Source organism: Capricornis sumatraensis, chromosome 9 (assembly GCF_032405125.1).
Source record: "Capricornis sumatraensis isolate serow.1 chromosome 9, serow.2, whole genome shotgun sequence".
In the NCBI taxonomy this organism is placed as follows: domain Eukaryota; kingdom Metazoa; phylum Chordata; class Mammalia; order Artiodactyla; family Bovidae; genus Capricornis; species Capricornis sumatraensis.
In genome coordinates, this window is record NC_091077.1 from 68,036,809 (window position 1) to 68,108,897 (window position 72,089).

General features: G+C 40.1%; 1 protein-coding gene across 1 annotated transcript; it reads right to left on the reverse strand.

The window, feature by feature from the left end:
• Window positions 1–15,176: 15,176 nt before the first annotated feature.
• Window positions 15,177–46,228, reverse strand: LOC138086338 (homeobox protein 2-like). Its single transcript, XM_068981122.1, has 2 exons — window positions 45,982–46,228; window positions 15,177–18,628 (listed from the first exon to the last, which is right to left on the reverse strand). The coding sequence occupies exons 1-2, from the start codon at window positions 46,226–46,228 to the stop codon at window positions 15,177–15,179; spliced, it is 3,699 nt and encodes a 1,232-aa protein (XP_068837223.1).
• Window positions 46,229–72,089: the final 25,861 nt, after the last annotated feature.

Below are 72,089 nucleotides of genomic sequence, written 5' to 3' on the forward strand. Positions count from 1 at the left end.
TGGAATTTTATAGGCAACCCTGGAATGGGTTGCCGTTTCCTACTCCAAGGGATCTTCCCAACCCAGGGATAAATCCCACAAGTCCTATTGTAACCATTGCCAAAACCCCCCCTGCTTCTTACTGGCCAGCTCCCTTACCCCTATTAGGAAAAATACCCACTCTGGTACTCACCCTATAGCACCCTGACCAATCACCGATGATGATGCCATCCTTCCAGCAGGAATTTTCTTTGTTTAGAGGCTATAAAAATTGGCTACTAGCCCACAAAAAGCACTGGTTCTCCCTTGAGCTCGCCCGCTGTTCTAACAGTCGACTCTCTCTGACCTATCAGGAGGTTGGCCCACTGTGCTCCCAGTGCCTACATTATCTCTGCTCTTTTTTCTTAGTAAATTCACTTTCTGTTATACTCTGCCCCTGGAAATTTTTCTTTCAACCGGCTCTCCAACTGGACTACCACAACACTACCTCAGCCCCAGCTACAGAGATCCTAATTTGATTGGTCAGAGTCTGAGTTCCCAGGTGATTCTAATATGCAATCAAGTTTGAAAATTACTAGTCTCAGTCGCTGGAGTTCACACGGCTCTCATACTCCAGCCAGTCATAGGAAGGGGGTAGTTTCTAGTTTTAGAGACACTCTTCCCCCATCCCACCCCCCAGCACACACAAGAAGGCTCTCAGTTCAGTTCCGTTGCTCGGTCATGCCCAACTCTTCGTGACCGCATGGACTGCAGCTCGCCAAGCTTTCCTGTACATCAACTCCCAGAGCTTGCTCAGACTCATGTCCATTGAGTTGGTGATGCCATCCAACCATCTCATTCCCTGACTAGAATGCTCTAGGGAACATTTTTTCAGTCAATGTGTTCACTAATTGTCATGGATAAGTATTGTGTAAACTGGATGCTAGGAAACTACATATACTTCCCTCAAAGAGCTCAGTAAAACAAGCATCAGTGATCTGAACACCTCTCATATTACAAAACCACATTATAGGGTCACTATGGTTACAGTTTGTAGAGACTCTATTTGACACGTCGCTGCCCTGGCTCCAGGGCTCTGTCAGCCAGAAGGAGGAGGGGGTCTCTTTTTAATTCACCCCTAGGTGCAACACAGGTTAGGTGGGTGCTGGCCTCCTGCAGAGGGACCTGAGCTAGGCACTGGCACCATGCCTGGCACATGGGAGGTGCTCCATATTATTCATAGAGAGACTACAATGGGCTGCACAGAAGGGTTCAAGGGAGGGGATGCATTCTGCCTATAGGGATGAGGTGAGAAAGTGTGAAGAGGCTAAGGTTGAGATGAACCTTGAGGGATGGCATGCCTGGTGGAGAGACAGGAGACAAGCATCTTCCCAAGACATGCTGACCTACAGAGTGGAGAGTGGGTATGTGAGGCATTTCTGTCTGCCAGAGCACGGCATGGAGGGGCTGCATGAAGTGGACAAGGGAGTGAGGGGCTTAGGATGGAGTAGGGACTTGTACCCACTGGGGAGCAGTGGGAGGATTTTCAACTCCCATAGCACAATCAGATCCTGGTTCCTTCGATTACACAGGTGGCTGTGTGGAAAAAAATTTAGGGATTATTGGGATCACCAAAAATGGCAACTCACAATTGGAAAGGCCCTTAAGGTCCTTAGGAACAGACATTTGGACTCCGTGGAAGAAGGCGAGGGTGGGATGATTTGAGAGAAACATTGAAACATGTATAGTACCATTTGAGAAACAGATCTCCAGTCCAGGTTTGATGCATGAGACAGGGTGCTCAGGGCCAGAGCACTGGGATGAACGTGAGGGATGGGATGGGGAGGGAAGTGGGAGGAGGGTTCAGGATGGGGAACACATGTACACCCATGGCTGATTCATGTCAATGTATGGCAAAACCACTACAGTATTGTAAAGTAATTAGCCTCCAATTAAAATTAAAAAATTAATTTAATAAAATAAATAAATAAAAAGATAAACCATGTTGTTTGATGCAAGATTTAATATCACAAAGAATCATCTCTCCAAATTAAGTTAGGATACACAGGATTTACTATGTTGGAATTTTATAAAATAATCAAAAGCTTGTTTGTAAAGATAAATTAACAAGAATATGCTAGGACATTATGAAAAAGAATAGTGAGAGGACTTGCCTTATTGGATGTCATTATAATGTTAATATCATTATATATGTGTGAGTGTGTGTGTGTAATAATAAAATAAAGGTGGGACTTGAAATCACGTTAAAAAAAAAAAAAAACAACCCTGTACACCCATGATTTGAAACCCTTGAGAGTTCCTAAGGAATATAACATTTGAAGTCACTTAATTTAAAAAAAAAATGAAAAAAGGGATCATGAAATGCTTTCATTTAAAATCTTTTAATCTCAAGTTGGGTTTGCTGATTTTAAGTTGTAGTCAGCTGTTCTGGACAGCCTTGATATCTGAAATAGAGATGTTTTTTGTCTCCACGATGAGAATTCTTGATGAGTAACAGGTTTTGTAAGAACTTAAGAGAATATACAATTCCAAAGAGTACATGGCATGTTTAGGAGAGAGCTCTCCAATCACCAGAAAGATTGAAACATGTTTAGTATAAAAAATTAGGGCTGTGTGACAGAACTTGACTCTACACAGATGGGCTGCACCCAATGTCCCTGACTCCTTGGAATGCCACTGGAAACTGACTAAAAAATTGTCCTGCTGCCTGAAAGAACTCTGATACGGTGACATCTGGTCACTGCCTTCTACAGCCAAGGGCATAACACCTTAGAAGGCCACTGGATCTTAATCCTTGACTTAAAGTTGGTCATCAATAACGTCGACATCGTCTTCTGCTCAGAGATGATTCACATGTGCATTTTTCAAAATTTGAACATGAGAGTCCCGCAGTGGAATCACACTGCAGAAAGAATACATGAATAAGAGAAAAGCAGACCACTTCTCAAGTATGAACAACACAGTTGTTTATGTTCAGGCACACTGGGTATTTGCATTTCCCAGAGCTCCATTCACAAGCCTATGAAATGCAAAGAAGCTTCCAGAGTTGTAAACATGAAATTGCAGGGAAGTCTGTGTAATAGGGAAGTAGAAATCCTCAGCAGTCATTTAAAAAAACTCAGACTGGTCTCCTTCAAGAGACTCATCTAACAGAATACAAAAATGGAAAAATCTAAGAAGACTAATATAAGACATCAAACGGACGTACTAAACCAGGATGCACATTCTCAAAGATGGCCAGGAAATGGTTTGGCTGTTTTTTTTCCCAACTGTGGACTGTAACTTTTTAGTGAGGGTTAAATTAAATCTATTTAGTCATCTATTTCCTATATTTACGATAAATATATATCAATATACAAAACATAAGAGCATACTGGATATAGAAAAATAGTATTATTTCATGTAAGTCTATACTGGATCATGGAATCAGAAATCTTTCTGTGTCTTAATGGTGAGAATTAGAAAGCTGTGGTTTACATGAGCTGTAAACCATGTACGCTCACACATCAGGTGTATGAAAAGGTCATTTGTGGAGTTTTGATACAGCTACTTTTTTAGAGTTTGTATGCAGTCACTATTTTTATTACCTAAGTCTGCCCAGAAATGATATAAAATGCACTGAACCTTCACTCAGCTACGATCTTTAAACAGGTTAGTCATACACGTGTGAAAACAGTTTAAATGTTAGTAGCTCAAAATGAGTCAATGTGATATAGCTTCCCCAAAAATAACATGATATAGCTTCCCAAAAAATAATAGCATGAGGAAATATTCCTTTTTGTTTTGTTTTGCTTTCTTTTCTATAATATACAGTATTTTCTAAAATTAGCATTTTCTAACTAGGTGATAAAAGGTGAAACTTTAATAAAAGTTAACAGTGAAAGGACAAAAATGAACTATAAGGATGCTATCTTCCATGCTTTTCTTCTCATAAAGAGTATATTTTTCATACATTTTTAGAATCAGATAGTCAAAAACTTCAAGAAGTCTGTGTTTTTGACTCTAAGAGGCCTAAGATGGAGTCTTTTACCTGCGGTGTGATGTGACCTTGAATGTCACTTAACATCTCCAATCCTGTCTTCTAATCCGAAAACTGAGAGTAATACTAGTTCCTGTCTCACAGGTTTATTGCTAGGAAGGGCATGACTGCAATAATGAAAGCCAGCATCGATGGAACACTTGCAATATGCTGGGGATTATTCAAGGCATGTTCTGTGGACGGGCTCATGTGATTAACTCAGACATAGGAAAGGCTGTGTACAAACATCCAATGAAAGAGAACTAGGAATAATGGATGATGGACTAAGGGGGGTGGATTTTATCAAAGAAAAACCTTTCTTAAAGCCCAAGCTGGACCAGATGCTGCAGGCTGTTTAGATTTGGAAGGAAGTGGTGGTTTCCCACCTTTACAGGTGTTTGCAAAAATGACTACAGGGATGCATAGAGAGGAGTTAACTTGTCATTGGGAAGTGGGGTAGATTTGTACAACTGTAAATTCAAATGCCTATGAGACCACACAGCTAATTGAGCAGAGTAGGCTGGGGTGGAACCATAGGGAATGGTGGGAACCATGGAGAGCTGGAGGCACGTCCCTACCCCTTGCCTTTGTGTGTCTTCAGCCTGGAGCTGCCCTCCTCCAGATCTTTGCAGAGCTGCCTTCTGCTCCTTTGGGGCTCACTCACATAACCTGTTGCCCTGCTACTGTAGTCCCCATGGTATTTCTCTGAAAGCTCTAAAAGTACACTGTTTATTCATTTATATGTTTTCTGTTTCTTTTGCTCATCTCTTTGGAATAGGCATCTAATATACATTCAATAAGCAAAGCACTGAATGAAATCAAATAATGTACCAACCAACCCATTCTAATGGCCCATCAAAAAAAAAAAAAAAAAAAAACGCTGCAAATTAGTTCTTGTTCTTTGAGGTCTGGTTTCAGGTGCTGTTTCTCTAGCAGTTCTAGCACATTTGCAGAGAATACAGAGATGCTAAAATCATCACTGGAAGGTTGGAACCAGTGGAGGTTTTCTATATACTAGATTTTTCAGGATCCAGAGTATAAAATGGGGAGTTCAGAGGAATAAAGGAGAGAGACAGAGACATTTTTACTAGAGTAAGAATTGTTAAAAGAGTCATTGACACAAACCATTTCAAACTTACCATCGTAGCTCCAAATTATTACCCAAGAATAAATTACCTAAATTGGGGAGGAAATAAAGAGAAAATTAAACATGTAAGCTAAGGAGTTCATGAGATGTTTTTTCCAAACAAGTATTTTATTTCTGTTACTACTTTAATATGAATAAAATCTGTACAGATCTCAAAGCCTGACAAATTAATTAAGAAAAAAGAATATTTTTTAATTTATTTTTAGAAAGACTATTTTTAAAAAGAAAGAGAAAGAAAATAATTGTGGATCCTTTCCTTGACAACTCCAGGTAACTTTTTTTTGAATCTAGGAACCAAATAGTCCCCTTAATGTAAAGCATCACATATTAATAAAAGATTTAGTATAATTACCCACATGCCATAGGTTACTTTGATGCCATTATATTTCACTGTAAAAACAGGTGGGAGATTGTGTTTCTTTCATATATGACAGGTTTTAAACACACGCACTCAACTGGTGGAAGGAAACCAGGAGACGTTGGATGATTGCCTTGCAAAAACCTTCAATCTCCTCCTGGCCCTGATATTATGTACCCTCCCAATAACTTATTGCTTCTTCTGTTAATTGGATGTTGTAAAACCCTCAACAATTTCACCCCCTATAGGGACAGAAATTGGTCTTGAGGGGAGGGGAAAATGAAGAGTGAGCAAATCTTATATATTATACTGGCTTGTTGACTCCCAAATTCCAGCTCTACCCAACCAATTCTTAATTCTCCATATTTAATTTCTTCTATGGAGAATTTAAATAACATGTTTCTCTTTATGGGACAATAATTTAAGAGAAATAAAAAAGAAAAAGAATAATGTAAGAACCAATCAAGACAGTTACATGAAATTGAAATCATTTGAAATGTAGGGTTATAGGCAGGTTAGATCAAAAATACTCTTGTGGGCACAGTCCTGAGGTGACTTGCTTTTATTAATCATGAATACCAAAAACGTGAGGAATAATACCGAGATTGTAACAGATATTCCAATATAGACTCCCTTGTTGATGCATATCCAAGTATCTTGTGTCAGTGCCACAGCCTAAGGAAACATCAGCAGATTAAAAGAAAAAAAAAGTCATGTTAGAATTATGAGTAGAAAACATTTTTGGAAACAATGCACCCTGATATATTTATCTTATTGGCCCTTGGCTAGTTTTGGATTATGAGGGGTGAGACCAAATGATCTGAAGTTATAGCTATATGGTGAAATTCTAAGACAATTTAAAATTCAAATGTATTTGGGATGGTGGAAATGTTGTATATTTTGCAACATACATGATATGTATGTTGTATACACATATGTAAATATACTTAAAGAACTGTATGCATTTGTCAAAACTGAAACTCTAAGCTTTAAATGAATATGCATTATTATATGTATTTCTAAATACATATTTTTAAAAATTGATAAGGTATTTCCATACTTCCCTGGTGGCTCAGACAGTAAAGAATCTGCTTACAATGTAGGAGACCCTGGTTGGAATGCAGGAGATCCCTGGGTTGGGAAGATCCCCTGGAGCAGGACATGACAACAAACTCCAATATTCTTGCCTAGAGAATTCCATGAACAGAGAAGCCTGGAGGGCTACAGTCCATAGGGTCACAAACAGTCAGACACAACTGAGCAACCAACAGTAGCCACTTTCATAAATAATCCTCTTATTAGAAAACAACAACAATTTCTGTTCCCATATAAACTGATGTGGTGTTATTCAATGTTAACTGAACGTGCTCAATTTTGAATTTGGCTCTTGATTCAACACTTTTTCTTTTCAGGAGAACTCAAGGTAATATCTATGGGTTCATAAATGGACTTGAAAGTGGCTGCTCAGATGTATTGCTCTGCTTAATGATTAAAATGCTGAGCAATTGAAGAAAATACAGTTTATTTGAATCTCCTAGTGTGGTCCATAAGTGATCATCACCTCCTGAAATAAACCCAAAATGCACCAGGCATCATGCTCTGCCCCTTTACATGGCTTAACTCTAAATCTAAAGAGTTCCCACTAGATAGAATTTTAATAGAAACAAAGTGGATGGTCAGAGAAAAGGTTTTTGTTTGTTTGTTTGTTTTAATTTTATTTTATATACTTTTTTAATTTTATTTTTTTACTTTACAATACTGTATTGGTTTTGCCATACATTGACATGAATCCACCACAGGTGTACATCACTAGTCTAGGTTCAATACAGAGAAAAGTTTTAAGTCTCATGTCTCTTCCTGCATAAGAGGTTAAACGTCAGAGTCAGAATCCCAACTCTTTTACTCAGTTGCTGTGTGACCCTGAACAAGTTATTTAGCCTCTCTGAACATCTGTTTCTCTGTCTGTCAAATGCAAATTAAAGAAAGTACTTGGGTAAGGTATATTAGGTATTTCCTGATAAACACTAATAGAAATAGAGAAGAGGGTAACTTAGCATTTGAGCTGTCCTTACCTAAAGGGGAAAAGGCCAGTGTCTTGGAAGGGGAAAGTTGTGTTATCACCTTATTTGTGAAGGAGGGACAGTAGTTAGATGGGACATGCAGTTACAGGAAGCAGGCTTTGTTTCCTTTTTAAAAATACTGTGTTACATAAACACTGCAGGTTCATTTCAGAATGTGCAACTCGAGATAAACATAATCCCAACATCCAGAAACAACCACTATTAGTATTTTTCATTACATCCTTGTCTAGGACTTTATTCTTCCAGTGCTTTTCTTAACAGAAACAGTGACTATGTTCAATATATAGTATATATAACATTTTACAAGTTCGTTTTTTCACTTAACAATTGACACTGTCTTCTTGTGTCAGTAATTCACTGCAGTGGCAACATTGTTAATGGCAATAAGTGAGCATCCTTAACTGACTGAAGTAATTAATCCCTTATCATTGAACATTAGGGTGTTTATAACACTGTCATGATTATAAATAGCAGCAATGAACACCTTTTCTTACACATCCTCACGTGTTCATTCAATTCTCTCCTTAAGAGAGTTCAGGAAGGTAATGTGCTGGGTTGAAATGTATGCTGCTTGGCTTTAGGACATCTGGGAGACACCTTGACATCTTCAGAGTCAAGATACAAAAAGTCCAAGATTTTGCTACTGCCTGCTAGGAGATCAGCCCTGGGATTTCTTTAGAAGGAATGATGCTAAAGCTGAAACTCCAGTACTTTGGCCACCTCATGCGAAGAGTTGACTCATTGGAAAAGCCCCTGATGCTGGGAGGGATTGGGGGCAGGAGGAGAAGGGAACGACAGAGGATGAGATGGCTGGATGGCATCACTGACTCAATGGACGTGAGTTTGAGTGAACTCCGGGAGTTGGTGATGGACAGGGAGGCCTGGCGTGCTGCGATTCATGGGGTCGCAAAGAGTCGGACACAACTGAGCGACTGAACTGAACTGAACTGAACTGTGAACTGGTTTCTACTTGCTGGTAAACATACCTGTCCTGCAGGTAACTGAGTTTAAGAACAATCTCATCATTCAGAATTTTTTTTAATCCAGGATAAATCTGGATATTCAGGAGCATAACAGTCAGTTACACAGTGACGCTTCTGCTATTTAACAGGCATAAACAAATTCAGCCCATATCCATAAGATCAGTCAGTGCTCATACCATCAGAGTGGTTAAAATCATTCATATCATTCCTATGTTGTGGTGTTCTCATTGTCACTAAAGTGTGCAATATAATGCCATCTGGCCTCACACTAAATAATCCCACTTTTCCTGAGCTTGACTTTCACTTACAATGGCTCTGCTGCAATTACTCACCAATTGTGATCAGGATTACTTTCATTCCCGAGTCTCTTCATTTGTGTTGCTTCTAAGATTTTTTTGCTTATAGTGAAAGGAAAGTCGTTTCACTCAAGGAAGCCAAAAATCCTACAGTAAATTCTTGTAACTTACTCACAAAGATGAGGCTTTGATGAACATCCTGAAACTGGATACCCTGAGCTTTTCCTCAAGCTAACTGTGGAAAAGTGTGAGAACATACTACAGAATCACAAAGTTGTTCAAGACCTTAGTATCTTAAAAAATCATCATATGGTAAGGTTTACAGATAGAAAGATTTAGCAGTGCCTCAAAAATTCTCTATAGGAGGACAATAAGGTTGGAAAAGGACAATAGGGGGCCTATGTTTAAGCAAGCAAGCTTTCGTTTACATAATATTTTTAGTTTGGATGGTCCCCATCCCACCACATCAACTCAAGGTATGTTATTTCTCTAACAATGATTAAAATCTTGCTTGATAGTATCTGATTATCTGTGAATTACTTCACTTTTTTTTTTTCTAATTTTTTTGGTCAGGAGAAAGTCTGTACTGTGTGTGTGAAGAGGGGGAAGGTAGATTAAAATATCACTTTTCAGGTATTTCTAACAAACTAGTGCATCCATATAAACTTCTAAAATTAATGAACGCTTTAATCAATGAAAGCATCCTTATTTATGAGTCAAATTCTTTTCTTCCCTTACTTTGTGAATGAGAAAGAATCAATTGTGAACAAGACTTACACTAATACTCTCTAAATGTAACTTGCTTCCAAGGAAACATACAAGTGAATCAGGCTAATAAAGTAGTAAGGAATATGCTTGCACTCCCATTGCAATGCCAAAGGGGATCTGGAGACTGTGTCACTGTGCCTTTTCCGTCTGCTCAACAAGAAGGAAAATTAATTAGAATTACAAAAAATACTGAAGTTTCACTGGAAACACCAAGTACATTCACATGCCTTCTGGTGATGAGTGAAAAGTTTAATAATCATATGGCCAAATGCTGTAGGCAGTGCAAGAGTTATACCAAATTAAAAATATTTACTAACTTAACCTCAATGGTTAAGAAGGTTATGCTTTTTAACTATTTTGTCATGGACCCTTCCAAAATGAACTTTTTTTTTTCCTTCTTTAACTGTGAAAATGCATATTTATGGGAAGTTTACATACAGTTTTAGAGGAGTCATAGTAGCTTAGTCTCAGAACTAGGTTAAAAATTACCACTTATAGGTAGATAAAATAAGGAAGTGGCAAATCCTGAAGAAGAAAATGGCAACCCACTCCAGTATTCTTGCCTGGAGAATCTCATGGACAGAGGAGCTGATGGGATACAGTTCATGGGGTCACAGAGAGTCAGGCATGATTGAGTGACTAAGCACAGCACAGGTAGATAATCAATATTTTCATGACAGCTAAGAACTGCCAGTGACTGCTTAGAGGCCTTTACACATCCAAAGAGCAGAACCACTGTTTTCAAAATGGATGTTACAGGAGCCATCTAAGTCCTACATCATATGCCAGCTTGCCCATTGATCCAAACTTGCTTTAGAAAATATGTTACATCAGCCCCAATGCCAGTGTATCTTAAATGACATAATACCCCAGTATAAAAGGATATTATAGCATGAAGTTTTGATGTGCAAATTTTAATAGTGTTTTGAAATATCTATTTTCTCATACAGAACATATACTGTTGGACATCATAAGCAACTATAGGTCAAATACAGGATTCTCTTTTTGCTGATTATCTAGCATATACAAAGTGCTTTATACATGCTTATACCAATTTCCTTAATCGCGTTTTAGAGATGAGAACACTGACCTGAAATGGTTAAACAAGGTGTTCAGGAAAGAAACAGAAGTTACCTGTTGAGCAAGAGTGTGATAATGAGCCTGTTACATTGGTTTCATGCGTTATGGTAGGCTGGTTTTCTGCTGTCTGCATTGGAGAAGATAAAGAAAGCACTAGAGTGATAAAAATGGAAGAATCGTATACAATTATGGAGGAAAACTTCCACCTCCTACAAAAATAAAACCCAAATCTAAAATCAGGAATTACCCTTCAAATCTTTCTTAGAGAAATATCAAGGCATAACCTTGAGGCATTACATTGACATATAGGTATTTCATCATCATGAATAAATTTGATCTAGACAATGATCTGGAAAGCCTACCAACAGACAAAATTATTTTGCTTTTCATACTCCTAGGATCCTCCTAAGGTCTACAGCAATACATTGTAAGCAGGACACTCAATTAAACTTTTGTTCATACCAATGACATTTCACTTTTGTGGAGAATGGCCTGGCCCTAATCCACACTCCTCCCTTCATAAGAAACCCAATGTGGATTTCCTGACCTTATTCGTGTTCCTAACTATCCATCCACACGTCTTTCCAGGGAGATGCGCACATTGACCAGCACAAAAAACATACTAAAATTATTCAATTCTTTGAGGTCCCTTCCAGGTAATAGTACTGTCCAATGTCTGAGTCTCGGTAATGAGCCACGAAGCAATGTCCCTGGTACCCTGGCTCTTTCTGCAGTTGTGTTCTGGTCATTCCTTTCATAAGACTGATTTCTTGTCTTATCTGACTAATCTTCCATTTCACAACAAAAAGCTTCAGTAAGAATTCTCAGAGCTATATTTCCTTTTCCCTTCTTGAAATCTCTTCTTTATTTTCCATCAGACCTCTCACCTTACCTTAAGAGTTGACCCCTTGCCTCTTAATAAGATCTTTGTATCTCTTCCTCTGAGAGTGCCACAGAATTTTAGAGCAAGTTAGTGGTATTTACTGCTTAGACATGAGATTACAAACCTGGGCTTTTCTTATTGCCCCTCATTGATATTCCTCTTTCCACTTCCTCACCATGGACTTCACATTTCAGCATCACCTCTTCTCTTATTCTGAGCTGTCTTTTGTTTGTGTGTGTGTGTGTTTTTCTTGGTCATTTCTTTTGTTTGTTTTTAATTTTTACTATGTTGAGTTGGCTTCCTCCAGACAGCAACACAAATCAGCCACAACTACACACATATCCCCTCCCCCTTGAGCCTCATCCCTCACCCATCCCACCCCTCTAGGTCATCACACGGTGCCAGACTGGGCTCCCTGTGTTATACAGCAGCTTCTCACCAGGTCTCCATTCTCCACATGATAGTGTACGTATGTTAATACTACTTTATCCATTCATCCCACTCTCTTCCTCCCCAACTTGTGCCACAAGTCCTTTCTCTACTTCTGCATCTCCTTTCCTTCCCTGCAAATAGGTTCATCAGTACTACATTTCTAGATCCCATATATATGTGTAAATACTCAATATTTGTTTTTCTCTTTCTGACTTACTTCACTCTGTATAACAGGCTCTAGGTTCATCCACCTCACTAGAACTGACTCAAATTCATTCTTTTTGTGACTGAGTAATATTCCATTGTATATATGTATAACATTTTTTTATCTATTCATCTGTCAATGGACATCTAGGTTGCTTCCATGTCCTGGCTATGGTAAATAGTGCTGCAATGAACAATGGGGTACATGTTTCTTTTAGAACTGTGGTTTTCTCAGAGTATATTCTCAGTAGTGGGGTTGCTGGGTCATATGGTAAATTTATTCCTAGTTTTTAAAGGCATCTCAAAGGTAGTGGCTTTTTAACTTTGTTTTTGCTTTCCCATAATTCTCAAATTTATAACAGGATATGACTCTCTTTAGGAACAAAGAACAGGACAATAAAAGAAAATAAGATGATCAGAGTCTTCATTCCTCTTGAATCTGTGCAAAAGAACTCTTGAGCTTAACTTCTTTCCCTGGTTTGGGTCTCTGTGGGCATTTTTTCCCTTCCCTGTTCCTATGACTTTACTTCCAACTATTGCAGAAATATTTTAGGTAATTAGTATGGACAGATGCACAGAGAGGAAATGCATGTAAACATAAATGACTCTGCACTGGATCTGCTAAAGTTCAAATCTAATTTCAAACTCTTCAGGAAACCATCAGTTCGGTTTGGTTCAGTCACTCAGTCATGTCCAACTCTTTGCAACCCCATGAACCACAGCATGCCAGGCCTCCCTGTCCATCACCAACTCCCAGAGTTTACCCAAACTCATGTCCATTGAGTGAGTGATGCCATCCAACCATCTCCATCAGGATACATATAATACTCAAGTAATTATATCCCCCAGGAGGTCACATGGACAAATACACTAACACTTTCCTTCTGAAACTCTGCTTTAAACAAAGGCCATAGCTTACACACGATCCCCAAACCAAGAGCACTAATCCATCCACTTCTGTCAGCACAAACTATTAAGAAGCTAAATCAATAACTGAGAAAGTCAACAGATGCTGTAGTGTGTTTGCTGCCTGGAACTAAGTTTCTTTTTTTTTTTTTTAACAAACTTTTATGACTCTAAAATTCAAGTTTTAACCTAAAGACCTCTCTTCCAAACTCTGTCCAAAATCTAATCCTTCAGATTTCTCAAGTTGAGTACACACATGGTTGAATGGGAGTGAGGGGAAATCAATATGTTCCATCAGACTTTTTTAGCTAAGAGGTTGTGACATTTCTGTTATTTCTCTGGACATATCAAAGAGAGAGAATGTTCACTAAAACATTATCTTTTTAATACTAAAAACAGAATGATTGAATGTAAAAATGTCCTCAGAATGAGACACGATTTTCCAACCCATGAAGGAAATTAATCTCCATTTCTATTAAACCAAAACTTTTATCTAACTAAAATTTGAAGTATGAATCATGTAGCCTGAATTGAAAAAAACAAACACATGGATTCTAAATTTCTAAAGTCCTTAAAACTGATGTTTACATTCTCATCAGTGTAAATAACATTTCTATGCTACATAAATGAATTAAATGATGCTAGCAGCAAAACTATGTAAGTTACTGACAACCTGAAAAGACAGGGCTTTTCAATATGAAGGCTTTTCCAGTGATGATGTCAGATAAGAAGTTCACCCAATTATAAGCTCTATGTTCATAATAGCAGGCAGAAAAGGCCCAAGATTCAAACTAATGGGGACATCTAGACTCAACCATTTTCTAGTCATATGACTGTCAACAGTGTGCTTACACTTCATTCCTCAGGACTCAGGAATACATAATAGGACTGAATCACACCTACAGTTCATAGAGTCGTCATAAGAATTAAGTGGCTTAATACTTGTAAAGCAGTTAGCATGGTTCCTGATACAGGAAATAAAGTAAAATTAACTTCATTAAAATTTTATCCTCAAGTGTTGGCTTTGGTTTCAAAATAAATTACCTGATCTCTATTCAGAACTCCTTTTAGAGACAGAGTCTCATTTATCTGAGCCTGTTCTGGCATTCCATATATTTTCCTCTGAAGTCTATATTCAACTGGGCCAAATTCACTATCATACATAGATATCCAAATCAGTGGTCTGGCTTTCTTTAACTATTGACAAATTCCTTTGAGAATCAGATAATAGCCATGAGTTCCCTTCATTCTGAAAATGCTTAGACATAAAATACTGTGAATGTAAGAAGGGGGAGGGAGTTTCAGATTTTTGTGAAACCAGATTTGGAAATTCGTTGATCATCCTTCCCTAGATTGTATTTCTGCCTTAACACAGTGCCCTTGGATGGTCTATATCCTCACCTTTAAAGCCTTCTGGGCTGAGAAGCATATCTGCTTACCTGGTTGGAAGTCCTTTGTGGGTGATGGCATTAAAAAAGCAGAGGTAGAGGACCTCATTTTCTCTGGAGCAGTGGTGACTATAGTGGTTGTTACAGTAGTGGTATTCCTGTTGGAGTTGTGGTGGTTGTCGGTTTTGGAGTAATTGTGATAGTTGTTGAGGTATTCCAGGTTGCAGTTAGAATAATAGTGGTGGTCGTTGTTGGAATGATTGTGGCTGTTACTAGAGTAGTGGTGGTCATCATTCTTGAAACAGTGGTGGTTCTTCTTGGAGTAGAGGTGGACATTGTTGTTGGAATACTGCTGGTCATTGTTGGAGTAGACATGGTTGCTTGAGTAGTATGGGTCATTGCTCTTGAGATCCTCATGGTAGCTACTGTTGTTGGAGCAGTAGTAGTGGTACATGTTGCTGGAGAAGTGGTGCTGGTCATTGTTGCAGTAGTGTTGGTGGTTGTTGTTGGAGTAGTGGTTGTTGTATTAGTGGTGGTATCTGTTGTTGGAGTAGTGATAGTGCTTATTTTTGGAGTAGTGGTGGTGGTTGTTGGTAATGGTGGTGGTTGAAGTAGGGATGGTTGTTGTTATAGTAGTGATAGTGGTTGTTCAACTAGTGGTGGTTGTTTTGGGGGTAGTGGTGTTTGCTACTGAAGTAGTGGTGGTGGTGGTTGTTGGAGTGGTGGTGGTGGTTGGAGTGGTGGTGGTTGCTGTTAGAGTTGTAGTAGTGGTTGTTTTTGGAGAAGTGGTAGTGTTTGTTGTTGGAGTAGTAGTAGTCATTGTTGTTGGAATAGTGGTGGTGGTTGTTGGAGTAGTGGTGGTTGTTGTGGGAGTAATGGTGGTGGTTGGAGTGGTGGTGGTTACTATTGGAGTAGTAGTAGTGGTTGCTTTTGAAGAAGTGGTGGTGTTCATTGTTGGAGTAGTGGTAGTGGTGGTTGGAAGAGTGGTGGTTGTTGTTGGAGTAGTGTTGGTGGTTATTGGAATAGTGGTGGTTGTTGTGGGAGTAGTGGCAGTGCTTATTAGAGTAGTAGTAGTTGTTGTTGTGGGAGTAGTGGTGGTGGTTGTGGGAGTAGTGGTGGTAGTGGTGGTGGTGGTTGGAGTAGTAGTAGTCATTGTTGTGGGAGTAGTGGTGGTGGTTGTTGGAGTAGTAGTAGTCGTTGTTGGAGTAGTGGTAGTTGTTGTGGTGGCAGTAGTGGTGGTGGTTATGGGAGTAGTGGTGGTAGTGGTGGTGGTTGTTGGAGTAGTAGCAGTTGTGGTTGTGGGAGTAGTGGTGGTGGTTGTTGGAGTAGCAGTAGTCGTTGTTGGAGTAGTGGTAATTGTTGTTGTGGCAGTAGTGGTGGTGGTTGTGGGAGTAGTGGTGGTAGTAGTTGTGGTTGTGGGAGTAGTAGCAGTTGTGGTTGTGGGAGTAGTGGTGGTGGTTGTGGGAGTAGTAGTAGTCGTTGTTGGAGTAGTGGTAGTCATTGTGGTGGTAGTAGTTGTGGTTGTGGGAGTAGTAGCAGTCATTGTTGTGGGAGTAGTGGTAGTAATAGTGGTGGTTGTGGGAGTAGTAGCAGTCATTGTGGGAGTAGTGGTGGTAGTGGTGGTGGTTGTTGGAGTAGTAGTAGTCGTTGTTGGAGTAGTGGTAGTTGTTGTGGTGGCAGTAGTGGTGGTGGTTATTGGAGTAGTAGCAGTTGTGGTTGTGGGAGTAGTGGTGGTGGTTGTTGGAGTAGTAGTAGTCGTTGTTGGAGTAGTGGTAGTTGTTGTGGGAGTAGTGGCGGTGGTTATTAGAGTAGTAGTAGTCGTTGTTGGAGTAGTAGTAGTCGTTGTTAGAGTAGTGGTGGTGGTAGTGGTGGCAGTAGTGGTGGTGGTTGTGGGAGTAGTGGTGGTGGTTGTGGAAGTAGTAGCAGTTGTGGTTGTGGGAGCAATGGTGGTGGTTGTGGGAGTAGTGGTGGTAGTAGTGGTGGTTGTTGGAGTAGTAGCAGTTGTGGTTGTGGGAGCAATGGTGGTGGTTATGGGAGTAGTGGTGGTAGTAGTGGTGGTTGTTGGAGTAGTAGCAGTTGTGGTTGTGGGAGTAGTGGTGGTGGTTGTTGGAGTAGTAGCAGTTGTGGTTGTGGGAGTAGTGGTGGTGGTTGTTGGAGTAGTAGTAGTCGTTGTTGGAGTAGTGGTAGTTGTTGTGGGAGCAGTGGTGGTGGTTATTAGAGTAGTAGTAGTCATTGTTGTTGGAGTAGTAGTAGTCGTTGTTGGAGTAGTGGTAGTTGTTGTGGCAGTAGTGGTGGTGGTTGTGGGAGTAGTGGTGGTAGTAGTTGTGGTTGTGGGAGTAGTAGCAGTTGTGGTTGTGGGAGTAGTAGCAGTCATTGTGGGAGTAGTGGTGGTGGTTGTGGGAGTAATGGTGGTAGTGGTGGTGGTTGTTGGAGTAGTAGTAGTCGTTGTTGGAATAGTGGTAGTTGTGGTGGCAGTAGCGGTGGTGGTTGTGGGAGTAGTAGCAGTTGTGGTTGTGGGAGTAGTGGTGGTAGTGGTGGTGGTTGTGGGAGTAGTAGCAGTGGTGGTTGTGGGAGTAGTGGTGGTAGTGGTGGTGGTTGTGGGAGTAGTAGCAGTTGTGGTTGTGGGAGTAGTGATGGTAGTGGTGGTGGTTGTGGGAGTAGTAGCAGTCATTGTTGTGGGAGTAGTGGTGGTTGTGGTGGTGGTTGTTGGAGTAGTAGTAGTCGTTGTTGGAGTAGTGGTAGTTGTTGTTGTGGGAGTAGTGGTGGTGGTTATTAGAGTAGTAGTAGTCGTTGGAGTAGTAGTAGTCGTTGTTGTGGGAGTAGTGGTGGTGGTTGTGGGAGTAGTGGTGGTGGTTGTGGGAGTAGTAGTAGTTGTGGTTGTGGGAGTAGTGATGGTAGTGGTGGTGGTTGTGGGAGTAGTAGCAGTCATTGTTGTGGGAGTAGTGGTGGTGGTTGTGGGAGTAGTAGCAGTCGTGGTTGTGGGAGTAGTGGTGGTAGTGGTGGTGGTTGTGGGAGTAGTAGCAGTGGTGGTTGTGGGAGTAGTGGTGGTAGTGGTGGTGGTTGTGGGAGTAGTAGCAGTCATTGTTGTGGGAGTAGTGGTGGTGGTTGTGGGCGTAGTGGTGGTAGCAGTTGTGGTTGTGGGAGTAGTGGTGGTAGTGGTGGTGGTTGTGGGAGTAGTAGCAGTGGTGGTTGTGGGAGTAGTGGTGGTAGTGGTGGTGGTTGTGGGAGTAGTAGCAGTCATTGTTGTGGGAGTAGTGGTGGTGGTTGTGGGCGTAGTGGTGGTAGCAGTCGTGGTTGTGGGAATAGTGGTGGTGGTTGTGGGAGTAGTAGCAGTGGTGGTTGTGGGAGTAGTGGTGGTAGTGGTGGTGGTTGTGGGAGTAGTAGCAGTGGTGGTTGTGGGAGTAGTGGTGGTAGTGGTGGTGGTTGTGGGAGTAGTAGCAGTCATTGTTGTGGGAGTAGTGGTGGTGGTTGTGGGCGTAGTGGTGGTAGCAGTCGTGGTTGTGGGAGTAGTGGTGGTGGTTGTGGGAGTAGTAGCAGTGGTGGTTGTGGGAGTAGTGGTGGTAGTGGTGGTGGTTGTGGGAGTAGTAGCAGTCATTGTTGTGGGAGTAGTGGTGGTGGTTGTGGGCGTAGTGGTGGTAGCAGTTGTGGTTGTGGGAGTAGTGGTGGTAGTGGTGGTGGTTGTGGGAGTAGTAGCAGTGGTGGTTGTGGGAGTAGTGGTGGTAGTGGTGGTGGTTGTGGGAGTAGTAGCAGTCGTGGTTGTGGGAGTAGTGATGGTAGTGGTGGTGGTTGTGGGAGTAGTAGCAGTCATTGTTGTGGGAGTAGTGGTGGTGGTTGTGGGCGTAGTGGTGGTAGCAGTCGTGGTTGTGGGAGTAGTGGTGGTGGTTGTGGGAGTAGTGGTGGTGGTGGTGGTGGTTGTTGGAGTAGTGATGGTAGTGGTGGTGGTTGTGGGAGTAGTAGCAGTCATTGTTGTGGGAGTAGTGGTGGTGGTTGTGGGAGTAGTGATGGTGGGTTGTTGGAGTAGTGGTGGTAGTAGCGGTGGCTGTTGAAGCAGTGGTGGTTGTTGTTGGAGTAGTAGTGGTGGTGGTTGTTGTTGTTGTGGATGGAGCTAGAAATCAACATGAAAGCAGGGATTCATTAAGCTGCAGAAAACAAGAGACTCGCGCTGGGCCAGTAAACCAACACAACCAAGGAGACTGTCCCCGGCAGAACTCAGACTCATCTCCCATGAACTCTGAGTTCTTGTCATTGGTCAACTAGAATCTGTGACTGAGGAGGGAGTGAAGACATGGTCATAACAAGGAAACACCTGCATTGAAAGGATGATATTTGAGGCAGGTGTCAATATAAAAAATGACATTTGGAGTTTGTATTGAAGCACTTCCTAAAGACTAGTCATGCAGATCAGATTTATGTATCTTCATAAACATCTGTGAGATAGGAAAAAATGTCTAGAGCTTGAAACCGTCTTTGTCCTTTTAGTGGTGTATGACTAGGACTTAAATAGTAGTTCCCAAGAACTGGAATATTTACCAAATAAATAGCATTTACTTCAGTCAGTCCTAGGAGTACCCTTTCAACAGACCTGCATCCTAAATGCAGATTAATTCACACCATTGCCATTTGTAGAAAGGTGGATAGATCTAGAGTCTGTCAGATGGAGTAAAGTAAGTCAGAAAAAGATGAACAAATATTAATATAATATATTTAAACATATATGGAACCTAGAAAAATGGTCCAGATGAACTAATTTGCAGGACAGGATTAGAGATGCAGACACAGAGAGTGGACAAGCAGACAGAGGGAGGGATGGAGGTTGGTGGAATGGACTGGAAGATGAAGGTCGACATATATACACTACCTTGTGGATAATAGATAGCTAGTGGGAACCTGCTATGTAGCAGAGGGAGTTCAGCCTGGTGCTCTGTGGTGACAGAGGGGTAAGATGGAAGGGTGGATGGGAGGGAGGACCAGGAAGGATAGGTTATATGTATGCATAGAGCCGACTCACTTCTCTGTACAGTAGAAACTAATACAACATTGTAAATCAACTATACCACAATTTAAAAGAAAAACAACACACACACACCCCATATGCTAGATAATAGATGCCTTAGGCTTTTGGATAGAAAGTCAGACAGACATTTTAAGGTTCTTTTCTACTGGAGAGATGATAACAATAGGCAGTAACTTAGACTCTTTCCAGAGTTAGAAATGGTATAGGATTCCAGACCACTTACTGCCATCCTCAGAGCTGCTCAGGGAAAATTGAAACTGGGATTAAGCCAAAACACTGTGCCTGCTGGCATAAAGGCAAAATTGCAGGACTGAATCAAGAATGTGTAGCTTTTACTCACCAGACATCTTTTTTTGCCTACAAGAAGTATTCTTAAATTTCAACCCTACGAACTATAAATTAGAATCCCAAATTTACTGAATAGGGGACAATTGGTATGAACAGCTTTTGAGGGATCAAGTCAAATTAATTTGGAAACTAGCTAATTTTTGCCTTAAAGAAGAAAAACTTTTTTTCAACAATTATTTGTGCCTGTTATGTACAAGGCATTAGTAAATGCTTTAGGCTTTGGGGGTCCTGTGATCTCAGTGGTAATTGCTCAAATCTGTTAGTGTGAAAACAGCCATAGACAGAATGTAAACAAATAAGTGTGGCTGTCTTCCAATAAAACATTTATAAAACTATGGGTGGAAGTGTTTTGTAATATGATCTGATCTTGGGGCTACAGATTGCTGAGCCTATTCTAATAGCGTAATCAGAAGTTTTTTAAAAGTGTGAAATCCAACCCCCTAAATTTGAAATAAAATATAGAGAAAAAAAGGAACGAAGCAAAAAATCTTATTAAAGGACTGTAACAATGAAAAACCTAGTCAGCTTCTTTAATTTGTCTTCCTTGGTGGTAAGTATTTCCTGAGAAAAGTTAGAAAGCTAAGGGTAGAAAAACTGCTGAGGAAGAGCCCTAACATAAGGTTGAAAAGTAAGCTAATTCTGTAAAAAAGTGCAAGAAAACTTTAGCAAAGAATTGGGTTGGAGGTAGAGAGTCACTTTGACTCAGCTATGTACCTGTTTCCCAAACAGAGCAGTGGCTTTATAAATATTCATCTACTAAAGAATTTCTGAGCACTAAAAGTCTCCTATATTATTCTTTCTATATTAGTTTTAAAAAATATTCAGCCAGAACAATCATATAATTTCAGTTTCAAAAATATTCTCTTCACATGTGGCCTCCTTCCCCCAGCCTTTTTTGGCTTCCTTAAAATGCCCCCTAGATGTAGTTTCCCCAGAGTCAGTTATTTCCTGCATCAGAATTGACATTACTTGCCTTCATCAAGGGCACAAGCCAAGTACAAAAGTTGGGAGATTACAATGTCATGTTCATTAAATTAAAATTGAAACAGATTATGAAGACCAAAAACATCGTGTTCTGTTGTTAGTAGAAGACTTTAGTGAGAGAACATTTCTTAGGAAAGAGCACCAGAAACCAAGAAATCCTGAAGAACCTGCACCTTTCATCAAGTGGTAAGGAAAATTAGGATGTCTACATCAAGATGGAAAAATGTAAACTTCCCTGATTTTTTATTTCACAAAATTATTAAAAGCTACAAGTGAACAATTATTAAGATGCAAATGCGTTCAAACTGCAATAAAGCTATTTTGATTTTTAAACAAGCAGTTTAGTGACGTGATGTGAATCTGCTTCAAAAAATGGAAGACAGGACAGAGGAAAGGTTGAAACTATATAGGCTCATACAAAGTATATGCAACAAGATGGAAATGACAATTGCTAAGCAAATGATACATCTACTTGCTGTTGCTCTTTAGTTGCTAAGTTGCATCCTGCTCTTTGCCACTCCATGGACTGTAGCCTGTGGGATTTCCCAGGCAATAATACTGGAGTGGGTTGCCATTGTGGAACCAGGGATCCAACCCTCGTCTCCTGCGTCTCCTGCATTAGCGGGTGGATTCTTTACTTGACAGGACTTTATATTATCTATCTAAGTTGTAAAATGTTAAGAAAAGACATTAAAAAATTCTCCTAAGACATAATCTCAGAGAAAAGAACAGTTCTTCAAGTGGGATATATTCAGTTCCATGAAAATATTCACTATATTTCAGTGTGGAACAGTGAATGCTTTTTCATGAACCAACCAGCACTCCTGAAGCACACTGCTTTAGAAGATAGTTTGCTGACTGGAAATATTCTCTTGACTTTGGCTTTGAATCACGGTTCGTCTTAACGCTTCATTCTACACAAATACAAGTTATCCTATTGAACAGTTATTAGAAAACAAAATTATAGGAACCTCCTGTTTCCCTGTTAAAAAAAGAAAAATTTAACATCAAGCAGAAAACTCTTACCTCTAGAAATTCGTAGGAAGTAATCAAAGGAAGTAAGAAGACAAACTCACCTGGTATTACACGCAACTCTAGGGTGATTCTTCTGTCGTTGTACCACCCTCTCTGCTCAGCACGACAGCAATACCAGCCACTGTCAGATTGGACAGCATCGTCTATGGTCAAAGACACATCCCTTTCCCCGATATTTCCCTTTAGATGAAAACATCTGTCTCTCCGATTGACGACTCTGTATCCATCAGTCCAGATATGTCCACACAGAGTCCAATTACATGACCCTCAGCCCCAACACATGGGCATGACATCTCCGGTTCAGGTGCAGGGTAGAGTGACAGACTGACCCACCACTCCAATCACTTGTTCGTAAGATGTTACGTCATCTATACATAAAACGAAACCAGAGCATGAGGTCTCAATATTTTACCTTTAATTTATTTTCATTGTGTTCTTCATGTAGCTTATGTGGTTTGAAATCATCTGATTATCTTGAACTTTTAAAATTTAGTATAAGCATTTTTCTATGCTAATATATTATTTGGTGGCATTACTATTTACTTAATATATATTTATAGATGAAACTTCTTATAAATGTTTTGCTATATTCAGGATTACTTTCTAATATGATAGATTTCCAACTGAGAAACTATCAGCATAAATAGCACAAATAAGCTGTCTCTTGGTATATATGACCAGATTTCTCTCCAAAAGATTTGAAACAAATGACACTGCAGCAATGCATGAGTGTGTGTATATTTCATCCTGTATTTGACATGTATCTGCTTATTAAATATGTAATACGTATATATGGCTTTTCCTTTTCCCTGGATTCAATCACTGTCTCAGTTGAAATCTGCTTATAAACTACTGAATTTAAAGTTTTGATTTGCAATTTTAAGAATAGCTATTGCAAATAATGTCACCTCACAACCCCTCTCTTACTAAAAAACAAACAAAAAAAAGCTGAGCTAATGTTTTACTTGGACTCTTCCCTGATAACTCAGTTGGTAAAGAATCCTCCTGCCAAGCAGGAGATGTAAGTTTGTTCCCTGGGTCGGGAAGATTCTCTGGAGGAAATGACAACCCACTCCAGTATTCGTCCATGGGAAATCTCATGGACAGAGAAGCCTGGAGGGCTACTGTGCTTAGTCACTCAGTAGTGTCTGACTCTTTGCGACCCTATGGACTGCTGCCTGCCAGACTCCTCTGTCCATGGGGATTCTCCAGGCAAGAACACTGGAGTGGGTTGCCATGCCTTCCTCCAGGGCATCTTCCCAACCCAGTGATCAAACCCATGTCTCCCGCATTGCAGGTTTCTTTACCATCTGAGTCACCAGGGAAGCCCAAGAGTACTGAAGTGGGTAGCCTATCCTGTCTCCAAAGGATCTTCCCAACCCACGATTTGAACCAGGGTCTGCTGCATTGCAGGTGGATTCTTTACCAGCTGAGCTACTAGGGAAGCTCATGGGTTCCAAAGAGAGTCGGACAGGACAAAAGGAAAACAACAATCCTTTACTTTAAGGCAGAAGCAAGGAACTCTTTTAGAAATCAGTTCTAAAAGAATGAGTCTATAATACTTTCAGGAGAAACTGAGGCTTATAATGGGATTTAGGATCAATCCAAGAAATTCAAGCAGGGATCCCTGCTCGTGAGTTGATGACAGCCCCAGAATGGGCACGATCCACTTACCCAGGTGAAACCAAAAATTAGAGAATAGTTAGTCAAATACTAAACTTTGCCTCTTAAAAACAAACAGACAGTAAAATTCTCTCCTGTGGTAGTGGCTTATAAAACACTGCATTGCCAAATGTAGTCTGAGTGGTTCTTCAAAGAAATCTGGGATTCAACAACTAATCATACTTACAACTGGGCTGTGCCTCTGGGAAATGCTCTGCAAATAAAATGCTCATTATTACATAGAGTATGAGTCTATTTTTTCCCCTGTAATTCTGATAATATTTCATTTTACCAAATATCATTTTTGGACTACAAAGGTAAAACATACTATTTATAAAACTTTAAGTAACAGAAGTATAATTCTAAAATGTACTTTTCCTAATTCCCACTTCTAGAGATTGTTTTGGAAAGTTATGGGATGTCTAGCCCTCAAATTTCCCTTGTTACACCAAATGGTATTAATTAATTTTTTTCTTTTGATTTACTTATTTTTTAATAAACAATTTTGACCATGCTGCAGACATGTGGGATCTTAATTCCTTAATGAGGGATTGAACCCACACTCCCTATATTGGAAGCACGGAGTCTTAACCACTAGAAAAACCAGGGAAATTTTCTTATGCCAAGAAAACCCAAGAACATCTACTCTCTACCATCACATCCACACGTCCCCTACACCCTCCCAAGCTCAAGGCTTCCAAATCACAGCCCACATGCTCACTTACCTGGCAGAAGGAGCAGGAGGCCCAGCATGGCTACCCAAGGATACATGATGCTATTGAACTAAAGGAAAGAGAAAGCAGACTGGTTAGTGTGCCCTCCAACCGTATGGTATCAGAATCAATACAGCCAGGTGGTATTATGGGGGCTCCGAGGAGCCCAGGTCACTTTTATGTCTCAGCACAGAGAGAATTCAGCAGGAGGTTGAAAAGGGATAGGTAAGAAGATTTATTAGAATAGGACATGTGTGAGACTGACAGCTGGTAGGTGAGTGTTGTGCTGCTCCAGGTACTTAGTAGGTTACATTTTTATAATCAAAGGAAGAGAGACGGGGGAGAAGACCACCTTCTTTGTCTTTGAGTTTTCCATCACTAGCTCCTCTTACAAGTCAGGTGGAGAAGTTTTTGATCCTATATGGTGCATCTGGGACCACTATGGCGCTATGGAGAAATTTCAGGTTTCATACGTAGAGGATCGTTCATTTTGAAATGTCGCATTTCCAACTCTGGCAATTGTCTTAATCTCTGCCAACCTCAGTTTCTACTCCTTTATAATGAATGTTGAGAAATCTGTATGCGGGTCAGGAAGAAACAGTTAGAACTGGACATGGAACAACAGACTGGTTCCAAATTGGGAAAGGAGTACGTCAAGGCTCTATATTGTCACCCTGCTTATTTAACTTATATGCAGAGTACATCATGAGAATCGCTGGGCTGGATGAGGCATAAGCTGGAATCAAGATTGCCAAGAGAAATATCAATAACCTCAGATATGCGATGATACCACCCTTATGGCAGAAAGTGAAGAGGAACTAAAGAGCCTCTTGATAAAAGTGAAAGAGGAGAGTGAAAAAGTTGGCTTAAAGCTCAACATTCAGAAAACTAAGATCATAGCATCCAGTCCCTTCACTTCATGGGAAAGAGATGGGGAAACCATGCAGTGACTGACTTTATTTCTCTGAGCTCCAAAATCACTGCAGATGGTGACTGCAGCCATGAAATTAAAAGAGACTTACTCCTTGGAAGGAAAGTTATGTTCAACCTAGACAGCATATTCAAAAGCAGAGACATTACTTTGCCAACAAAGGTCCATCTAGTCAAGGCTATGGTTTTTCCAGTGGTCATGTATGGATGTGAGGGTTGGACTATAAAGAAAGCTGAATACCAAAGAATTGATGCATTGAACTGTGGTGTTTGACAAGATTCTTGAGAGTCCCTTGGACTGCAAGGAGATCCAACCAGTCCATCCTAAAGGAGATCAGTCCTGAATATTCACTGGAAGGACTGATGCTGAAGCTGAAACTCCAATACTTTGGCGACCTGATGCGAAGAGCTGACTCATTTGAAAAGACCTTGATTCTGGGAAAGATTGAAGGCAGGAGGAGAAGGGGATGACAGAGGATGAGATGGTTGGATGCATCACCGACTCAATGGACATGAGTTTGCGTAAACTCCCGGCGTTGGTGATGGACACGGAGGCCTGGCATGCTGTAGTCCATGGGGTTGCAAAGAGTCGGACACGACTGAGAGACTGAACTGAACTGAACTGATCGATTTTCCTATTCTATCGCTTTTTCTAGCAAAGAGGCTTTGAGAAGAGTTATTCTTTTTGAGTATTCAAAAGGAGTAAGTTTAGTGCATATGACAGCACAGAGACAATTTGAGAATGGACTCTGACAGAAGAAGTGGACTCAATTTTTGTCATTGTCATTGTGGATGGTTACTGAACTGCCTCTTTCCCTGTCACTAGCTCTACCCCCACTCTAATATAAAAGGTCTTTTCAACAGGGTCCAAGTATTTTAAGGGATTTCTAGCTAAAAAGAGAAAAGGAAGAGGAAGAATTAAACTTCTGGAGCTGCATTGCTAAAGAAAGCTTATTTTTTCAGACTCTTTGCTGTTAAATTATTCCTTAAAGTTATCTTCTATAATTTAAGCAAATAAGAAATAAATTCCCAGATGCCACCTTTATTACTGAATCAGAATCTCCAGGAGCAGACCCCAGGAATCTGTATTCTGATGAGTTCCCAGTTGATCTAACTCAAGAATCCCTAACCTTTGGCACCAGGGGCCAGTTTCCTGGAAGACAATTTTTCTGTGGAGGAGGGGCAGGGGATGGTTTAGGCAGTAGTGAAAGCAATGGTTTAGGTGGCAATACAATTCATGGGGAGCAATAGGAACAGCAAATGAACGTTGTTGCCGATCACCTCCTGCTGGGTGGCCAGTTTCCTAACAGGACTCCTACTGGTGCCAGTGCAAGGTCCAGAGGCTGGGGATCCCAATCTAACTCATGTCTCCTAGGCTTCAGGCATCGGCATAACCTTCACCAAACTCACATTGTCCTTTTGCCATTATTCACTCAAGTTGTTTTAGGTTAACTAAAATTGTATTCATCCTAAATAATATCCATTAAATCATAGTTTTAATGCATTGTTTTCTAAAAATGCAATTAAAACACACAACCATTTTAAAAATCCATCATGAACTAGCTGAAGGCAGCACCTACTCTACTCTACTGATTCAAAGCTGTAAGTTTGGGAAGACTGGGTCAGCTGCTTCCAGATCCATGTGATTCAAACTTTGGAGTCAAACTTTGGCCCTCTTATTCCAGGACCCACCTTCCTAGGCCTGGGCATCCTCACACAGTCCTATGGAAAGCCCCACACTTCCAGGACCCTACCCTGTCTTTCCCCATGTACCCTCTCCTGTCATGCCAATCAAACTGGATTTTTACTTCTAAACTTAGGACAATATCACCTAAAGCATGTTAATAAATGTTAAAATATACCCTGCAGGTTTAACCCTTGATAGCAAAAGTGCTTTCTATTCCAAGAATGGGATTCTCCTCCAACAGATACTTTCATACAGCCCTTTGCATCAGCATCTGAAATGGTACATGATTCTCCAGCTTCATTTCTTGTTAGTCTTCCTCAGTCACTCTGCTCCAGACACACTAGAACACACTTTACTTTCTCCCTGTTAATATACAAGCTCTTCCTATTCAGTACCTTTGCACTTGCTGGGTTTCTTTCATATGTTTGCTATCTACACATTCCTTGGGTTTCAACTCAAACTCCCCACTTTCCCAGAGGCAGCTCCTCACCAATCCAGCTAAAGCTACACCAATTCTCCACATCCCCATGCCCTCCAGGCATCCTCTATCACAGCAGTTTCTAACCAAGGGTGATATTTCCTCTAAAGGAGACATTGGTAATGTCTACAGACTTTTGCAGTTGTCACTACCTAGGTTTGAGGGTGGGGTAGGGGGGAAACAAGTGCTCTCTAGTGAATAGAGACCAGGTATGTTGATAAACAATCCTATAATGCATAGTACAGTCCCCTCCTACAAAGCATTATCTGTACCCAAATGTCCTGTTTCAGAAGTTTAGCTCTATAAGTGTATTATGTTTTTTGCTTCTCATCATGAGCACCAGAACTGATGGTGTCAGGTTTTCCTTCCTACTGAGTAGAGTTCCTCGGGAACTGGAGTTCAGGGTTGTTCTCTGCTTCACCTCAGCACCTAGAGGAGTGCCAGTCACCTTGACTCTCAAATCGGATCCCATTTATCCTTGTCCTGAGAGCCCACAGCAAGTTGAGGATGACTGACCTCAAGTAAATGATGAGGATAAGAAAATATGTCACTTTAGAAAATGAAAACAAAAATGTGTTCAATTAATGAGTGTGCATACAAATGAAACTCATGATTGGGAGTTCTTCATGCTTTCATGTACCCACAAAACTATCTTTATAGCCGTCAGTGAAAGATTGGTTCCTCCAACTTTTAAAAATATGCAAAATTTCTAAGTCCAAATATATGGTTTTAATTATGTTGTTGTTGTTGTTGCTTACTCACTAAGCTGTATCTGACTCTTTTGTGACCCCAGGAACTGTAACCCACTAGGCTCCTGTCCATGGGATTTCCCAGGCAAGAATGCTAAAGTGGGTTTGCCATTTCCTTCTCCAGAGGATCTTCCCAACTCAGGGACTGAACACACGTTTCTTCCACTGGCAGATGGATTCTTTTACTACTGAGCCACCAGGATAGCCCTGGTTTTAATTATACCAGTATCCTAATGTCATAAGCAGATTGTAGAAAATGTAATCTTGATGATCTCAAAAGACAAAAACGAAGGTCAATACATTCTATGTTATTGACATATACACACACACAAAAATTTAATATTAACTAAATACCTTACCTTCCTTCCTTCTAACCCATTCTTCCCCTTGTGTGTGTGTGCTCAGTCAGTGAGTTGTGTTCAACTCTTTGCAACCCCATGGACTGTAGCCCGCCAGGCTCCTCTGTCCATAGGATTTTCCAGGCAAGAGTACTGGCGCAGGTTGCCATCTCCTCCTCCAAGGGGATCTTCCCAACCCAGGGATGGAAACTTTGTCTCTTGAGTCTCATGCATTGACAGGAAGATTCTTTACCACTAACACCACCTGAAAAGCCCATTCTTCCCCTCAGTTATCAAAAAATTTACTACACTATGATAGCCAAATTACCCATTATCAACTTTTCTAAAACAGATACATTTTTTTCAGAAAAATAATAAGGGACCGTATAGCAAGAGACCTCTGAATGCAATACCGCAGAAATTATATACTGACCCCTGATGATAGATCTCCTATCACTACAAACTACACACAGACACAATCTGAATTTCTGTAGTGTTTTTCTTTTTTTTTTTACTTTTATTTTTCTCCCAAAACCATGTCACTGGAATTACTACTACACCAATGTATGTGTGGAAATATTTCTAATAGTGTAAAAAAAATCTGGACAACATTGTAAACCAACTATACTTCATTTAAAAATATATTTAAAATTAAGCATAAAGAATGACCTACTCTGATGTCCATGGGGTCACGAAGAGTCAGACACAACTGAGCAACTTCACTTTCACTTTTCACTTTCATGCACTGGAGAAGGAAATGGAAACCCACTCCAGTGTTCTTGCCAGGAGAATCCCAGGGATGGGGGAGCCTGGTGGGCTGCCGTCTATGGGGTTGCACAGAGTCGGACACAACTGAAGCGACTTAGCAGCAGCAGCAGCACTCTAATGTCATCCAATGTTCCTTATAATTAGAGCTCAGGGACAGTCTCTAATTCTGTGTACCACCTGCTTTCTACTAAGCTGCATGTCTTGTTTCACAGAATGCTACTGGGTATGCCAGTAGTCATTGTGCTCAGGGGTTTCCAATATTTTGAAAATGCTCAATTAACAATTAAAATAAATTTATATTTAAAAAAATAAATTAATTTTTAAAAAAGTTAAGCAGATTCCCAGAACCTGTAATGTTCCATCACAAAACTTCCAGAAGGAAAGGGAAAGTAAAGCATAAATCATAAATGCAAAGGCCCACAAGACACAAAGCAGGTAACAAACACGAGGTTGCAGGCAAAGCAAGGGCTGAGGGCTGTGGTGCCATCTAGTGGGGCCCTGACAGCATAGGGATGCCGCCCAACATTGTCAGGGCTTTCCTGACAAGTTACAAATCTGGGCTTTAATTTGAAATCTGCATGTTTATGCATGTTGTCTTGGATTGGAAAAAAAAAAAACAACATTGTAGTCGGACCATAATTTTTTTAAGTCAGATTAATCTGGCCCCATTGGTGAAAACTAGTAAACAATGTTTAGCAACCTTCTTTGACCTATAACCTTTATTCAGAGGTCCTATTTTAATTGCCAAGAATTTAACAAAAGTGTCAAAAACGTTGCCTTCAAAAACAAGCATCCAGCCCTCATGGACCACTTTGGTGTGAGTAGCTCTGAATGTCCCCCAGATTACTCAAGCATGAGTCATTTCAGGGTTTACTCAAAGTGAAATTAATCTCCAGTCTTTTAACTGTTCATGTAGAAATGCTTCTAAATGATTAAAATGATCCTTACTTACATTTAGTCTTTGTCTAATTCTTCTGGGAAAACCAACATTTAACTGAGTTGTGAAAAAGAAATATAACACAGGTATTGATTCAATATGAAAAAGACCTTTTATCCTTCCAAAACAACTTTAAAAATCAAAGCGGTTTGAGGACAATTTAGCATTTTGTAGAAACTGGTAACACTCTCAAACAATACTATTTGCAAACTCTATTTTCTAAAACAGAAAGCCTCTTTTGCTACTCCGTCCTTCTCTTTTTCCCTTGTATTTATTTCTGCCCTGCCTCATTCTAAAAATCAGAGCCTGCCAGTTGTCAATATAAGCACCTAGAACTGTGGCACTGAGGTAGCAAAAATGTCATAAATTATATGGCTATTGATTTTCTTCTCCTGGTGTCTTCATGGTCTACTCAATACCATTGCTTCTTCTAACTGCTAAAATACCATCCTTCTCCCAAAGAAAGCACTTAATGCCTTGTATTTCCAGAACCCTGAGAAACCAAATTTGTCTATAATGGAAAAATCACACTCAACTCCATTTTTCAATTGGGTAAATAAAAACCTGTACACACCATGATTTGAAACCTTGGGGACCCTAAGCAATATCACATTTGGAGTCACTTGATTAAAAAAAAAAAAAGGACAATCATGAAATGTTTGCATGTTAAGTCCTCTAAGTCCCAGATTAGATGTGCTGATTCTAAGTTGTATTCAGGTAATCTTGACAGCCTTGGTAACTGAGGTAGAGTGTTTTTTCCTATCTTCCCAATGAGAATTCTTGATGGAAAACAGGATTCATGAGGTCTAAAGAAAATGTACAAATCTAAGAAGTATGTTTCATGTTTTGAAGAGACCTCTGCAATGATCCAGCAATGGCACCCCATTCCAGTACTCTTTCCTGGAAACTCCCATGGACGAAGGAGCCTGGTGGGCTGCAGACCATGGGGTCGCACAGAGTTGGACACGACTGAAGCAACTTAGCAGCAGCAGCAGCAGCAGCTGCAATGATCAGAAAGTTTGAGCCAATTTAGTATAAAAAAATTAGGACTCTGTGACAGAGGTTGACTTTATGCAGTTGAGCTAGCATCCCTCTACCCAGTGGCCCTGATTCATAGGAATGCCATGGGAAACTGACTGAAAAATTGCGCAGCTGATTGAAAGGACTCTGACACGGTATCTGGTCACTGTCTTCTATAGTCAAGGGCATAACCCTTTAGAATCTGGATGCAGGACTTAGTCTTCAGTAATGTAGACATTGTCTTCTTCTTGCATAGGCTTCAGAGCTGCATTATTCAAAGCTCCAATGGGAGAATCTTTCAATGGAATCACACTGTAGAATAACATGAGTAAGAGAAAAGAAGATCACTTCTCAAATATGAGCAGCATATTTGTTTATGTTCATTCAAGCCTGAGTATTTGCATTTCTCAGAGCCCCATTCAAACATCCTATGAAATGAATAGAAACTTCCAGAATTGTGAATATGAAGTTACAGGAAATTATTTTTAATAAGGAGGTAGAAAGTCACACCTTTTAGTTTCAAAAAACTCACACTGGTCTCTTTCAAGACACTCATGCAATAGAACACAAAAATTTATAATCTGAGAAAACAAATACCACACATCAAATTGAAGTACTAAACCAGGATGCACAGTCTCAAAGATGGCCAGGAAATGGTTTGGCTGGTGTTTTTTCTACCCGAGGACTGTGACCCTTTAGCGAATGTTATTTAGTGGTATGTATCCTGTATTGTGAAAGAGGAAAGTGGAAAAGCTGGCTTAAAGCTCAACATTCAGAAAACTAACATCATGGCATCTGGTCCCATCACTTCATGGCAAATAGATGGGAAAACAGTGGAAACAGTATCAGACTTTATTTTTGGGGACTCCAAAATCACTGCAGATGGTGATCGCAGCCATGAAATTAAAAGATGCTTACTCCTTGGAAGGAAAGTTATGACCAACCTAGACAGCATATTCAAAAGCAGAGACATTACTTTGCCAACAAAGGTCTGTCTAGTCAAGGCTATGGTTTTTCCAGTGGTCATGTATGTATGTGAAAGTTGGACTGTGAGGAAAGCTGAACGCCAAAGAATTGATGCTTTTGAACTGTGGTGTTGGAGTAGACTCTTGAGAGTCCCTTGGACTGCAAGGAGACCCAACCAGTCCATTCTAAGGAGATCAGTCCTGGGTGTTCTTTGGAAGGAATGATGCTGAAGCTGAAAATCTTCTTATGAGAAGAGTTCACTCGAAAAGACTGATGCTGGGAGGGATTGGGGGCAGGAGGGAAAGGGATGACAGGATAAGAAGGCTGGATAGCATCACCAACTCAATGGACATGAGTCTGGGTGAACTCCGGGAGTTGGTGATGGACAGGGAGGCCTGGAGTGCTGCAATTCATGGAGTCACAAAGAGTTGGACACGATGGAGCAACTGAACTGAACTGATCTGAAATGATCCTGTATTTAAGGTAAATATATATAAGTATACAAAAAAAAACTCAAAATGGCTGTCTGAGGAGGCCTTACAAATAGCTGTGAAAAGACGGAAAGCAAAAAGCAAAGGAGAAAAGGAAAGATATACCCCGTTGAATGCAGAGTTCCAAAGAATAGCAAGGAGAGATAAGAACGCCTCCCTCAGCAATCAATCCAAAGAAATAGGGGAAAACAATAGAATGGGAAAGACTAGAGATCTCTTCAAGAAAATCAGAGATACCAAGGGAACATTTCAGGCAAAGATGGGCTCCATAAAGGATAGAAATGGTAGGGACTTAACAGAAGCAGAAGATATTAAGAAGAGGTGGCAAGAATAGACAGAAGAACTGTACAAAAAAGAGCTTCATGACCCGGATAATCACGATGGTGTGATCACTCATCTAGAGCCAGACATCCTGGAATGTGAAGTCAAGTGGGCCTTAGAAAACATCACTACGAACAAAGCTAGTGGAGGTGATGGAATTATAGTTGAGCTATTTCAAATCCTGGAAGATGATGCTGTGAAAGTGCTGCACTCAATATGCCAGCAAATTTGGAAAACTCAGCAGTGGCCACATGACTGGAAAAGGTCAGTTTTCATGCCAATCCCAGAGAAAGGCAACGCCAAAGAATGCTCAAACTACCACACAATTGCACTCATTTCACACATTAGTAAAGTAGTGCTTAAAATTCTCCAAGCTAGGCTTCAGCAACACGTGAACTGTGAACTTCCAGATGTTCAAGCTGGTTTTAGAAAAGGCAGAGGAACCAGAGATCATATGACAACATCTGATGGATCATGGAAAAAGCAAGATAGTTCCAGAAAAACATCTATTTCTGCTTTATTGACTATGCCAAAGCCTTTGACTGTGTGGATCACAATAAACTGTGGAAAATTCTGAAGGAGATGGGAATACCAGACCACTGGACACTGCCTCTTGAGAAATTTGTATGCAGGTCAGGAAGCAACAGTTAGAACAGGACATGGAACAACAGACTGGTTCCAAATAGGAAAAGGAGTACGTCAAGGCTGTATATTGTCACGCTGCTGATTTAACTTATATACAGAGTTCATCATGAGAAATGCTGGGCTGGAGAAGCACAAACTGGAATCAAGATTGCCGGGAGAAATATCAATAACCTCAGATATGCAGATGACACCACCCTTATGGCAGAAAGTGAAGAAGAACTAAAGAGCCTCTTGATGAAAGTGAAAGAGGAGAGTGAAAAAGTTGGCTTAAAGCTCAACATTCAGAAAACGAAGATCATGGCATCCGGTCCCATCACTTCATGGCACATAGATAGATGGGGAAACAGTGGAAACAGTGGAAACAGTGTAAGTTTTTGGAGCCTCCAAAATCACTGCAGATGGTGACAGCAGCCATGAAATAAAAAGATGCTTACTTCCTGGAAGAAAAGTTATGACCAACCTAGATGGCATATTCAAAAGCAGAGACATTACTTTGTCAACAAAGGTCCGTCTAGTCAAGGCTCTGGTTTTTCCAGTAGTCATGTATGGATGTGAGAGTTGGACTGTGAAGAAAGCTGAGTGCCAAAGAATTGATGCTTTTGAACTGTGGTGTTGGAGAAGACTCTTGAGAGTCCCTTGGACTGCAAGGAGATCCAAACAGTCCATCCTAAAGGAGATCAGTCCTGGGTGTACATTGGAAGGACTGATGTTGAAGCTGAAACTCCAATACTTTGGCCACCTGATGCGAAGAGCTGACTCACTGGAAAAGACACTGATGCTGGGAAAGATTGAGGGCAGGAGGAGAAGGGGACAACAGAGGATGTTATGGTTGGATGGCATCATCAACTCAATCGACATGGGTTTGGGTGGACTCCAGGAGTTGTTGATGGACAGGGCGGCCTGGCATGCTGTGGTTCATGGTGTTGCAAAGAGCCAGACAGGACTGAGCAACTGAACTGAACTGATAAAAAATATCAGAGCATATCAGATGTAGTAAAATAGTATTGCTTCACCTAAGAGTGTTCTAGATAACAGAGTCAAAAATCACACCCTGCCTTAACAGTTAAAATTAGAAAGCTATGGGTAAGCTGAGTTTTATAACATGAATGCTCACAAATCAAGTGTACACAAAGGTCATTTGTCGAGTTTTTATATCAATGCTTTTTTAGAAGTTGTCTGTAGGCACTATTTTTATTACCTTAGCCTGCCCAGAAATTAAATGGCACCCCACTCCAGTACTCTTGCCTGGAAAATCCCATGGATGGGAGTCTGGTGGGCTGCAGTCCATGGGGTCTCTGAGGGTTGGACATGACTGAGCGACTTCACTTTCCCTTTTCACTTTCATGCATTGGAAAAGGAAACGGCAACTCACTCCAGTGTTCTTGCCTGGAGAATCCCAGGGACGAGGGAGGCTGGTGGGCAGCCGTCTATGGGGTCGCACAGAGTTGGACACGACTAAAGCGACTTAGCAGCAGCAGCAGCCCAGAAATGATATGAATTGCACTGAATCTTCACTCAGCTCTGATCTTTAAACAGATTAGTCACATTGCGTGGAAACAGGTTAGTTGTCAGCAGCTCAAAATGAGTCAATGTGATATAGCTGCTTCCAAAATAACATCATGAGGAAATACACCATTTTGGTTTTGTTTTGCTTGCTTTTCTGTATTATACAGCATCTTCTACATTGAATATTTTCTTTTCTAATTGGGTGATTAAAACTGAAATTTTAAAAAAGTAAACATTGAAAGAACAAAAATGAACTAAAAGGATGTGATCATTCATGCTTTTCTGTCTGTAGGGAGCACTTATTTTTTTCTGTTTTTGGAAGCTGACATCAAAAATTCCTAAAGGCCTGAGTTTTGGACTCTAAGAGACCTGCTACGTGGTGTGACTTTGGATGTCACTTAACATCTCTAAACCTGTTTTCTAATTAGTAAACTGAGAATACTACTACTGCCTGTCTCACAGGTTTATTACTGTGAAGGGCATGTCTCAATAATAAAATCCACCATCTATGGAACACTTGCAATATGCTGGAGATTATTCAAGGCGTATTTTGTGGACTGGCTATGATTAACTCAGATATAGGAAAGATTGTGTACAAACATCCAATGAAAGAGAACTAAGAATAATGGATGGCAGTTAAAGAGAGATGAATTCAGAATCAAAGAAAGACTTGGCTTAAAGCCCAAGCTGGACCAGATGAAGCAGTTTATTTTGTTGGAAGTAGGTAGTGGTTTCCTACCTTTACAGATGCTTGGGAAAGTGACCCCAGGGATGCATACAAAGAAGATTTAATTTTTTATTGGGTGAAGGCATAAATTTGCAAAAACTGTAAATTGAAATGCCTGTGAGGCCAGACAACTAATGTAAATGAACAGAGCAGGCTGGGTATGGAATAACAGGGGATGGTGGGAACCGTGGGGAGCTGGAGGCATGTCCCTAGCCCTGCCCTTGCGGGTCTTCAGCCGGGAGGTGTCTTTCTCCAGATTTTTGCAGAGCTGCCTTCTGCTTCTTTGGGGCTCACTCACATAGCCTACTGCCCTGATCCAGTATTCCCCATGGTATTTCTCTGGAAGTTCTATAAGGGCCTGCTTATTCATTTATATGTTTTCTGTCTGTTCTGCTCATCTTTATGGAATATAATAGAGATTCAATAGACATGCAATAAACAAAGCACTGAAAGAAATCAAATAACAAACTAAACAACCCATTCAAATGATCCCTGAAACAATATCTGCAATTTAGTTCTCTTGCTCTAAGAGATAAGATTTGAGGTGTTATTTTTGTAGCAGTTATGACACAATTCCAGAGAAATACAGAGATACTTGGAAAAGGAAATGGCAACCTACTCCATTATTCTTGCCTGGAGAATCCCAGGGAAGGAGGAGCCTGCCGTCTATGGGGTTGCACAGAGTCGGACACAACTGAAGTGACTTAGCAGCAGCAGCAGCAGCAGCATAGAGATGCTAAAATCATCACTGGAAGGTTGAACAGCAACGGAGATACTCTATATACTAGGTTTTTCAGGATCCAGAGTATAAAATGGAGAACTCGAAAGGAAAAGAGGAGAGAGACAGAGAAATTTTCCTTATGTTTACTAGAGTAAGAACATCAAAAGGCATTATTAACACAAACCATTTCAAACATACCGTAGTAGCTCCGCCTTGCTACCCAGGCAAAAATATCCTAAATTGATGGGAAAATGAAGAGAAAATAAAACATGCAAGCCAAAGAGGTTTTTTTTTTCCTAAACAGTATATTATTACGGTTATTACTTTAATATGAGCAAAATCAGTACAGCTCTCAGAATCTAAAAAAAAATAATTTCGAAGAAAGAATATTTTAAAAAGGAGAAAAAAAAATTAATCTGGACCCTAACCTGATAACTCAAGGTAACTTCTCTTGAATCTCCAGGAGCCAAGTAAGCCCCTTGGTATAGAGTATCTTGTGATTCGTAGGTTTAGTGTATTGACCTACATGCCCTCGCTTATTTTAATGCCATTATATTTCACTGAAAAAAGCCCTGAATATTGTGCTTCTCCCATAGAGACAGGTTTTACACACACATACACACACAACTGGTGGAAGGAGACCAGGAGGCCATGGATGACTGTCATGTGAAACCCTTTGTTCCTCTCCTAGCTCTGAAATGATGTACCCTCCTAATGTCTCTTGTGCTTCTTCTATTAAGTGGGTGTTATAAAGCCGTCAACAGCTTTACTCCCGATAGGGATAAAAATTTGTTATTGAGGGAATGGGAAAAGAACAAAATGGGAGGGAACAAATCTGGTATATTACAATGGCTTTTTCTTCCAAGTCTATACTTTACACAACCAATGATTATTCCTCCATATTTAAATTCTCATGTTTATGGAACAATAAATTTAAGATAAATTAAAAAAAAAAAACAAGGTAAGAACTAAGAAAGTTATGTGAAACTGAAAACATGTGGCCCAAGAATATTCCTGTGGGCTCAAGAATATTTCTGAATATTTCAGTCCTGAGGTGACTTACTTCTCCTAGAGAATGCCACAAACATGACCAACAGTGCCAAAATAGTAACCGAGATTCCAATGTAGACTCCCTTGCTGGTGCTCATCCATGTTTCTTGTGCCAGCGCCGTAACCTACAGAAATATCAGCAGATCAAACACAAAACAGAAAAATAAAACAATCTTGTTAGAGTTATAGGTAGAAAACATTTCAGAAAAAAATTTACCCAGACACATTATTGTTTATTGACCCCTGGCTAGTTCAGGATCATGAAGGGTAAGAACAAATGATGTAAAGTTAAAGCCTTATGATGAAATTCTAAGACAACTCAAAATTCAAAATGTATTTGGGGGTGGTGGAAATGTTTACATCTTACTTACGGTGGTATTTAGAGAAGGGTACAGATTTGTTAAAACTCAAGCTGTATGCTTCAAATGAGTGTGCTTTATTATGATAACTTATACATATTATAAAAAATAAGCTCTTTTCATAAATAATCCTCTTATGATACTAATAAAAAACAATTTTGGTTTCTATGTATGTTGCCATGGTGGTGCTATTTGAATGTGTTCTGTTACTGAAACTGGCCATTAATTTAAACACTTTTTTGAACTAGAATTCAAGATTCTATGTCTTTATAAATAGGCATGAAAGTAGCTGCTCCGATTCATGACTCTGCTTAACAATTAAAATGCTGTGCAATTGGGAAATTCCTAGTGTGAGAGATCATCACTTCCTAGAGTAAACCCAAAATATACCAGGCCATCATGCTTGCCTTCTTTACATAGCTTAATTCTAAAGATGTCCCACCACATAAGTATTTTAACAGAAAGGAAGTGGAAAATCAGAGAAAAAGACTAAGTCTCAAGTCTCCTCCTGCGTAAGAGTTTAATCTCTGGAGTCAGAATCGCAGGTTAACTTTTATTTAGTTGCTCTGTGACCCTAGCAAGTTATTTAGCCTCTCCAAACCTCTTTTTCTGTCAAAGGCAGATTAAATAGGGTTCTTGGGAAAGGTACTTCAGGTACCTCCTGATAAACACTCTGAGGAATACAGAGGGGTGTGACCTAGCCTTTGAGGTGTCCTTGCCTAAACGGAAAACAGTCAGTGCCTTGGGAGGGAAAAGCTGTGTTATCACCTTACTTGTGGGAGGGAAAGCAGTTAGATGGAACACAGGGTTACAGGAAGCAGTCTTTGCTAGCTTTTTTAAAAAAATTATGTTACAGAAAAACTGGAAGTTCATTTTAAAGTGTGCAGCTCAGGATAAAGAAAGGAAAACAAAAATCAACCATAATTTCAATAGCCAGAGATAGTTACTATTACCATTTTTCATTATATACTCTACTAGAATTTTATCTTTCTAGCACTTTTCTTAACAGACACAGTTACCATATCCAATGTATACTACAGTATATATATATATATACATCATTTTATTTTATATCTACAACCTATATATAATAATTTTTTTTTCAGTTTTGGCAATGCTACATGGCATGTGGATCTTAGTTCCCTAGTCAGCCATCAAACCTCTACTTACTTCATTGGAGGCATGAAGTCTTAATTATTGGACTGTCAGGGAAGTCCCAATGCTATCTGAAGAGTTAGTTTTTTCATTTAACAATTGACATTGTCTTCTCATGGCAGTAAGTACACTGCAGTGACAGCATTTTTAGTGGCAATATGAGCATGCTTAATTGATAAGTTATTAATCTCTTATTATTGAACATTTAGGTTGTTTATAACATTTTTTGTTTATGAACAGCAGCAATGTATATCTTGTTTTATACATCTTTATGTATATGTTCATTCTCTCCTTAAGATGCAGCTCAAAAAGTTGACCTACTGGGTGGAAATACATGCTGCTTGGTTTCAAGATACTTGGGAAACACTTGATATCTTCACGATCAAGACACAAAAAGCCCACAATTGTGCTAGCAGCTATTGTGAACTTGCTTCTATATTGCTCACGTTATATAGAAGAGATTAATTGCTACTGAATATACCTGTCCTGCAGGTAACTGAGGTCAAAAACAATCTTCTCATTCAGAGCGTTTGTTTCTTTTTTTAAAACTAGCATAAGTCTGACTGACATGACATTTACATGGTGGCAGTTCTGCTATTTAACAAGAACAACAAATTCAGCCCATATCCATCAGATCAATCAGTACCCATATCATCAGGGTGATTAAAATCTTTCATATCACTCCTATGTGTTAGTGTTCTCATTGTCACTAAGTTACGCAACATAAGGCCATTTGACGTCACATTAACCCCACTTTGCTTGAACTTGAATTTCTCTTACAATGTCCATGCTGCAATTTCTCACCACTTGCAATCAAGATTACTCTCATACCTGAATCAGTTCATGTTTTTTGCTTCTAGGAGTTATTTGCACATAGTGCAAGGAAAGTTGTTTCACCCAAGGGAGCCAAAAGTAAAAACTCACTGATAAATTCTTCTAACTTACACACAAAGATGAGGCTTTGATGAGTATCATGAGACTATAGTCCCTTGGATTTTCCCAAGCTAATTGTGGGAAAAGTGCAAGAACAAATTACAGAATCAAAGAGTTTGAAGACCTTAGGGCCTTAATATGTCATCATATGGGGAGGATTATATATAGAGAGACTCAGCAGTGGCCTCAAAATCTCTCTATAGAAGAAAAATTGGATTGGAAAAGGATATTAGGGGGCCTATGTTTAAGGAATCACACTTTAATTGACATAGTATTTTTGGTGGAGATTGCCCCCATTCCACTGCATCAGTTCAAGTCATGTTATTTCTCTAACAATGATCTAAGTCTTTCTTGGTATATAATATTAAGTCACTGCACCTGAATTAATTCACTCTTTTTTTCTTATTTTCTGATCAGGAGGAATTCTGTCCTGGGTTATATGTGTGTCTAAAGTAAAATATAACTTTTCAGCTATTTCTAACAAGGTAGTGCATTTATATAGACTTTTAAAATTAATTAAAGAATCCCTATTCAAGAGTCAAATTCTTTCTTCCTTTATTTTTTTAAATTAGAAAGAATCAATCTTTGGACTAATCTGACAATAATAATCTTTAAATGTAACTTAATTCCAGAAGAGACATATAAGTGAATCAGTTTGATGCTTACAGTTTGATTGTTACGCCAATGGGGATCTGGAGACTGGGTCACAGTGCCATTTCCCTCTGCTCAAAAAGAAAGAAAATTAATAAGAATTACAAAAAGATATAGAACTTTCTTAAGGTAAAGTCACTCAGTCGTGTCTAACTCTTTGCGACTCCATGGGCTGTAGCCTACCAGGCTCCTCTGTCCATGGGATTTTCCAGGCAATAGTACTGGAGTGGATTGCCATTTCCTTCTCCAGGGGATCTTCCCGACCCAGGGATCAAACCCGGGTCTCCCACATTGTAGACAGACGCTTAACCGTCTGAGCCACCAGGGAAGTACATATATTCACACTGCCTTCTGGTAATAAAGGGAAAGTTGAATAATCATATGACCTAATGCTGTAGGCATCCCAAGAATAATACCAAGTTAATAACATTTATTAATTTAAGTAGTAAGGTTGTGCTTCTTAACCATTTTGTCATGGACCCTTTGACAATGAACTCTTTTTTTTTTTCTCCCTATTGGGGGAAAAAAAATGCATGCTCGCAGAAAGTTTGCTGACAACTTTAGACAAGTCAGAGTGGCCCATTCTCAGAACTAGGTTAAAAATTACCACTTACAGATAAATGATCAATATTTTCATGGCAGCTCAGAAACTTCCAGTGAGTGCTCAGAGGTCATTACACATCCAAAGAGCAGAACCACTCTGTTCAAAATGAACATTACATTGGTTTTACATTCTAAATGTGAGTGAAATGTGTGCCTACACACTGATCTAAATGTGCTTTAGAAAATATGTTACAACACCCCCAAGCCCAGTGTATCTTATACTACCTAAACTCCCAATATAAAAGGGTACTATGCCTTAAAGTTTTGAATGCTCAAATTTTAACAGTGTTTTGAAATATCTCTTTTGTCCTACAGAACATATACTGTTGGCCCTTCTCAGCAACTATAGGTCAAATACAGGCTTCTCTCTTTACTGAATATCTATTACACATAAGCACTTTACATCCTTATACCAATTTTCTTAATCTGAAATTTTAGATGAGGTGCTGAAATGGTTGAAGTTTCCAGCTCTACTAAAGGACAACAGCCTCAGCTCATAACCACCGCACACACTATGTTCCCATCCAATGTAAATTCTGCATCTCAGAGATTCACATACTACTGACAGAGCTATAAAACCATCATTTTCTGAGAGTAGTGAAAATGAACTAAGCATATCCCCCTAAATTTTCACAGTTTACATTACTGTATCTACAATTTAAACATTCTGACAGAATTTCTTCAAGAGACAAAGACAGTATCTACAGTCTAATCTCTGTGTATGACTTATGTTATAACATTAAATCCTTAATCTATATAATGAGTGATGTTTTTAAAAAAATAAAAAGGACTTGAGTCACATGAAACTTGACTTCAGTGCTGACATGTCACTTACCAATGTGACCTCGACCAATGTCCTTTACATACACATTACATATATATGCATGTAAATGTATGTATTTACATTTCCAGCTGGGGTAACCTTGAACTACAAGCTGTTGACAGCACCCGTCTCATAAAGTTATCACTTTAGATGATGCATGTAAGGTGCTTAACACCATATTAAACAAATATCAGGTATCACAATTATGTTGCTATATAACAATAGGAGCAATGGGCAAGGGACACCATGCAACGGATTTTCCAAATATCATGTCCTTCATTCCTTACAAACATGTAGTGAGGAATGAAACAACTCGCCCATGGGCGTGCAGCTTGAAACTGCCATTGGCGGGCAGGGGAATTGGAAGCTGTTTGTCTCCAAAGTAGAACTAAATGTCCTCCTCAGTCTGGCAATGGCAAGAAATAAACCTGCCTTGAAAGAATTAAATGAGATAATGCACAACAATTTGCAGGCACATGCATCTGGAAAGGTAGGTGCAGGCCCTGCAAAAACCAAGATTCCTTCTGGACTAACATTCTTTGCTTTGTGAGGCTTTAACCCACTGAAGTGTGACTCGGGCACGGTGAGGATTTGGCTGAAGGGCCTCAGAGATGCTGCCAAGACGGCAACAGTCAGAGAAGTCATGGGGACACAGCTGCTCCAATGTCTGTTCCATGCTGGCAAGTCTACTTGACCAGGTTTTAGTGACATATTTTAGAGAACGATTTCCCATTTTCTACTTTGTTCTTCCTCTTAGCCTAAAAGTGTGGGGTGCAGTTGCTCCAACTGCTCTTACCTGTATTTTTATCTGCTTTCTCTTTGTTTCTGTGCCAAGAAACAGTTCACACCAGTGATTCCACTTTCAAAACCAAATGTCACTATTAGCTGATTTCAATTAAATTGGTCCCTCTCTGAATTCCACTGCAAGTCCATTTTCAATTAAGAGCTTCCTTGAATAATTGGCAAAGTAGGCCATCCTGGGTGTTTGCTACAGAATAGCAACTCCTGAGCATGATGAATCATATGCACATGTCTTACAAAGTCTGACCTTGTTGGATGCTTCACAGGCATGTAGACAAATAAGCCACTTCTGCATTACAAAGGGGTTCACATGTGGTTCACACTCTCCAAATTTACCACCATGGGTAACAGAATTAGTTGGGAAAGATGACAATTCAATATCATCTTTCTCCATTATAGGAAAAACAGACTAATCTTACATCTCAAAAGAATATGGACTTTACCAAACTAGGGAGAACTGGAGACTTTTGGTGTGGAATAGCACAATCCTAGTGGGCCGTGCCTCTTTGGTTCTGGTGTCCATTTTCTCAACCCAACTCAAAGTGTCCATGTAAAATGAAAGCTTGACAAGGCAGCAGGGGAGCCTCCTGGCTCTGTGTAGTAGAGGAAGCATAAACACGCGACCAGTTTGGTCTGGACCTGTTTGGATTTAATTGTTTTAAGGCTCTGTCCAGGGAAGTATGCCTAGAAATAAGTTTAAAGACCAGGCTGATTCATTTTATTTAGAAAAATGTGGATATGCATGTGGATGATCCCAAATCATACAAACTGCCTATGTCACTCAAATGTACATATTTCTGGACATTCTAAGTAACAGTCATAGTTGCCACTCTATCACATACCTTGTAACTGTGTCCCCAGATCTTTATCTCAAATAACGCTTGTAAGAATAAGTAATATTTCCTCCATTTGCCAAAGGATAAAAACAGATTCAAAGAGGGTAATAAGACATTTGTTCAAGTTGCATAGCTGAGTGGAATAGCCATTGTTGGCATTCAACTCACGCTTGTCTTATTTCAGAATATGTGCTCCAAACAATGTGCTAATATTTTTCAAAATTTGAATTCTCCCAGGTGTTCAGGAAAGAAACTGAAGTTACCTGTTGAACAAGAGTGCCATGGTGAGCTGGTTATGTTTGTTTCATACAGGGTAGCAGGCTGGGTTTCTGCTGTCTGAGTTGGAGAAGATAAAGAAGCTATAGGAATGACAAGAACGGAAAAATAGTGTTCAATTAGTGGAGGAAAATTACACCCTCAGCAGAAAGAACAAACAAAATTAAATCAGAAATTACTCTTTGACTCTTTCTTAGAAATGTATTAATAGATGTCTTTGAGGTATGGACATCTTACCCTGCTGTGTAGGCATTTCATTATCATGAATAAATCTGATCTAGATAATGATTTGAGAGCCTAACAACAGAATTATTCCACTTTTTATACTTCTTTTGTTGTTCAGCCCCATGACTGCAGCATGCCATGCTTCCCTGTCCTTCTCTGTGTCCTGGAATTTGCTCAAACTCATGTCCATTGAGTTAGCAATACTGTCTACCCATCTCATTCTCTGCCAGCCTCTTCTTTTGCCTTCAATCTTTCCCAGCATGAGGGTCTTTTCCAATGAGTCAGCTGTTAGCATAAGGTGGCCAAAGCACTGGAGCTTCAGCTTTAGCATCAGCCCTGGGGTTGTCATAAGAATTAAGAGGCTTAATACTTATAAAGCAGTTAGCATGTTTCCTGACACAGGAAACAGAATAAGCATTAGCTTCACTGAAATCTTATCCTCAGTGTTGGATTAGGCTTCAAACTGGATTAAATTATCTCTATTCAACACAAGCTGGAATCAAGATTGCTGGGAGAAATATCAATAACTTCAGATATACAGATGACGCCACCGTTATGGCAGAAAGTGAAGAGGAACTAAAAAGCCTCTTGATGAAAGTGAAAGTGGCGAGTGAAAAAGTTGCCTTAAAGCTCAACATTCAGAAAACGAAGATCATGGCATCTGGTTCCATCACTTCATGAGAAATGATGGGGAAACAGTGGAAACAGTGTCAGACTTTATTTTGGGGGGCTCCAAAATCACTGCAGATGGTAGCTGCAGCCATGAAATTAAAAGACACTTACTCCTTGGAAGAAAAGTCATGACCAACCTAGATAGCATATTGAAAAGCAGAGACATTACTTTGCCAACAAAGGTCCATCTAGTCAAGGCTATGATTTTTCCAGTGGTCATGTATGGATGTGAGAGTTGGACTGTGAAGAAGGCTGAGCGCCAAAGAATTGATGCTTTTGAACTGTGGTGTTGGAGAAGACTCTTGAGAGTCCCTTGGACTGCAAGGAGATCCAACCAGTCCATTCTGAAGAGATCAGCCCTGGGTATTCTTTGGAAAGAATGATGCTAAAGCTGAAACTCCAGTACTTTGGCAACCTCATGCAGAGTTGACTCATTGGAAAAGACCCTGATGCTGGGAGGGATTGGAGGCAAGAGGAAAAAGGGACAACAGAGGATGAGATGGCTTGATGGCATCACTGACTCTATGGACTTGAGTCTGAGTGAACTCCGGGAGTTAGTGATGGACAGGGAGGCTCCCATGCTGGCATGGGGTTGCAAATAGTCGGACTGAGCAACTGAACTGAACTGAACTGAACTGATTCAGAGCTCCTTGTAAGACAGAATCTCATTCACTTGGCCCTGTTCTGGCACCCTTATTTTTTTCCTCATAATTCTATGTTAAACTGGGCCGAATGCACCATCCTTCTAAGATGTCCGCAAGCAGTGGTCTGGCTTTTCTTTTTTTTCTCTTTTTGCTATTAATGATTCCTTTGAGAATCTAATAAAAGCCATCGATCCCTCTTACTCTGAAAATGCTTTAAGATACAAAAGATGAATATAAGAAGGTACACGTGGTTCACAGATTCTGTGAAGCCAGGTTTGGAAACCTGTTAAGACTCCCTTCACTACATTGTACATCTGCCTTAACACTGTGCTCTGGATGGTGTGTATCCTTACTTTAAAAACTTCTGCGTTTAGAAGTACTTTTGCTTACCTGGCTGGAGGTCTTTTGTGGGTGCTGGCATTGGAAGAGCAGAAGTAGAGGACCTCGCTGTCACTGGAGCAGTGGGGACTGTCATGGTTGGAACAGTGGTGCTGATTGTTGTTGGCACAGCAGTGGTGGTGATTGTTGGAGCAGTGGTGACCATCGTGGTTGGAGTAGTGGTGGTGGTGGTTGTTGGAATTGCGGTGGGTGTTGTTTTTGGGGTAGCAGCGGTGGTTGTTGAAATAGTGGTAGTCATTGTTGAAGGAGTAGTAATGGTTGTCTTTCTTGTAGTTTTGGTTGTTCTTGGAGTAGTCGTGGTGGTGGTTGTGGTTGTTGGAGTTGTGGTGGTTGTTTTGGGGGTACTAGTCATGGTTGTTGCAATAGTGGTAGTCATTGCTGGAGTAGTTGTAATGATTGTCCTTCTTGCAGTGGTGGTTGTCCTTGGAGTAGTGGTGGTGGGGGTTGATGGAGTCATGGTGGTTGTTGTTTTGGGGGTAGTAGTGGTGGTTGTTGGAATAGTGGTAGTCATTCTTGGGGTGGTAGTAAAGGTTGTCTTTTTTGTAGTAGTTATTTCTGGAGTAGTGGAGGTGGTGGTGGTGGTTGTTGGAGTCATGGTGGTTGTTGTTTTGGGGGTAGTAGTGGTGGTTGTTGGAGTAGTGGTAGTCATTCTTGGAGCAGTAGTAATGGTTATCTTTCTTGTAGTGGTGGTTGTTCTTGGAGTAGTGGTAGTGGTGGTAGTCATTCTTGGAGTAGTAGTAACGGTTGTCTTTCTTGTAGTGGTGGTTGATCTTGGAGTAGTGGAGGTGATGGTTGTGGTTCTTGGAATCATGGTGGTTGTTGTTTTGGGGCTAGTAGCCATGGTTGTTGGAGTAGTGGTAGTCGTTCTTGGAGTAGTAGTAATGGTTATGTTTCTTGTAGTGGTGGTTGTTCTTGGAGTAGTGGTGGTGGTGGTAGTGGTTCTTGGAGTAGTAATAATGGTTGTCTTTCTTGTAGTGGTGGTTGTTCTTGGAGTAGTGGAGGTTGTGGAGGTGGTTTTTGGAGTTGTGGTGGTTGTTTTGAGGGTAATAGTGGTGGTTGTTGGAGTAGTGTTAGTCATTCTTGGAGTAGTAGTAATGGTTGTCTTTCTTGCAGTGGTGGTTGTTCTTGGAGTAGTGGAGGTTGTGGTGGTGGTTGTTGGAGTCGTGGTGGTTGTTGTTTTGGGAGTAGTAGTGGTGGTTGTTGGAGTAGTGGTAGTCATTCTTGGAGTAGTAGTAACGGTTGTCTTTCTTGCAGTGGTGGTTGTTCTTGGAGTAGTGGAGGTTGTGGTGGTGGTTGTTGGAGTCGTGGTGGTTGTTGTTTTGGGAGTAGTAGTGGTGGTTGTTGGAGTTGTGGTAGTCATTCTTGGAGTAGTAGTAACGGTTGTCTTTCTTGCAGTGGTGGTTGTTCTTGGAGTAGTGGAGGTTGTGGAGGTGGTTGTTGGAGTCATGGTGGTTGTTGTTTTGGGGGTAGTAGTGGTGGTTGTTGGAGTAGTGGTGGTCGTTCTTGGAGTAGTAGTAGTAATGGTAGTCTTTCTTGTAGTGGTGGTTGTTCTTGGAGTAGTGGTAGTGGTGGTAGTGGTTCTTGGAGTAGTAGTAATGGTTGTCTTTCTTGTAGTGGTCGTTGTTCTTGGAGTAGTGGAGGTTGTGGTGGTGGTTGTTGGAGTCATAGTGCTGGTTGATCTTGGAGTAGTGGTGGTGGTGGTAGTGGTTCTTGGAGTAGTAGTAACGGTTGTCTTTCTTGTAGTGGTGGTTGTTCTTGGAGTGGTGGTGGTGGTGGTAGTGCTTCTTGGAGTAGTGGTGGTAGTTGTCTTTCTTGTAGTGGTTGTTCTAGGAGTAGTGGTGGGAGTTGTCCTTCTTGTAGTGGTTGTTCTTGGAGTAGTGGTGGTGGTTGTTGGAGTAGTGGTGGTTGTTCTCTGAGTAGTGGTGGGAGTTGTCCTTCTTGTAGTGGTGGTTGTTGGAGTAGTGGTGGTTGTTCTCCGAGTAGTGGTGGGAGTTGTCCTTCTTGTAGTGGTGGTTGTACTCCGAGTAGTGGTGGGAGTTGTCCTTCTTGTAGTGGTGGTTGTTCTCCGAGTAGTGGTGGGAGTTGTCCTTCTTGTAGTGGTGGTTGTTGGAGTAGTGGTGGTGGTTGTTGTTGTAGTAGTAGTGGTGGTGGTCGTTGTTGTTGTAGGTGGAGCTAGAAATCAACATGAAAGCAGGGATTCATCAAGCAGCAGGAAACAAGAGACTCGTGCTGGGCCTGTGCACCAACACAACCAAGGAGACTGTCCCTGGCAGAACTCAGCACTTATCTCCCAGGAACTCCAAGTTCTTGTCACTGGTCAACTAGAATCTGTGACTGAGGAGGGAGTGAACACATGGTCACAACAAGGCAACAGTGGCATTTAAAGGATGATATTTCGGGAGGTGTTGCTATTAAAAGATGACACATGGGATTTGTGTTGAAGCACTTTGTAAAGACTAGTCATACATATCAGATTCACATATCTTCATAAACATCTGTGAGGGAGGAAAAAGTGTCTAGAGCCTGAAGCTGTCTTTGTCCTCTCAGCAGTACATGACTAGAACCCAAATACTAGTTCCCAAGAACCACAATATTGACCAAATAAATAGCATTCACTTCTGTCACTTCTAAGGGTACCCTCCCAACATATCTGCATCCTAAATGTGGATTAATTCACATCATTAACATACGCTGGATAACACAGATGCCATATGCTACCTGGGAAGCCCTGAAAACAGTCATAGATAGTATATACATGAATGGATGGGGCTGTGTTCTAATAAACCTTTATTCATTAAAAAAAAATAAAAACTGTTGGTGAGCTTCTTTTATAATCTGATCTGGTTCTATGGCTACAGTTTGCTGACCTGGGTCTAACAGTGTAATTAAAGATGCTGAAGAACAGTGCAGTCTCAATCCCCTCCCTTCAGTTTGAAATGAAACCTAAGAAAAAGAGGAAGCAAGAATAACATCTGATCAAAGGAGTATAGCAAGGAGGAACTTTAATCAGCTTGTTCCACTAATGTGTCTTGCTCAGGAGTAAATATTTCCCAGGGAAGAAGCTAGGACACTAAGCCTAGGAAAAGCTGCTGAGGAAGAGCCCTAAGAGAGGTTGAAAGTAAGCTCATTCTGTGAAAAGTGCAAGAAAACTTAAGTAAAGTATCAGGTTGGAGGCAGAGAGTCACTTTGGCTCTTATGAACCTGTTTCCCACTGGACAGAGCAGTGGCTTTACAAATATTCATCTATTAAAGAATTTATAAGCACCATAAATGTCCCCTATTCATTTCTTTCTTCCTCCAGACCAATCATATAATTTCACAACTCCAAAAATAATCTCTTCTCCACACACAGCCTCATGCCACATGTGTATAGCTCCAGCATCTTTTGGCTTTCTTAAATTGCCTCCTAGATGTTTTCCCAGAATCAGCTATTTTCTGCATCAGAATTGACCTGATTTTACTTGCCTTCATCAAATGGGCTAAGTGTTCTTGATGAAATTAGGAAAAATTATGAAATTGAAATATCAATTTCATTTAAACTAAAAAAGAGACCTAGCTTATAAAGGCTCTGAATATTGGGTTCTGTTTTCATTAGAAACTTTAGTGGGAGAATACTCACTATGAAAGAGCGCCAGAAACCAGGAAATCCTTTAGAACCTGCTCCTTTCACAAAGTGGTAAGAAAAATTAAAATGTCTACATCAAGATAGAAACACATAAACTTCCTAGACTTTTGGATTTCACAAAATTCTTAAAAAACAAAAGTGAACAGTTATTGAGATGAAAATGTTCTCATATTGCAATAGGGTAATTTTAATTTTTAAACAAGCAATTTAGTGATATGATGTGAGTAAAAGTGAAAGCCACTCAGTTGTGTGCAACTCTTTGTGACGCCATGGACTATAGAGTTCATGGGATTCTCCAGGCCATAATACTGAACAGGGTAGCCATTCCCTTCTCCAGGGGATCTTCCCAACTCACGGATCGAACCCAGGTCTCCTGCATTGCAGGCTGATTCTTTACCAGCTGACCCATGATATGGTGTGAATTCTGCTTCAAAAAATCCAAGGGTAGAGGGAGGGGATGAAACTATATAGACTCTTTCAATGTATATGCAACAAAATTGAGTTGACAATTGTCAAAACCAAATAATACATCTATTTGACAGGACCTTTTATTACCTGTTTTATATGTGTGAAACTCTCTATGAGTCTTAAAATGTTAAGAAAGAACATTTGAAAATTCTCCGAAGAAATGACCTCAGAGAAAAGGTCAGATTTTCAAGAAGAAGAAGTTCAGCTCCATAAAAATACTCACTATATCTCAGTATGGAACAGTGAATGCTTTTTCACGACCCAACTACTGTTCCTGAAGCACTGCTTCAGGAGACAGTTTGCTGACTGGGAAGATCCTCTAGCCTATGGTATTGAATTAAGGTTAGTCTTAGTACTTTACACAAAAACAGGGAGAAGGCAATGGCACCCGACTCCAGTACTCTTGCCTGGAAAATCCTATGGATGGAGGAACCTGGTGGGCTGCAGTCCATGGGGTCGTTAAGAGTCAGACACAACTGAGCAACTTCGCTTTCACTTTTCACTTTCATGCATTGGAGAAGAAATGGCAATCTACTCCAGTGTTCTTGGCTGGAGAATACCAGGGACGGGGGAGCCTGGTGGGCTGCTGTCCACAGGGTCGCACAGAGTCAGATACGCGTGAAGCGACTTAGAGCAGCAGCAGCAGCTACACAAATACAAGATATTCAGTTGAAGAGTTATTACAAAACAAGATCATAGGAAACTTTTCTTTCCCTACTAGGAAACGAAAATTAATATCAAACAGAAAACATCTCTGTGAACCCACAGGAAGTGATCAAAAAGTAGGAAGATAAGCTCACCTGGATTGACTTTCAACTCTAGGGTGGTTTTTATGTCATTGAACCACCCTCTCACCTCAATTCGGCAACAATACAAGCCAGTGTCAGACACGGCAGCGTTGTTTATGGTCAAAGACACATCCCTTCCAGGAATATTGCCATTTAGCTGATAACGTCCATCCCTCCGATAGGTGACTCTGTATCCATCAGTCCAGATGATGTCAGTTCCGCAATTGAACCAAGGACATGACCCTCGGCCCCAACACATGCTTGTGACTTCTCCATTATAGTAGCAGGGTAGAGTGACACTCCGACCCGCCACTCCAGTCACTCGATGGTAAGAGGTTACACCAGCTGTAAATAAAGAGAAACCAGAGCATGAGGTCTCAAAATTTTAACTTTAATTGTATTTTCATTTTATTCTTTATATAGCTTATGCTGTTTGAAATTATCTAACTGTATCTTGAGTTTGTAAATTTAATATATGCATTTTTCTTGTAAACATATTCTTTAGCAGTATTATTATTAACCAGATATATTTTAGGATGAAACATCATATAAATGTCTTTTTGTATTCAGGATTACCTCCCAATAGGACAGATTTATGAGAGAAAGTATCAGGATAAAGGGCAGAAATATGTTCAGTCTTTTGGTGAAAATGATTCAAATTCCTCTCCAAAAGGTTTGAAACAAATGACACTCCAGCAATGCATCAGTGTGTGTGCATTTTATCCTGTGTTTGACAGGTATCTGCTTACTAAATGTTAATACATACAGGTGGCTTTTCCTCTCCCCTAGATTTAATCACTGTCTCAGTTGAAATCTGATTTTAAAACTGTGTTGCATTTAAAATTTTCATTTTCAATTTTATTGCAATTTTTTAAATGGCTATGCAAAAAATTTCACCTCACAAATCTTCTCTAAGTTAAAGAAAAAACAGCTAATATCCTACCTACAGCATCATTGGCTAGAAGGCAGAAGCCTAGTAAACTCTTTAGAAATGAGTTTTTAGAAAAAAGGGTTTATAATACTCTCAGAAGGAACTGAGGCTTATAATGGGCTTTGCTGTTTTTGTTATTTGCTAAGTTGTATTAGACTCTTTTCCACCCCACGGACTGTAGCCCACCAGACTCCTCTGTTCATGGAATTTTCCAGGCAAGAAATTCTGGAGTGGGTTGCCATTTCCTTCTCCAGGGGATCTTCCTGACTCTGGGATCAAACCCATGTTTCCTGCATTGATATGTGGATCCTTTACCACTGAGCCACCTGGGAAGCCCATCACTGGATTTAAGATCTATTAAAATAAAAATTCAAGCAAGGATCCCTTCTCGTGTGAGTTGATGACTGTCCTGAAATGGAGCACTCTCCAGTTAGCTAGGTGAAACCAAAAAAATGAATAATATTCAATCAAATATTAAACATTACCTCTTAAAAACAAACAGGCAGGAAAACTCTCTCCTGCAGCAGTGGTTTAAAAAACTGTATTGCCAAATGAAGTCTGAGTGGTCCTTAAAAAAATCTGAGATTCAACAACCAGTCATAGTTAGAACTGGGCTGTAAGTCTGGGAAATGCTCTGGGAATAAAACACTCATTGTTATATAAAATAAGTCTAGCTTTTATTACCAGAATTTTCATTATATTTAATTTTTCTTAATATCATTTTTGAATTATAAATGTAATTTATGCTGATTATAGAAATTTGTTACAGAATATAATTTAAAACTGTACTTTTCTTCATATTTCTATTCTAGAGATTTTTTTTTAATTTAGGTTTTTGTCTATTCCTAAAAATTTCCCCTATCTCATAGAATGTTAAAATATGAGATAAATTAAATAATTTTGTTTATTAAATATTAAATTTTTTGTTTATTGATTAAAAAAAAATTTTAGCCACATGGTACCGCATGTGAGTCTTAGTTCCCCAACCAGGGATAGAATTTGTGCTTCCTGCATTGGAAACAAAGTTTTAACCACTGGAAAACCAGGGAAGTTAAAATATTTTCTTCTTAAAAGAAACAGTTACTCATGGTTAAAAATATCAAAAAGTGCAAAATGGTACAATAAAGGACTTGTCTCCTTCCCACCCATCCCCATTTCTTCTTCCCAGCCTTGTTCACGATTACTCTTTCTTACATACACTTGAGTAGTTCATGCATACACAGCCATCTACCTACTATTTTTTTTTAATTTAAACAAATGGCAGCATAAGCTGTACTGTACTATAGCATGCCTTATTCACCTACCCATAGATTTTATAATTCTTAGAATTTAAGCTCTATCCCATTACCTTCGACAAAGCAACCCTCCACCATGCTCACACACCCCCTACACCACTCCCTAAATCCTTGGGGTTCCAAAGCACAGTCCACCTATTCACTTACCAGGCAGGAGTAGGAGGCCCAGGATGGCTACCCAAGGATGCATGATGGTATTGGCCTGAAGGAAAGAGAAAGCAGACTGCTTGGTGTGGCCCTCAATCAGATGGTATCAGAACAAGTCTTAATTCTCAGATTGCAACTTCTTTCACCCTTACAGGGTGAATCACATAAGCCTGCCTGCTGGATATAAGAGCACATTTGCAAATGCTTCAACTCTCTGTCTGCTCCAGGTGACTGAGAGCTCTGTCCCTTCCAACACACAAGCAAAGCTGTCCTCTGAAACAGTCCCTACTTAGCCAGCTCCTTTCCTACACTTAGAGTCCAAACAGAGAAGAAAAGGGAGCAAAGATGAAGGAAATGAGAGGAAGGCTTAGCAGGGAATGCCAGATCAAAGACCAGACTTCCCACGGCAAAGGTACACTTATCCTTAGCCTTGAAGATGAGTCACCTGGCTTTCTGGTAAGAGGAGGGTACTTCTTCCTTTGTGATCACAATGGCGAGTCCCCAGCCTTAGTCAAATTATCAAATGTCCACTGAGCTAAGAACTGAGAGTTGTGAGTTTCACTTATGGCTCAGGAGACTGCCTCTCAGATAGCTCTGATGAACCACACCCAAGGGGGTTGAAGAGATAACCTTATTGTGATTTTGGAGAAGTACAATCAAATATCTCAATAGAAGGTCCCCAATAGGTACAAGAAACAAATACCTCAATTAATGCCTTTAGGGTTTTTCTAAGTATAAAAAGATGAAACTTGGATTCATAAAATTTTCTCCAGTAAACATCTATCTGAAGGCCTGTTTGACCAGTTTTCCCAGAGCACAGAGTTCTTCATTTGGATCCTGCACTAAATTCCTTTCAGGGTATATTGAGTATCGGTGACTACAGTGGCTAGTGACTTAATTCTTACAGAATAGATAGCAAGGGACACTCCTTAGCTGCCAGTGCCCCCTCATGGTTAAAAATTCAGTCATGATTTAGGAGGCAGTTCATGGCCACTTTATCCCACAGTGTAAAGAATACCTTTTTCTCAGTCAGGCCAGTATTTTGATGATCTTCAGTATGCTCTTATTGGACTCAGTTCAGTTCAGTCACTCAGTCATGTCCGATTCTTTGCAACCCCATGAATTGCAGCATGCCAGGCCTCCCTGATCATCACCAACTCCCGGAGTTCACTCAAACTCACGTTCATTGAGTCGGTGATGCTATCCAGCCATCTCATCCTGGGTCATTCCCTTCTCCTCCTGCCTTCAATCCCTCCCAGCATCAGAGTCTTTTCCAATGAGTCTTCTGTTTGCATGAGATGGCCAAAGTACTGGAGTTTCAGATTTAGCATCAGTCCTTCCAAAGAACACCTAGGACTGAAATCCCTTAGAATGGACTGGTTGGATCTCCTTGCAACCAAGGGATTCTCAAGAGTTTTCTCCAACACCACAGTTTAAAAACATCAATTCTTCGGCGCTCAGCTTTCTTCACAGACCAACTCTCACTTCCATACATGACTACTGGAAAAACCATAGCCTTGACTAAATGGACCTTTGCTGGCAAAGTAATATCTCTGCTTTTCAATATGCTATCTAGGTTGGTCATAACTTCCTTCCAAGGAGTAAGCATCTTTTAATTTCATGGCTGCAATCACCATCTGCAGTGATTTTGGAGCCTCCCAAAAATGAAGTCTGACTCTGTTTCCACTGTTTACCCATCGATTTCCCATGAAGTGATGGGACCAGATGCCATGATCTTCGTTTTCTGAATGTTGAGCTTTAAGGCAACTTTTTCACTCTCCTCTTTCACTTTCATCAAGAGGCTTTTTAGTTCCTCTTCACTTTCTGCCATAAGGGTGATGTCATCTGCATATCTGAGGTTATTGATATTTCTCCTGGCAATCTTGAGTCCAGCTTGTGCCTCATCCAGCCCAGAGTTTCTCATGATGTACTTTGCATATAAGTTAAATAAGCAGGGTGACAGTATACAACCTTGACATACTTCTTTTCATATTTGGAACCAGTCTGTTGTTCCATGTCCTAGGCACTGCTAATAGTAGCCAAAAGTCTTTGGACCACATGTCTTTCAAATCTGTTTTGGTCCAAGCAAAATCCCCTGTGTTGCTTCTTCCCATGTGTAAAGCTACACTATTACAATCTTGAGTTCATAAATAAATATATACATGTATAGCTCTTAAATAAATATATATGTTTAAGTTGCTTAGTCTTCATTTTTATCAGAGGCTTAGTCACACATTTAGTAATGCAGGAAATCACAGTAAAAGAGGTCAAATGCAAGTAACATAGCTAGTAGCATTAATACGGTCATATGTAAATATTTAGGCTAAGAGTTTCCATTAGGTGTGATCCAGTATATTACCAGCTCATCTGACTCAATCTGTCCTGTACAAATCACTATCTTAAAGGTAATGAAATACTTGTATCATTCACAAGGCATCCAGCCTAATTCCCTAGTGTTATTAGGCTGATTATCCTTAGTTTAACTGTTCCCAATGTAAGGGAGCTTTTAAACTTAAATGATTTAAATAATCTGGTGGGAGTCATATAAATCCACCCTGTAACTGAAGAAGGATCCCTCCGAATAATCAAGAAGTTCTATTTGCTGACTAAAATTCTGTTTGTTATTATTGAGCTTGAGTAACTTTAAAAGAAAATTCATATTATAGCCATGGACAGAGAAAGCACCATTGATTGGCCAAGTGAGGGAGTCCAATCTAGTAATATCCATAGTTGCTCAAACAGAACTATAGCTTTCTTCTGGAATAAATTTCCTAAGGGTCATCCAATTAGACCTGAGGAGAGGAGAAATCCACCAAGATAACCGAAGAACTAGCTGTAGGTAACTGATCATAAGGCTAACAATTAGATTAATTTTTAAACTCTGTGTAAGATTTACGCCATGATAGAAAAACATGGATTTATGAAAAAGTCCAAGAAATTATCAAAAATAATTATAATATGTAATTATATCCATATTTTTATAATTATAAATATATAATATGATATTATTATTGAATGTAACTATTATGCTGAAAGTGCTATAACTAATCATACAGGTCAGATCGGGAATCTAGGGATAGCTGTCCACTTCTGATGTTGTCTTCTCTTTGTCTTGGTGGGAGTGAAGTTTCTCCTGTGAACTTTGTTTTAAGGGGAGTCTAAGGATTCCAGTGCAAGAACTCTTTCCAAGTGGAAAATACAAATCCAAAAGTCAATTTCTTTCATTTGTTCTGTGCACGAGCTAATCAAGATTATCTGGCAAGAGTCCTTTGATGTAGGTTGGAGACAGTCCTTTGAATGATGCCTTTCCAAAATGCATAATCTTCTGGTTATAGGTCATGGGGCATCGAATATACAGTAACAAGCTTCAGAAACAAACATAGAGTGTCCTTTTAATAATTCAATTAAACTTTACAATAATGTAACCTAACAACAGGGGTCTATCTCAGAAGTGAGTCTTGGGCAGTAAATGCAGAGCTAAATTAACAATACTAGAATTTAATATCCATATGTGTAATTTTTCTCTCTAAAATTATGTGACTGCTATCAAATATAAACAAATTAAGAGTAATTTGTTTGCAAAAATAAGTCTACTTTCAGTAAACTTGGCCTGGTTACTTATATAAGTGTAATTGATCATACGATCCTTTTAAAAATTGGTTTAGGTGGAACTTTTTATAAAGAATCTCAGATTGAATTTTTAAAAAGCTTCTTTCTCAAGGTGAGAAGTCATCTCAAGGACATGTCATCAGATCCCATCTGTGATACCTAAAGATCTGAATTAATTTCTCTCTTCTCAGAGTTCCAAAGTGTCTTCAGATTCCTGCAACTGTCAGGAGGTGGACTTCCTCATTTACTTCATAAGTCTGCTAGCAACCTAAGGGTTTACAATTTTGGAGGGATCAGGCAGAAAGGAAAGACACATGTTTCAATTTTGCTTACAAAGGTATCACAAGCAAATTGCTGTAAGTCATAATTAGTTTAAGGGGAAAGTTTTCCTTATATCTGGAAAACAGATTAAAAACTAATATTTCAGACCAAGAAAAATCATAAAATCTATAACCATGTTTATCAGTTCACTCAGTCCTACATAACTAATTCTTGATCTTTGTTAACAGTTTTATGAAGCTTTTAAAAGCCTGCACATGTCAAAAATCTTTTCTGTGAATTTTCTTGAAAATGAAGCATTTTTGCAAAGGCATCAGGATCAAACAATAACTGTCTATGAACAACAAAGATTTTTAAAGACATGGTTAAAGATCCAATTGTGATGCAATTGACAAAGAAACTTCCTTACTGCTGTGACAGAACATTTTAAGATAATAATCGGAATTAAGATTGATAACATTTGACTATGACATATCAGATTCTTAGGAATTCCAATAATTTCTAGACTATCTAAAACATTTCCCCCTACAATATAGCCTAAGGATGTTTATCACCATCCCTTTGAGATGCTTCCCATGCAGTTTAACAGATGATATAAGCCTAGTTAGTTTAATATTTTTATCTCTGATAAAGAGAGAAAACAATTCCCTTAGGTGTTTCAGGACCTTTTGGAAAATCTCAAAGTAAGCTAAAGGTCAAATGAACTTCAAGTAGAATTTGATCTGTGGCAAGTTTGCCAAAAATATCAAAAGGCTTTAAAAAAGCACTTGGTCAGGTGGCATCACAGCTCACTGTGAAACAATACTTATTCATTTAACCAAGAAACAATAAAATATTTCAAAGGCAAATACAGAAAGTTATACAAAATTACTTAAAATACAAAGAAAATTAACAATCTGTTACAAAAAGTAAATCAGTATTCTTAAGAAAACTTACCCCTCTTAATAGAGAGAAACCAACTTTAGGTTTTGTACCATTTTACCTTTAATATTAAAATTCATTTGCCCAATTAAATTAATTCTAACCTTAGTTCTGCCCAAACATAAAATCCTTAAAGTTTCATTTTTCCTCTCAAACCTACAGTTTTCTATACTTATAATAATCTGTCTCTTCTTACATATTTAGAAATAACTAGCATCAGAACAAATTATTTTCTTTTTCCTTAATAAAATGCATTTTTATTCCTTATATCTTCTTCTTACTTGCATACAAATATGTTTTCCATATTAACTTTATAGTCTAACTACTTAGAATTATCAAATTTTTAAAAATACTTACTTATCTGACTGCACTGGGTCTTCATTGGGGCATGCAGGATCTTTAGTTGCAGCAGGCAAACTCTTAGTTGGGGCACATGGTGTTTTGTTCCCTGACCAGGGATCAAACCCAGGCCCCTGCATTGAAAGCACAAAGTCTTAATCATTGAACCACAAGAGAAGTCCTGAATTACCAACTTTCAAAAAACTTAATCTCTCAAGAAAACTGAGAAGCAAGCAATTACATACTGTCTTTTCCATTAGCATCCCATAGATTGGCAAACTTTAATACTATTTATAAAAACTCAACATGAAAAAATTAAAATCATTCAAAATTGGGAAAGGAGTACTTCAAGGCTGTATATTGTCACCCTGCTTATTTAACTTACATGCACAGTACATCATGTGAAATGCTGGGCTGGATGAAGCACAAGCTGGAATCAAGATGGCCAGGAGAAATATCAATAACCTCAGATATGCAGACAACACCACCCTTATGGCAGAAAGCGAAGAGAAACTAAAGAACCTGTTGATGAAAGTGATAGAGGAGAGTGAAAAAGCTGGCTTAAAACTCAGTGTTCAAAAAATGAAGATCATGGCATCTGGTCCAATCACTTCATGGCAAGTAGTTGGGGAAACAATGGAAACAGTGTCAGACTTTATTTTCATAGGCTCCAAAATCACTGCATTTGGTGACTGCAACCATGAAATTATAAGACATTTGTTTCTTGGAAGAAAAGCTATAAGCAACCTAGACAGCATATTAAAAACCAGAGACATTACTTTGCCAACAACGGTTCATCTAGTCAAAGCTATGGTTTTTCCAGTAGTCATGTATGGATATGAGAGTTGGACCATAAAGAAAGTTGATTGCCAAAGAAGTAATGCTTTTGAACTGTAGTGCTGAAGAAGACACTTGAGAGTCCCTTGAACATCAAGGAGATCCAACCAGTCCATCCTAAAGGAATGAATATTCAGTCCTGAATATTCAATCAAAGGACTCATGCTGAAGATGAAGCTCCAATACTTTGGCCACCTGATGTAAAGAGCTGACTCAATAGAAAAGACTGATGATGGGAAAAATTGAGGACTGGAGAAGAAGGGGACAACAGAGGATGAGATGGTTGGATGGCATCACAGACTCGATGGACATGCATTTGAGCAAGCTTTGGGAATTGGTGATGGACAGGGAAGCCTGGTGTGCTGCAGTCTGTGGGGTTGCAAAGAGCCAGACACAACTGAGAGACTGAACCAAAGATCGTGGCATCCAGTCCCATCACTTGATGGCAAATAGAAGGGGGCAAAGTGGAAGCAGTGATAGATTTTCTTTTCTTGAGTACCAAAATCATTGTGGATGGTGACTGCAGCCATGAAATTAAAAGACACTTGCTCTTTGGAAGAAAAGCTATGACCAACCTAGACAGTGTCTTAAAAAGCAGAGACATCCCTTTGCTGCCATAGGTCCATACAGTCAAAATTGTGGTTTTTCCAGTAGTCATGTGAGAGTTGGACCATAAAGAAGGCTGAACACTGAAGAACTGATACTTTTAAATTGCGGTGCTGGGGAAGACTCTGGAGAGTCCCCTGGACTGCAGGAAGATCAAACCAGTCAAACCAAAAGGAAACTGACCCTGAATATTCATTGAAGGACTGATGCTGAAGCTGAATCTCCAATACTTTGGCCACCTGATGCGAAGAGCTGACTCATTGGAAAGATCCTGATGCTGGGAAAGATTGAAGACAAAAGGAGAAGAAGGCAGCAGAGGATGAGATCGTTAGATAGCATCACCAACTCAATGGACGTGAATTTTAGCAAATTCCGGGAGATAGTGAAGGACAGGGAAGCATGGTGTCCTGAAGTCATGGGGTCGCAAAGAGTTGTGCTAGACTTAGTGACTAAACAACATAATTTCTAACATACGTGTGCTTTCTTAGAGAAAATGTGGCAATGTGGCACCAAATGTATTTATTAATAGCCCTGAATCTTCAGTTTCTCTGCAAAATGATGTCTACATTCAGTAATTAATGTTTCAGCTACCTTGTTTTATTTGGAAGGGAACTTGACATTTAATAAACTTTCATCATTCAACTTAATGTAGGAAAATCCTAAAGTTTCAAATTACCAAATATTTAGAGAGACTAGTTATAAGTAGACATTGCTAAAACATGATTATATCTAAAGAGTTTACCTAAAACCTCTTATCTCTTTTACATTTAATAGTTGGTATTTTATAAAAAATTTCATCATACCAAGTTATTTTTCTTGCTGACAAGAAGATTTTTTTTAGTAAATCTAGGTATAATAAAAGTATTACATTTAATGCTGATGGCTCTAAAAACGTGTCTATATTAATTAAACCAACAAAGTTTTACTTTTACTTCAAATATTAATTTAATACTGAATATTTCTTAGTTCACATGAACCTAAAATTCATTTGGGTTAATTTCTTTTCTATTTCTGAGACTCTATGTAAGTATTTAATTTTCTTTAAGTCAAGTAAATAGAGTTCATTTATAAGTTAATTTTGGCAATGCTCTCCAGAGATAGACATATCATATCTATAAGGCTCACACAGACATATAGACAGATACAACCAGAGATTTCATAGCTTCATTTTTAAAACTTAGTCATGAATCAGGTATTACAAAACACTAGTATTTTAAATAACAGTTGGAATAAGTTGTTTACTTGCTTGAAATTAGAAAAGGTTTCTCCTTTTTTCCCTTAGTCTCAGAAATTAGAGATGTTCTAGATACTAGTTTCCGAGAGCACTGGTAAAGTCTTTACGTCTCAAAGCACTAGGAGAGAAATGCAAACTTCTCCTAGGAGGAACAAGTCCAGCTTCCCACCTAATCACCCAATTCAGATTTCTCCAGTCTCTTTCAACCAACCTCCCATTGTCTTCCAAATTTGGGGAGGTGGGGGAGAGAGTAGCAGTTGTCAATTATACACTGCCAAATAAAACTCAGGTTCATCAGTCAATAATTAGGAGACTTGAGAACCAAGAAAGGTCTACTCAGATTCATCTGGACTCGTTGAGTATGAAGACAGACACAAAAAACCCTGCTGGTCTTTGAAGTACCAAGGGCTCTTGATCCGCATAAAGATCAAGCAAAGGAAAGTCTGGTCTGTGTCTCTTCATGGTCCCCAAAACAGTCAACTGGAATAATAATGCACAATGTACCTGTGAGTTTCTGTTTTATTTGGAGACTGAGTACAGGGAGATGGCCTCTCAGAGAACTCTGAGGAACTGCTCCAAAGAGGTGGGGTGGAAGGAGGGGATGTCGGCATGTCTGTGATATTGAAACTGTGTAGTCAGGGCACACAGTAGAAGGTTGCTAGTCATAAGGAACAGACATCTCAGTTAACTGACTTTAGTGCTTTCCTAAGGATGCGAAGATGAAAGAAATTTGGATTCATAAAATTTTCTCTCAAAAATATCATCTGAAGTCCTATTCTGCCAGTTTTTCCAGAGCACAGAATGCCTCATTCCTGATCTCTGCCCTGAACTCCTTTCAGGGTGTGTTGAAAGTCAGCTACTGCCGTGGCTACAGACTCAATCATGGTAGAGCCAAGTGGGGAGAAATATTCTTTAGAAGCCACAAGAATTAAGCAAAAATGCAAATAATTATGCCTACCCATTCATTCTACAGGATGTCTCAGGCATCATCTTATTGAGTGATATCAGGAGAATGTTTCAGGAAGCAGAGTCTGGACTAGATAGGTTCAGATCACAGCTCTGTCACTTGGTTTCCTCATTTGGAGAATAGCACTGAAAATACTTGCTCTGTCTCTATTTTGTTCATAAGAATTTTTATTATGAGAAACAGGCTGTGGGAGCCCTGTCTGGGGGTCCTTCAGTCTGAAGAAGGCCTTGGATAGAGGAAGCCCAAGTCTTAGAGCTTCCTTGACCTACTTGAACACAAGCTCCCTCCTGTTGCTGGGCCTTCACACATGCTAAAAGTGAACTACTTGCTAAAAGTCAACTCTTCCATAAAACCAAGAGATATGATTGTATGTCTTTAATAGTCCTCCTAGGGGTTGCAAAAAGTTGAACACAACTGAGCAACTAAGCACAGCACAGCTCTATGATGCTATGCACATGAACTTAAGTAGACAACAAGAGGTGTTCTAGCAAGGAATAGCATATTTCTGGATACCTGCTCTCCTCTTTTTCACTGCCTCTATACCCTTGGAGGGGACACTATTGACCCCACTTCAATCAGCACCAAAATTTAGGGGGAAAAATCTGAAATTCCTCATACAAAAGTAGGCCATGCCTTATTTAATTGGGAGACATGGCCATAGGCCAGTATATCAGTGATAAAAATGTTCTAATTTAATTCAGTTCTAACACTCTTATTAATAATATATTGACAGTAACAGGGCATGATTCAATGCATCAAGAATTTAAAATATCCAGAATTGTGTAATCAGGTAGAGAAAGGGATAAGTAAGCAACTAATAGAATTGGGCAGAATGATAAAAATGATAAACTTATAATTGGACTGCGTCATTACTTGACTTATAACCCTCCTATGGTTCTTTGAGGGAAAAAAAAATCTAACTCCTTACTCAGATTTAGAAAGCCTTAGTCCCCACCAATCTCTCAGATTTCTTTTACCACTCTCTCCTTGCCCACAGGGCTTCAACAAATGGAGTTCCTTCATATGTATCCCTACTTTAGGACCTTTTCCCTACTGATGCTTCAGCCTAGATCCCTATTCTTTCACCCCATCATTTCCAAATTTCTTCTATTCATTCTGATCCCTGCTTAAATCTCACCTTCTCGGACACTCCCTTGGTCCTTCTATCTAAAGTAGCCAACCAGTCACTGCCTTTTTTTCAGTTCTCTGCATTTATTTACCTTGTTTCCTATGATGTATATGAGAGAGAGAGAGAGAGAAAGAGAGAAATCCAACTCTCCTCCCTCTTGTGCAGTAATATCCAATAGTACTTTCTGTGATGCTGGAGCTCTATGGGTGTTGTGCAAGCATTTGTAATGTGCCATAACAATCAAAGAATTAATTTTTTTCCATTTAACTTGATTTATATATAAGTTTAAATAGCCAAACATGGCTACTGTGTTGGATGGCACTCGACATAGACTATAAATAAACCCCTTCAAGGTAGGCCTCCCCCTTTCATTCTCTATCCCTAAAAACTTGTTAGGGATTCAATGGGTATTGACTGAATAAAGTATGAAAGCACAAAGGCACAGAGAGAGACTGTTCATTGACTGAGGGGCTGGGATTTTGGATGGGGGAAAGTCTCTTCAAAATGCGACATATGACTTTCACAACTGGAGAATAGGAAATAGGCAAAGGGTGTTTTAAGTGAAAGAAATGATGAGTAAGAGCCAACACAGGGACATAGAACCAAGGCTCTGTGATGTGCAGTAAGTGTACAATTCCATAGGACTGAATTTTCTGACAAGCTGTCTCCCACGGGAGCCCCCACTCTGTCCTCAATGCTCCCAAACAGCACAATGGATTTTTTCAATTTGAGCTATTTGACAGTTGCTACTCTAGAATCAACTTTGTGACCCCTTGAAGATACATCCCAGTTGAAGGATAAGGCTCAGGCAGCAAACATGAATTTCCAGCTGCTTACTCTACAGGAAATGAAGCCCCATTGCAGGCACGGAGAATGAGAGGATCAGGCTCACCTTTGAGAAGGAATGCAGGGGCCACTATGGGGAGAAGCGTGAGCACCTGTCAGGAAGCTACTGCAATATTTCTGCCTGGGGGTGCTTCAGTCTGGAAAAGGCCTTGGTTGGAGGAGGCCCAGGTCTTAGAGCTTCCTCGATCTACTTGAACACAAGCTCCCTCCTGTTGCTGGGCCTTCACACATGCTGTGCCCTGAACTACTTGCTAAAAATCAACCCTTCCATAAAACCAAGAGGTAGGCTTTATATGTCTTTAACAGAAGAGAGGAGGGAGAGCAGCTCAGGCCCTGGTTGTTTCCACACAGGACCAGCAGGACTTCCTGCAGAGTGTGGAGTAACGGCCTAAAGATGATTCCAAGCGATGTGGCCAGAGCAACTGGAAAGACTGGAGGTGCCACCAACTGAGACAGGGGTAGCTGTGTGTAACAGATTGGGAGGAAATATTGTGGACTTCAGACATGTTGAGTTTGAGATTTCTCAGACACCCAAGTGGAAACTCTTCAGGAGAGGGGATCTGGACTGAAAATACTTATTTCAGAGACATCAGCACAGAAATGGGATTTTACAGCCATGAACCAGGATTGATGATGAGAGAATGTCCTTGGTTTATAGACTAGGCCCTGGAGCCTTGTGCAAAAGTAGGAGGTGGAAGAGGCACCATCACACACACAGAAACAAGCCAATGAAGCAGGAAGGAAGGTAAAAAGTAAATGGGTTCCTACTGCAGCCAAGTGAAAGAAATGCATAAACAAAGAGGCAATGATCATGAATCAAATGCTGCAAAGGCAAGGAATGAGATTTGCCTGTAGGACAGAGCAACCTGGAGATCATTAATGACCTTAATAAAAGCAGTTTCAGTAAAGAATAGTTGAATGACTGTTCACTTTCCCAATCTATGTTACATCTCAAGAAAAGGGTTTACAAGGAAAGGGAAAATCAAAAGAGAATTAAAAATTGAAGTCACGGAACTCTTTCAAGGAATTTTGTGACAAAAAATAAAAGGAAGGGGGAGTTTGAAAGTAGGGTTAAGAGAAAGATGATAAAAATAACAGCATGTTTGTATGATCTGGAGATGACTGAGTGGAAGAATTGATTTGGGCAAGGAAAAAATGCCTGGAGCAATAGAGGGACAGAATTCACTGTCCAATTAGGGGATTCTACTGAGACATGACTGGAATAACACATCTTTGAGAGCAAATGGACGAGGGACTCAAACATGACCATTTGGAAGTGCTGAGGTGCCACTGGAAACCAAGAGGTCATGAAAGCAAAACCAGCCCAGGAGGTGCCTTTAGAAAGTTATGGGTCATGAAAGCAAAGCCCAGGAGGCCAATGCTCTGCAGCTATCTGCAATTGCCAACTATGAGGAAGAACCCACATCAGAGGATAGCTATTTTTTAAATCTTCTCCAGTATTTAAATAATCCCATCAATTATCTGCCCCATTTTAAAGCATTCAGGCGTTTCCTAAGACCAACATTGAAACTCTAAAAGCTGCCCAAAAAAGAATTCCCAAGATAGCCACACCCTTCCTTCTATCCCAAGCCTAACAAAACTTATACTTGCTAATCTTTGCAAGATCAACTTTCTAACACATACAAGAATACTATCAAACCTGCAAAAGTCAGAAGTAAATATCAGGCTCCTCCTTTACATTTTACAAGTATTTTAACTTTACAAACCACAGACATTGATGAACAAAATTGTTCACAGAGATACACATACTCCTATTCCCATTTCCTTGATACTATATAACACCCATCTGACAGATAAGGAGAGACTCAGCAAAGGGATGTAGTGACTCTAGGTCACACAGCTTTTGTTTGTTTCTTTGTTTGTTTGTTCCCCTTGCATGCCTTGTGGGATTTTCATTTCCCAATCACACATTGAATCCACCCCCCTGCAGGGGAAGCTCTGAGTCCTACCACTGAACTGTCATGGAATTTCCCACACAGCTTTCAAGTGAGCCTCAATGAGTATTCCTTCCTCCAAAAGTGAAAGTGAAAGTGAAATTGAAGTCACTCAGTCCTGTCCCACTCTTTGCAAGCGCATAGACTGTAGCCTACCAGGCTCCTCTGTCCATGGGATTTCCCAGGCAATAGTACTGAAGTGGATTGTCATTTCCTTCTCCAGGGGAATAGTACTGGAGTGGATTGTCATTTCCTTCTCCAGGGGATCTTTCCGACCCAGGGACAGAACACAGGTCTCCCGCATTGTAGACAGACACTTTACCATCTGAGCCACCAGGGAAGTAGGTACCACACAATTCTGCTCAGGTTTCTTTTCCCCTCTCTTTCCCTCACTGACGTTACCCAGGAAAAGGTTAAACAGTTCCAATGTGCAAGTCCATCAGTTCAGTTCAGTCGCTCAGTCGTGTCCGACTCTTGGCTACCCCATGAATCACAGCACGCCAGGCCTCCCAGTCCATCACCAACTCCAGGAGTTCACTCAGACTCACGACCTCCGAGTCAGTGATGCCATCCAGCCATCTCATCCTCTGTCATCCCCTTCTCCTCCTGCCCCCAATCCCTCCCAGAATCAGAGTCTTTTCCAATGAGTCAACTCTTCGCATGAGGTGGCCAAAGTACTGGAGTTTCAGCTTTAGCATCATTCCTTCCAAAGATATCCCAGGGCTGATCTCCTTCAGAATGGATTGGTTGGATCTCCTTGCAGTCCAAGGGACTCTCAAGAGTCTTCTCCAGCACCACACTTCAAAAGCATCAATTCTTCGGCGCTCAGCTTTCACAGTCCAACTCTCACATCCATACATGACCACAGGAAAAACCATAGCCTTGACTAGACAGAACTTTGTTGGCAATGTAATGTCCCTGCTTTTGAATATGCTATCTAGGTTGCTCAAAACTTTTCTTCCAAGGAGTAAGTGTCTTTTAATTTTATGGCTGCAGTCACCATCTGCAGTGATTTTGGAGCCCAAAAAAATAAAGTCTAACACTGTTTCCACTGTTTCCCCATCTATTTCCCATGAAGTGATGGGACTGGGTGCCATGATCTTCATTTTCTGAATGTTGAGCTTTAAGGCAACTTTTTCACTCTCCACTTTCACTTTCATCAAGAGGCTTTTTAGTTCCTCTTCACTTTCTGCCATAAAGGTGGTGTCATCTGCATATCTGAGGTTATGGATATTTCTCCCGGCATCTTGAGTCCAGCTTGTGTGTCTTCCAGTCCAGTGTTTCTCATGATGTACTCTGCATATAAGTTAAATAAGCAGGGTGACAATATACAGCCTTGACATACTCCTATTTGGACATTTCCTATTTGGAACCAGTCTGTTGTTCCATGTCCAGTTCTAACTGTTGCTTCCTGACCTTCATAGAGATTTCTCAAGAGGCAGGTTAGGTGGTCTGGTATTCCCATCTCTTTCAGAATGTTCCACAGTTTATTGTGATCCACACAGTCAAAGGCTTTGGCATAGTCAATAAAGCAGAAATAGATGTTTTTCTGGAACTCTCTTGCTTTTTCCATGATCCAGCGGATGTTGGCAATTTGATCTCTGGTTCCTCTGCCTTTTCTAAAACCAGCTTGAACATCTGGAAGTTCACAGTTCACATATTGCTGAAGCCTGGCTTGCAGAATTTTGAGCATTACTTTACTAGCATGTGAGATGAGTGCAATTGTGCAGTAGTTTGAGCATTCTTTGTCATTGCCTTTCTTTGGGATTGGAATGAAAACTGACCTTCCAGTCCTGTGGCCACTGCTGAGTTTTCTAAATTTGCTAGCATATTGAGTGCAGCACTTTCACAGCATTATCTTCCAGGATTTGAAATGGCTCAACTGGAATTCCATCACCTCCACTAGCTTTGTTCGTAGTGATGCTTTCTAAGGCCCACTTGACTTCACATTCCAGGATGTCTGGCTCTAGATGAGTGATCACACCATCATGATTATCTGGGTTATGAAGATTTTTAGTACAGTTCTTCTGTGTATTCTTCCCACCTCTTCTTAATATCTTCTGCTTCCGTTAGGTCCATACCATTTCTGTCCTTTATCAAGCCCGTCTTTGCATGTAATGTTCCCTTGGTATCTCTAATTTTCTTGAAGAGATCTCTAGTCTTTCCCATTCTGTTGTTTTCCTCTATTTCTTTGCATGATCACTGAAGAAGGCTTTCTTATCTCTTCTTGCTGTTCTCTGGAACTCTGCATTCAGATGCTTATATCATGATTAAATAAGGATTCCTCTCTCAAAAGATACAAATCCATTTTATATGAATGACCCAATTTCTATTGGTTCATTCGTCATTGTATTAAGATTCCATATTTTACTGAGAACATTCAAGCAGCAAAGTTCCAGTTTTCTTTTCAGCATAAGACAAGATTGTACTTACAGGTGGATGTAAGTACATCCATCAGTGTACTTGGTATTCGATCTGTGATTGGGAAATCCCACAAGCCATGCAGGGGGACCAAAAGAGCAAACAAAAGCTGTGTAACTTAGAGTCAATACATTCCTTTGCTGAGCTGAAATGAAGTACAGTGCTTTCCAGAGGATTGTACTTACAGGTGAGTTAGGAGGTAGTTTTCCAGCTTCTCTGGTAGTCTGTCACTGATTCTGTGTCTTTTCTCTTTATGGATAAAGATGGAATTCTAGTCCTTATCTCTTTGCCACACCTTTCCAGAGAATGTTGGGAAGTATTTTTATTATTTTTTTAACTTAAATTTATTTATTTTAATTGGAGGCTAATTATTTACAATATTGTATTGGTTTTGCCATACATCAACATGAATCCGCCCCAAGTGTACACGTGTTCCCCATCCTGAGCCCCCCTCCCACCTCCTTCCCCGTACCATTCCTCTGGGTAATCCCAGTGCACCAGCCCCAGGCATCCTGCTCAGTTCGGTTCAGTTCAGTTGCTCAGTCGTGTCTGACTGTCTGTGGCCCCATGAATCGCAGCACGCCAGGCCTCCCTGTCTATCACCATTTCCTGGAGTTCACTCAAACTCACGTCCATCGAGTCAGTGATGCCATCCAGCCATCTCATCCTCTGTCGTCCCCTTTTCCTCCTGCTCCCAACCCTCCCAGCATCAGAGTCTTTTCCAATGAGTCAACGCTTCGCATGAGGTGACCAAAGTATTAAGAGTTTCAGCTTTAGCATCATTCCACCCGAAGAACACCCAGGGCTGATCTCCTTTAGAATGGAGTGGTTGGATCTCCTTGCAGTTCAAGGAACTCTCAAGAGTCTTCTCCAACACCACAGTTCAAAAACATCAATTCTTTGGCGCTCAGCTTTCTTAACAGCCCAACTCTCGCATCCATACATGACCACTGGACAAACCATAGCCTTGACTAGACGGACCTTTGTTGGCAAAGTAATGTCTCTGCTTTTGAACATGCTATCTAGGTTGCTCATAACTTTTCTTCCAAGGAGTAAGCGTCTTTTAATTTCATGGATGAAGCCACCATCTGTAGTGATTTTGGAGCCCCCCAAAATAAAGTCTGACACTGCTTCCACTGTTTCCCCATCTATCTCCCATGAAGTGATGGGACCAGATGCCATGTTGAACTTTAAGCCAACTTTTTTGCTCTCCTCTTTCACTTTCATCAAGAGGCTTTTTTGTTCCTCTTCACTTTCTGCCATAAGGGTGGTGTCATCTGCGTATCTGAGGTTATTGATATTTCTCCCCTAATCTTGATTCTAGCTTGCACTTTTTCCAGTCTAGCATTTCTCATGATGTACTCTGCATATAAGTTAAATAAGCAGGGTGACAACATACAGCCTTGGCGTACTCCTTTTCCTATTTGGAACCAGTCTGTTGTTCCATGTCCAGCATCCTGTATCCTGGATCAAGCCTGGACTGGCCTTTTATTTCTTACTTGTTTCAGTGCCATTCTCCCAAATCATCCCACCCTCTCCCTCTCCCACAGAGTCCAAAATACTGTTCTATACATCTGTGTCTCTTTAAACTTCTCTAGTCTGCCAGTCTTTTTGCTGGATTTGATCCAGTCACTAAATAGTTTACTGGGAGATTTTAGTGAGCTGGAATAGAATTTGCTCTCTGCTAGGCTCGTTTTATTTTTTAATTGAAGTAGAATGGATGTGCAATATTATATAAGTTACAGGTGTATAATGTAGTGATTCACAATTTTTAAAAGTTATACTCCATTTACAGCTATTATAAAGAATTGGCTGTTGTACAATATGTGTTGTACAATATTTCCTTGTAGCTTATTTTATACCTAGTGGTTAATACCTTAGACCCCCTACCATTGTTTCCTTTCCCACATTCCCTTCCCACTGGTAATCACTAGCTTGTTCTCTATATTTGTGAGTCTATTTCCACATCAATTATATTGACTAGTCTGTTTTACCTCTTAGATTCCACATATAAGTGATTTCAGTAATACAGTATTTGTCTTTATCTGACAATTTCACTAAGCATAATACCCTCCACATCCACCCAAGCTGTTGCAAATGGCAATATTGTGTGTATATACACACACTGTAACTTCTTTATCCATTCATGTTTATGGACAATTAGGTTGCTTTCATATCTTGGCAACTGTAAATAAAGCTGCTATGAATATTGGGGTGCATATATCTTTTTGAATTATTGCTTTTTCATGGGGGGGGGGATATATAACCAGGAGTGGAATTGCTAGGTCATACCATAGTCCCATTTTTAGTTTTCTTATGAACCTCCATACTGTTTTCCACTAAGGCTGCACTAATTTACATTCCCACCAACAGTGTACAAGGGTTCTCATTTCCCCATATCCTTGCCAACATTTGGTTTTATGTTCTTTTTTATGAAAGTCATTCTGACAGGTGTCAGGTGATACCTCACTGTGGTTTTGACTTTTCAATTTGCATTTCCCTGAAGAGAAGCAATGCCAAACATGTGCCTGTTGGCCATCTGCATGACCCCTTTGGAAAAATGTCTACTCAGGTCTTCTGTCCATCTTGTAACATGGTTGTTCTTCTGATGTTGAGTTGTATGAACTATTTATATATTTTGGATATTAGCCCTTTATTAGTCATATCATTTGCAAATAATTTGTACCTTTCATTATGTTGCCTTTTTGTTTTGTGATGGTTTCCTTTGTTGTGCGAAAGCTTTTAAGTTTAATTAGTTCCCATTTCTTTTTGTTTTTATTTCTCTTGCTTTAAAAGGAGCAGATGCAAGAAAACATAGCTACTTTTTTTTTTTTTTAATGTACAGCTTTTCTAATTTAACATGTCGTCTCTTGCTTGCTGACTACAACGTGGGAAGACCCAACCTCCACACCCTCTGGCCACTGCATCCTGCTGCCAACCAGGCCATTGAGTGTGACCTGAGACCTCAACACTCCCAGCTGATTGAGCAAAGGGGTCCATTATTCCCGTAAAATATGAGCAATGGCCCTGGATGTCCCCTTGCTCCAAGGGACCAGCATGTTGTTGGGGAGCCAGACTGAAGCCTCTGAAATGTTGGTGGCAGGTCAGGGAGTGGGGAAGAGGGTGGTCATGACTGCTCCTGGGACCTCTACGGCTGAGAGCTCAGCCTGATGCAGGGTGTGGTGGATGGTGGACAATGTGAGGGGGAATAAATGAGAAAAACTAACACTCATGACCAGGAGCTCCAGCCCCCAATATCTCTCAGGGGCACAGCCCTGAGGACAGACAGGAAGTCACCTGGCCCCTGCAAGTGGAGCCATCCTGCAACCCTCCATAGGATGGACCCCGGGCCTCTCTCTGGGTGAGGTCGATGTGTCACTCCAACCTCAGCCATGGACAGCATGTGGTGAATTAAGAGGATGGGGGTTGTGGGTGTGTAGTAGTGCACAAGGGGTGCTGAAACATAGCAGGTGGGAAGTGATGGCCCAGACAGACTTTAGCTCATCATGACTGGCCCTGGGCATTCAGTCTCTCTACCTGGGCCACCAGCTAGGCCCCCATTCTCAGACTCTGCACAGGAAGCCAGGCACAGTTGAACCCTCCCAGCCCCTGGGCCTAGTCCTGGCCTTGGCAACCTGTTCTCTCCCTCCCAGAGGGTCCAGCCTCACCTCCAGGGCCTTAGCAGTCACCTTATTGTCCCAA

Coding starts and splice junctions, on each gene's coding strand:
- LOC138086338 (XM_068981122.1), bottom strand. CDS start 46,228: ATGACTACCACTATTTCAACAACCACCGCTGCTACCCCAAAAACAACA. Junction 18,629..45,981: donor CACAAAAGACCTCCAGCCAG/GTAAGCAAAAGT, acceptor GTTGATTTCTAG/CTCCATCCACAACAACAACA.